This window comes from Eschscholzia californica, unplaced genomic scaffold (assembly GCF_041429995.1).
Source record: "Eschscholzia californica isolate CP2 unplaced genomic scaffold, dmEscCali1.0.p SCAF_6, whole genome shotgun sequence".
Lineage (NCBI taxonomy): Eukaryota > Viridiplantae > Streptophyta > Magnoliopsida > Ranunculales > Papaveraceae > Eschscholzia > Eschscholzia californica.
In genome coordinates, this window is record NW_028238483.1 from 22447917 (window position 1) to 22520005 (window position 72089).

At 35.4% G+C, this 72089-nt stretch overlaps 3 protein-coding genes, 3 long non-coding RNA genes and 1 pseudogene across 7 annotated transcripts; 2 read left to right on the forward strand and 5 right to left on the reverse strand.

Annotated features, from left to right (window-relative positions):
• Window positions 1-12335: 12335 nt before the first annotated feature.
• On the reverse strand, window positions 12336-19280 carry LOC147532516 (QWRF motif-containing protein 2-like). The gene is made up of 6 exons (XM_086646828.1): window positions 17353-19280; window positions 14709-14828; window positions 13955-14071; window positions 13754-13843; window positions 12874-12981; window positions 12336-12778 (listed from the first exon to the last, which is right to left on the reverse strand). Exons 1-6 carry the CDS (start codon window positions 18868-18870, stop codon window positions 12701-12703), a joined length of 2031 nt encoding a protein of 676 aa, XP_086502954.1. The 5' UTR covers window positions 18871-19280; the 3' UTR covers window positions 12336-12700.
• Window positions 19281-29473: 10193 nt separating this feature from the next.
• LOC147532517 (Ribosomal L18p/L5e family protein) lies at window positions 29474-30780 on the reverse strand. Its single transcript, XM_086649068.1, has 2 exons — window positions 30640-30780; window positions 29474-30168 (listed from the first exon to the last, which is right to left on the reverse strand). Exon 2 carries the CDS (start codon window positions 30073-30075, stop codon window positions 29701-29703), a length of 375 nt encoding a protein of 124 aa, XP_086505194.1. The 5' UTR covers window positions 30076-30168; window positions 30640-30780; the 3' UTR covers window positions 29474-29700.
• Window positions 30781-34445: 3665 nt separating this feature from the next.
• LOC147532518 (uncharacterized) lies at window positions 34446-38425 on the reverse strand. Its single transcript, XR_015227727.1, has 3 exons — window positions 37829-38425; window positions 35582-36553; window positions 34446-34856 (listed from the first exon to the last, which is right to left on the reverse strand). It is a non-coding gene; the product is annotated as an uncharacterized LOC147532518 (long non-coding RNA).
• Window positions 38426-39070: 645 nt separating this feature from the next.
• Window positions 39071-41297, forward strand: LOC147532519 (uncharacterized). 2 transcript variants are annotated; one of them, XM_086648378.1, is made up of 2 exons: window positions 39071-39353; window positions 39657-41297. In XM_086648378.1, the coding sequence occupies exon 2, from the start codon at window positions 39866-39868 to the stop codon at window positions 40910-40912; it is 1047 nt and encodes a 348-aa protein (XP_086504504.1). In that variant the 5' UTR covers window positions 39071-39353; window positions 39657-39865; the 3' UTR covers window positions 40913-41297. The 2 variants fall into 2 exon arrangements, with proteins under 2 accessions (XP_086504504.1, XP_086504503.1); XM_086648377.1 differs by having other exon boundaries at window positions 39198-39353; window positions 39664-41297.
• A 5023-nt stretch (window positions 41298-46320) lies between these two features.
• LOC147532520 (uncharacterized) lies at window positions 46321-48458 on the reverse strand. The gene is made up of 2 exons (XR_015227739.1): window positions 48152-48458; window positions 46321-46736 (listed from the first exon to the last, which is right to left on the reverse strand). It is a non-coding gene; the product is annotated as an uncharacterized LOC147532520 (long non-coding RNA).
• An 8857-nt stretch (window positions 48459-57315) lies between these two features.
• Window positions 57316-58544, reverse strand: LOC147532521 (uncharacterized). Its single transcript, XR_015227807.1, has 2 exons — window positions 58316-58544; window positions 57316-57805 (listed from the first exon to the last, which is right to left on the reverse strand). It is a non-coding gene; the product is annotated as an uncharacterized LOC147532521 (long non-coding RNA).
• Window positions 58545-70707: 12163 nt separating this feature from the next.
• Window positions 70708-72089, forward strand: part of LOC147532522 (uncharacterized) — a 6347-nt pseudogene continuing 4965 nt past the window's right edge.

Consider the following 72089-nt stretch of genomic DNA (forward strand, 5'->3'; position numbering starts at 1 on the left):
TTTAGACGAAGTCATAATAATTATTTTCTCGATAATTTATTAAAGTTTTTACCATTTTAACGATAAAATCTTCCGGATTTTTAGACCGTTCATGGACTAAAACCTGAGTTATATAAAGAACACTTGAATTAGATCAAAATTAAATTGTCGTTAGAATTATTACGAAGACGGATTCGAAAACCCTAGGTTCCCTTTTTCTGAATACCGACTTATTTCTTTGTTTATTTATTTTTTTTGAGTTTTATATTATATTTTTATTTTACCTTCATCAAACCACTTTTGAAAATCCCAATAGTTTTAAGGTTAGAATTTAGTTTAACTTAGTCTCTGAGGAACGAACCGGTCTTACCGGAACTATTACTTGACGCCCGTATACTTGCGGGTGGAAACCTATTTAGGGTAACCTTTTAGGCCCATCACGTAGCCGTAGGGCTAGGGTCACCAGTATCTATACCGGGAAAAAGAATCGATCTCAATGAAGGAGAAGGAATATAAATCATGTGTCGGCAAAAATTAGTAGAAAAACTCGAGAGAATAAGTTGTAAGAGTCTGCTAAAGAAAAAATAAGTATGGAAAATAGGTTGAAGAAGTGATAACTCAAGTAGCGTTGTCGGTAAAGTCGACAAGTAAGTCATTGTCGTAGAAATGTCAAATATTGACTGAAGGAGCGACAACAAAAATAATATTGTTGTGTTTAAAGTTGACAAGAAAATCATTGTCGGAATGCTAAAATATTTGATAAGAAATACCAACCAAAATGATGGTGATTCGTCAGACATGATTAAATGTTGTCTGAGAAAAATAATATAATCACGGAGTTAGAAGTCCGGAAGTAGGTCAAACAGTGTGCTATGTTGAGAGAGTATTGAACAAAGAAAAACGACAGTTCTGTAAAGTCAGATCTGTTGCAAATACGTGGTCAGAGGTGATCTATCTCTAATGTAGCAAATACGTGGTCAGAGGGTAATCGCAACCGTATAGCTAATGTAGCAGAGTCAGTGACATGAGAGGAACCGTTACGAATAAGTTGCAACAGTGTTAAATGTAGCCATAAATCAGTGACAGAGAAGGTTGACACGAATAATATGAAAATCACCCAAAATGTTAGTCTGATGAGATGATAAGAAAAAATGGCGTTGAATCGCCGTTAGAGGTCGAGTCCCTGTTCTAAGTCTATGTAGTAAGGTTTCTGGTCTATGTGAGACCAAAGAATCCGACCAAATTGGTCGTTGTAACTGTGGTCGTGATTAAACAAGAGAGAGAACCGGTTGTAAACGAATCAAGATTGTTGATGATGGCTTTGGCCGTTTTAATTCTGATCTATGCGTTTGGTAAGTTGTCTGGTCTATGTGAGACCAAAACAAATCCGACCAAAGTGGTTGTTAAACTCTGGTTGTGATGAAATTATTTCCAACTCTAAACAACTCTTACTGATTGAATACTCAAAATATTTTCACCAAAAAATTATGTTGAAGTGAAAAGACATAAAAAATAACATGAGTTCATCATGTTGATGTAATTTCTTCACTCTGTTTATCACCAGATGAATCTCTGTTGTAAGAATATAAAACTAGAAAGAGAAAACGATATATGGTCGTTTTAACTCCGCCAAAGCAAATCGAAAAACGATTGTAAAAAAAAATTGAATCTGCCTTTTTTTTTGTTGTGAATGAATGGATTCGATAAGGAAAGATAATGATAAGAAAGATAAACGAACTGACCTTTGAGTGCGGTTTTGAAGCTTAAACAGAAGATAAGAATCCCAAATAAATCGTAGAGATGATAAGAACTCCTTATGCTCGTGATACCATGATAAAATATGAAAACCAGCACTATTGTATTGAATCAAAGGTAGCTTTATTGATTTGATAAACAAATATATATAGAGTTGTACAAGAAATAACTTACATATAGAAAGAAAATAAAAGGAGAAAATATAATAACAAGTATAGAAACATCTTATTTCTATTTACAAATAATAAGGAAAGTAATCTTCTAATCTTGGTCTTGAGAAACCTTCTTGATCGGGTGGAGATTGGATGGGAGGTGCTAATGTTATTGGCACCTCCCGAATTACTTCATTACCGATAAACCAATTTTTGGTGTTGTTTCGCAATTTAATAAAAAAAAGAACGAATGTGTCTAGCAAATGGTTTTGTGAAGCAATTATACAACTTCGTTTAGCATTTGTCTACAAAAATTGGATTAAAAAAAGTCAAAATTATTATTACTTTAGTAGGACAAATCTAAGCATTAGTTTTCGCACGAGAGACAAGGGTTATTTCTCGATTAACCCTTTAAAGTGTGATCAACCTCCCGCGTGATCCTCTAGGTTTGCATAAATGTGGAGATAAACTCCTTTTGTGTTTAAATGCAATTAAATAAAAAAATTGACGATTCTCAACAAAAAAAGATCCAATATGAAAAAGGGTTGATACTTGTGCATCGAGTCGAAAAAGGGTTGATACTTAGTTTGGGTAGTCATCTTCTCTTCGTGAATAACAAACCCTCTGTTTTCATGAACGGACTCAATTCTATGTTTGTTGGTGAAGAACATGAAAACCTAAAACTTAATGAAAGAATACATGAAAAGTCCAAAATCTAGGTTCAAATAGTAAAAAAAATCACTCAGGATAAAACCCATTTTTTTGACACTTTTTAGACAGTTGACAAAACAACCCTATTTTTTCATAATAATTTTTTTTTTTTACCTTTTTATGCTCGCAATATATATAAATATGTTTTTATAAACGGTTGACAACAAATATAATTGTGTTGTTATAAATTGTTGACAACATGTACAATAATGTCATAGACTTGTTATAAAGTGTTTACGGCATATGTAATTGCCCTGTCTTGTTATAAAATATTTACGACATACATAATTATGTTCTTAACAACATATATGATGCATTACCCAAAATATTATTTTTCTATTAATGGGTTTGTCAGATACAAAGGATAATATGCATAACATTTTAATTTTTGCAAATGATAAATTAAAAAAAGTGCATTAGTCTACTGTTTATGTCGAAAACATAACAAAAATTGCGGAAATCATTCTTTCTTCAGAAAACAAATCGAAAAATGTTTTAGCCAAAATGTTACTGCTGGTCAATGTGTCGGTCAAATGAAAAAGAAGAAATGCAAAATATTGTAAAAGAGCAAACTACGATTTGTTTAGAAATTTTCAAAAATATTTTTTCACGTTGATTTGGGCGGGGTTTCATTTAAGGGGTAAAATTGTAGTACGAAATGAGTTTTTTAGCATATTATTCAGGTTTGGACCTAATTTCCTAGTATGCCCTTAACTTTAGATTTTATAATTATCCTCCCAAACTTTTATTTTACTTTTCAACATGACTACATAAACCACCAATCTAAACTATCAATTAAACCGCCCAAGAGAGAAACAAGCGGTCCAATTGGGGGTCTAAATTGACAGTTTGGGTAGAGTTTTTGTTTACTTTTATATTGAGGATCTCCCGTTATGGAGGTTCACATATAGATAAAAAAGAAAAGAAATTGTCGGGAAGAGCAATTCATTTAAGTTCTTAGATTGTAGTAGTTCGAAAAATTTGCGAAGGTAGTATTTTGAAAAAATTCGTGAGACTTCCATCAACGAAGGTCATGCATAAAGAGAGAAATAGAAGAAGATGAAGATGGAAGGTTGAAAAGGAAAAAGTAGGAAGGATTAACACAAATGTAAAGAAGTAAAAAAGACAAAAGATACCAAGAAATTTTTTCTGGATTTTTTATTCAATGTATCAAGAACACAATACGATCCCCATCTTGACGATATGCGAACATACAGAGACCACACATAAAACTAATCACACATTAGGGTGCCAATCCAGAATAACCCAAAGGACAATGAGTCTAGAATAACTTGGAGTATAACTAGATGCATTGGCCATTGGATCAAACTCTTTTAACTTAAAAAAACACAAATTCGGTTTCAATTATTTTTGCCTTAATCAAAACTAAAGAACCTTTGATTAATTTAAGTAGCAACCTTTGAAGAATAAACTAATACTATTAATTTCACTTGATGGGACATATAATTATAGGGTTTCATAATCATTAAAATAATAATATGTGACGCGGATTCCACCTCCGTTTTCCCTTTTCTTTATCAAAGACTTTTTATTATAACCAAGACAAAATTCCAAGCTTCTTGGTGGAGGTTAAGATATATCTAAAATAGTTCAACAAAAAAAAAGATATATCTAAAATCTATATTTTAATATTCTAAGATTTTTTTTAATATAATAGTTAACAAATTAAAGTCACTTAATTTGAATTTGAGTTATTATCTTTTATTTAAATACAACTTCTGACTTCATACCATGTGCTGCTTCCACTTTACGTGAACCATTGAATATTAAACTAATTATACATAGATTATATTCATAACAAGTATTTTATAATTTTATTCTTTTTAATTGTTTCTATTGGGACATAAAATTCTAATATATGTTCGTATAAGTTTACGAATTTGTTTCAATCCTAATAAAATTTCTACAAAACTAACGTTACGTAAATAAATTATACATAAATGTTAACAAAGATAAAAATTGTAGCTAAGACAGAAATGAATTTTTCTTTACAAAAAAAAGTATATTTTAAGAGAATAGATTGTACGGGGGATGTGTTTTAAGTCCAAAATCGCATGATCAATGAGTCTAGAGACCAAAGATAATCTGAAATAGAAAATAAATCCACTCAAAGTAAATTACATGTCTATCCTCTCATTCTCTTTTACTACCTAACCTATCCTAAGTTAAAAAAATAACCTAAAATAAAATATACCATAATATTTAGAGATTCATTAAATGATTTCCTTAAAAATAAACTTTCCTTCCGGAAAAATAGTTGTCTTTTTCGTTTAGCAGAATACTTTGTTTTATATTTATATTAGAATTGGTCAAAATCAAACCGAAGAGAGAGAGAGAGAGAGCATCGTCACTTTCTAATATACGAACTAGGTTTTGATTTCATTCATCATCGACGCCAAATTAAACTGAGTGAAAAAGGCAAAAGCATCGAGTCGGAGAGAGAGAGAATCGATTGCTGGTTTCATTCATCATCTACAGTAGTGAAGAGTAAGAAAAAACAAACGTTAAAATAAAATGTTAAAAATGTTGTTGGACTCGATAATATTCTACCAGCATAGATTTTTATTAGAATCGACCTATTGTAACAAATTCATATCAAATGGTAACAGAATCAAGAAAATGCTAGTAAAATACTGAAAATGTAACAAAAACAATTTCACATAATATATTTTAATTACTAAAAAGTATTTGTTAACCTACTGTAACAAATTCATAAGATACTAGCAAAATATTCTTGCTTTTTAAACTACTGTATTCATATTCATTCAACAGATGCTAATAGAATGTAAAAATTGCTATTAGAATCAATAAGATGTTAGCGAAATAGTATTTGCTTTTTAAACTACTTTATCAAATTCATTCAGCAGATGCTAGTAGAATGTAAAATATGCTAGTAGAATCAGTAAGATGCTAGCAAAATAGTTTGCTTTTTAACCTCACAAACGAATTAGATGTCTAATTGGATCGAGGTAGAAATAAAAAGCAAATCACAAATTCATACTTTCTTGAAATTCAAAGAACATAGAGTTACAGAGAGAGAAAATCGTTTTTGGGAGAGAGCATCTCGTTTTAGGTAAATATCCATTGAATTGGTAAGTTAATTTAGACAAATATCAGTTTTGGAAATAATATATTTTCTTGAACTCAAAGAACATATAGTTACATAAAGAGAAACTCATTTTTGGGAGAGAGAAACTAATTTTAGGTAAATATTCATTGATTTGGTAGGTTACTTTAGAAAAAGTATTTGTTAACCTACTGTAACAAATTCATAAAATGCTAGCAAAATATTCTTGCTTTTTAAACTACTGTATTCATATTCATTCAACAGATGCTAATAGAATGTAAAAATTGCTATTAGAATCAATAAGATGTTAACGAAATAGTATTTGCTTTTTAAACTACTTTATCAAATTCAATTATCAGATGCTAGTAGAATGTAAAATATGCTAGAAGAATCAGTATGATGCTAGCAAAATAGTTTGTTTTTTAACCTCACAAACGAATTTGTAGATGTCTAATTGGATAGAGGTAGAAATAAAAAGCAAATCACAAATTCATACTTTCTTGAAGTTCAAAGAACATAGAGTTACAGAGAGAGAAAATCGTTTTTGGAAGAGAGCATCTCGTTTTAGGTAAATATCCATTGAATTGGTAGGTTAATTTAGACAAATATCAGTTTTGGAAATAATATATTTTCTTGAACTCAAAGAACATATAATTACAGAAAGAGAAACTCATTTTTGGGAGAGAGAAACTAATTTTAGGTAAATATCCATTGATTTGGTAGGTTACTTTAGAAAAATATAAGTTTTGGAAATAAAGATTAACATTAAATATCCACCATAAATATTCTTTCATAAAATTTATGGAAAGAACAATTGTATTAACTCAACCATCACAAACCTTTGGTTTACCAATGGTTAAAAAATATCTATAAAAGGGCACAAATGAAAGAAAATTAAAGGATTGATGCATGGGGCCCACCAAATAGTGAATTTTTGGACTTATTTTACATTTTCGATTTATTTTGGTTTTATTTTATTTATTGATTTAGGAGTGGATATATGATTAATTACCCCCCCTATTTTTGGACCTTAAACTCAAAAATCCTAGATTCGTATTAAGTGTTTATAAAAATGAGGCATAATTGTGGGAAGACTTGGGGTTTGGGAATAGATAAACTTGTTAAAAGAACATTTTGATATGAGATTAGGTCAGCATCAACTAAAATAATTGACTTTTGTCTTTATGGGGGTTTAATTAGAGGTTGGAAAGGAATAGCAACTTGGCATATTGAGTATTTTAGTTGGAACCAGAGGATTGATTGTTGATGGTGATAATGCCAATGGCCCCTTTTTTTCTCTCTCATCTCTCCCCTCAATGTTGGCTTTTGAGATTCTGAATGTTGGGATTAATAGTTTCACTTCATACGTGTACTTTTATATGTAAATCACTTTTTTTGGTCATAGTAGTGGGGGTATCTCTTCTCCTTTGTATTGGCTACTACCTTTTAAAAGAGTCCATGTCCTTTCATGGGACTTTAAAGTCATACTCAACAAAAATACATAACTATCCTTGTTGTGTATGAATATTTATATGTATACCACAAATAAGGCTAAAATACACAAGAGATGGGAAATCAGAAGTTCAAGATCTGGTCCCAGTTATTCAACAAAAAAAAAAAAAAAATCTGGTCCCAGTAAAAATGGTAGCATTTGAGTGAGTTTTAGGTTTTTAGCCATTGTCTCAGTTTTGTGATGTACTACTTTCTTTTTTGTTGAGATCATGATGCACTATTTAAACTTACAAAATACACACACAATTAGATAATTAATCTTTATTCAAGGATTAAGTGAAGATTTGTTTTTCATATAAATATATTGAAATTATCTCATTTGTGAGTTTTAGGTTTTTAGCCATTGTCTCAGTTTTGTGATGTACTACTTTCTTTTTTGTTGAGATCATGATGCACTATTTAAACTTACAAAATACACACACAATTAGATAATTAATCTTTATTCAAGGATTAAGTGAAGATTTGTTTTTCATATAAATATATTGAAATTATCTCATTTTTGTTGTAGTGAAAAATTCACTTAATCTGCTTTATTTTCCTATACATAAGTGAATCTACCTAATAATTAAATAGTCCAAATCACAATATTCATCAAACAATAAGACCTGCCGCTCCTACCGTGAAAATTCACCTAATGTGCTAAACTTTATCGTCATATCCACAAGTGAATCCACCTCTTAAATGGTCCAAATTACATTCATCAAATCAACAAGATCTCTCTCTAATGGAAGTCTACCTAAATTTTTTCACTTTTCTTTCCCTTGTTTTTCATGCATGTGTTATCTTTGGCACATTTTGTAAGAGAGCAAACCCTCTTTTCCATGTTTTTGTTCAAATTTTTAATGATATGGCCACAAGAATGATAATTTCCATTTTTTTTTTTTTTGAGAACAAGCCAAACTTTCATTAATAAGTGATAACGATCACGAAGTTACATTGTACATAATTCTTATTTCTCTCCTCAACTTCATAAGAGTTACATAAGATAAGTACATAGTACTCTCAAATGTAAAGTACCTCATGAAGGGACAGAAATTGACATGACACAGACGCAAAAAAGACCCTAAGGGCAACTCCAACGTGATGGGGCTGGGGCTCCCAAATTCAAATTTTGGGAGCCCCAGCCCCAGCCCCTCCTTTCCAACCCGGGAGCCCCGGGGCTGGGCTCCCGGTGGGGCTGGGAGCCCCATGCTCCCGGGCTCCCAAATGGGAGCCCGGGCTGGGGGGCTCCCAGCCCCAAATATAGCCGTTGGGGGTCTCCCAACGGCTATTTTGGAGTGGATCCCCTAAAAAGGGGATCCACCCCACCTTATTTTATTTTTTTTTATTTTTTTTAATTTTTTTTTTAAACTAATTTTTTTTTTAATATTCTTATTATTTTAAATACTACTATTTTAAGTATTTTTCTCTAATTTTTATTTTTGTGTTTTTTTTTTGTGTTTATCTTTTTGAAATTATCTCTCTCGAATAATATCACATTTTAAATCATAGTCGAAATCTAATAATTTATAGTCGAAATTTAAAATCAAAATTTCGCACACATACTTCGCACACGTATAATATATTGATTTGGGAGCCCCGGTTGGGAGCCCAACGTTGGAATTGAGGAAAGCCCCGGGGCTCCCAAAATTCAAGGGCTCCCAAAATTGGGAGCCCGAGCCCCACGTTGGAGTTGCTCTAAAGGTCGACAAAAAAGATCCTAAAGATCGAGAATTAAAGACCCTAAAGGTCGAGAATGAAAAGACCTTAAAGGTCGACAAAGTTTGAAAAAATTAAAACAAACACCGACGCTTTCACCGGAAACCACCAACGTCGCCGGAAAACCTCCACTGTCGCCGGAGAACCGCCATCGTCGCCGGAAAACCGCCATGGTCGCCGGAAAACCGCCATTATCGCAACCCACTGTCCACCATAATCATCAACAGTTAATAAAGATGATGATAGTTCTTATGAAAGCGATGAATCTCTTATATCGGATTCATCTCCTTCGTCTTCTTCATCTTCTTCTTCTTCATCATCATCATCATCATCAACAGTTAATAAAGATGATGATCATGTCTTGGTAGTTGCTGGTTGGAAGAATTGTCTCATGTATCGTATGCTTCCCAAACATGTTCAAGAATTCTCTAAATGTAATAGTCTTCTTCTCCTTCATCAATCTGAAGACAAACCCCCTTAAAGATTTTGACAAAAGATTTCTTTATCCAGATCTAGGAACCGAATCGAAACTGAAAAGGAACCTTTAATTTGATTAGGGTCTCTTATGTTCATCTTCAACAATGGTGAATGATACCCATCTTCTCTCTCTCTCAAAAGAAGAGGAAACACAAACCTAAACCTAAAGCATAATAATTTCCAATTATTATGAGGTGAAGTTTAATTCCAGAATTGATTGGTGCATATTATTACTGGTCACTGCTAGATAAACTAATGGTGTGTTTGGTTGCAGGATTCCTAAGTAGGATTCCTATCAAAAGTGGAATTTGGTAGGAAGTATGAATCCTTGGTCTGTTTGGATACCAAGAATCCTACGACTCTTGAATCCTAAGGATTCCTAATTCTAAAATTTGTATTGGACCAAAATCCCACCCTACCCTCTAGGATTTGCTAGGATTTTGGATTAATGAACCTAAATTTCAAACTTAAAATCAACAAAATCATTATTTTTTTTCAAAAGTCTTATTTTTTTCAAAAATCATATTTTTTCTAAAGACGTTTAAAAATACTCAAATAATAATAAATCATAGGAAGAGGAATATGAAGGTATTTGTCAGGACTCTTCGGAGTAAGTTCCTTGGCTTGGACGGGGCATTTAGTTCATGTCGCTATTCCCGGATCCAGGAGGAGTACGTTAGATGGAATAATTTCTTAGATGTATTACCGCATCCCCAAGGGTTAGTTGCCAAACAAGCCAAAAAATATTACTTGGATTCATGAATCCGTGGAATCATGGATCCCAAGGAATCATGAATCCGCGGATTCATGATTCCGCCATCCAAACACACCATAAGTGAAAACCTTCTTATGGAAAGGATGTAAACCAATAATCTTCGAAAATTATCTTCGTTTAAAACTTTCGTTAATCACATGAAAATATCAGAGTAATTTAAGTTTTGTTTCTTGCAATTGCATTCTTTTTGCCTCCGACACATCGGGTAGAAGCTGCATTTCTGACTTGCTACCCACCACATGAGCTACCATAATAGTAGGGCAATCGGTCTTGGTCCAAAAGAAAATCCTAGTGCAATTAGTACAATTTTTTGTATCCAATAGTACAGTTATATAGCTACAATATGCAGTATAATATATGCAAATAGGGCCATATCAAGGCTAAAGTAATACTCTTACCATTAAGTAATACTGGTACCATTACGCCCAAGTGGGTCAAATTGATGAAAATTCAATTAGAGTATAACAGCTACTATCTTTTTGAGCTTCAGTGGATTGAGATTTCTCATACATCAGGATATTAAACAGCTTGTTCTCTTTCCCTTCGAAAACAAAATAAATGTTCATTTTACTTCGGTGATTACTATCTTCAAAAGCAATATTCTTCAAAATTTTAAAGCTCTGTTATCCTCCGATTGAATTCAATGAGTTTTATAATAATAAGAAGAAGAAGAAGAAGAAGAAGAAGAAGAAGAAGAAGAAGAAGAAGAAGAAGAAGAAGAAGAAGAAGAAGGTATAACCCGTGTGTGACTGTGTGGTGATGTGGTGGGCACAGCGTTCTCTAATCTCAACCTTTTGAGATAAATTTATGAAGTGTAATCTCAACTATTCGAAATAAGTTTGGGGAAATGAAATCTCAATCTTTCGTGATAATTTCGAGAGGCGTAATCTTAGTCTTTAGAGAAGAAGGTATATTCTAAAAATTGTAGATTCTTCCCTTATTATACAGATATGAGTTATCAGAATCATTATCAGCAAAAACTTCTATCTCACAACTTAAGAGTCTTGATTTTATCAGTGGCCGGAAAATAAAAATTATTTGTTTCACACATTTCAATCGCAAGTATATTGCCTCAATTAATAAATTGGTGATTTGAATAAGCTAAAACATCTCAACTTTAAGAATTTGATTTGAGGTTTATCACAAATAATTTTTTAATTACTATATTTTTACTTAGTTATTCTAATGGGAAAAGATAATACTGGTCCCAAAACATGTTCATATGTTGCAAAGTAGTTCTTGTTAAATGGTCAAGTGGTCCTTGAGACATACCCCTAAATAATAACATGAAAGTGTAGTCATGGATTGGGACTGTTTGGAGAATCAGGGTATATACAATAATGAAAGATTTGTTTTTCCTCTTATTCTTATGACTTTGTTGACCAGGCACAAGGACTCTGGTCAAGATATATATTTCTTGACCATATCAAATAAAAGGATGTGAAGACAAATATTTTAGATCCGTCTAAAAGAATAGAATGTTTACATTTTCTATTTTGTTAGGTTGTCTTTTATACTATCACTTGCAAACGGGCACAAAAGCAAAATGCAAGAAGATTTCAGATGGTCCCGATGTCAAACTAAGAAGTATTCCGTTTTCCTTTGCATTTTTTAATCAAATAAAAATTCGGCATAAAGTAGAGGCCTAGAGAAAACTCGACCTCCTAAAGAAAAATAATAGTATGTAAAACTTGGACGAAGTTTGAAAAGAGAAAACAATCAATCACTTAATAACGGCGGGTATGGAGTACCCGTCTAGCATACCCAATTGGTATTGAGACCTTTGAGACCTTATCGCGGTTCCTATTCCGTTAATACCCGCTGGATACAAAATCCTCATCTTTACCGCCACTATCCTTACCACACATAATTGTATATGCAGACACCTTCAAGGGTTCTCTTTATTAAGTCAAAAGAGATGTATGTGCATCTAACAAAAATGTGTAAACATATCAAAATTTCCATACCATAATGTAGAAAGTTTATAGGCACCCAGTTTTTCTGGGGTGCCTATAGGACTTGACTCAAAAAAGGAAATCTCACAACTATCCAAAATTATATAACTAATAGAGAATTAGAGATCAAGAAAACTAGATGTATTGCAACAAAAAAAAAACTAGATGTAACCGGTGCCCATAAGAACACGAATTGTTCTGTCGAACGCATTACACTGAAGAACGAACAGTTATTGAGGTCAAGAAGGAAATCTTAATGAGAAAATTTGAAAAAATTGGAAACATCATATATAGTTATATATACACTCCATGAGTCCCTTCACTTTCATCTATAAACCCAAGTAGTTGGACAACAGTAAAAAAAAACCTGAAATCACTAAACACCTCTTTTTCTAACCTGTGCACACAAGATACATGAATAGAATTGAACTCTGTTACTCTCTCCACGGTTTCGAAGAGGCCCAGCCATCGATCAGATGCAGATTTAACCAACCATTGAGTTACTATGTTATTAAATCCGATAGCGAATTCCCGGATGACAAAAGAAGGTTTTGATGTGATGTTAGAATTTAGAATCGGTAACCGATTTAAATCAATACTATATCGGGGTTGTCAGACTTGTTGATGATAGGCGTTTTAGTTGTATTAGGTGTGTTCTCAAGCTTGAATCCTTCACCTGTTTTTTATTTTATTTTAGGGTAAAACACTGGTTAAGAGTAAGAGAGTGGAAAAGGTTATAAAAAAGGAAATGAAGTAGGGAAGTAGAATTACCTGCATGGCTGCTACTGTAGATAAGAGATCTTTGCATTGGTCAAGTAACCGACGCTCTTGCGTAGTCACATTGGCGAGTTCACCGACTAAGGAGTTCACTTCTTCCACCTGATATGATAAGCATTAACATGTAAGTTTAGTGTAAATGAGTTCAAGGACTTAGCTAAAGGTTTGAATGTGACAAGTGAGTCTTTCACTAAATGGACTCAGTTTTTGAACCTTGGGTAGTGTCCACTTTTTTCCTCCAAGTCAGCTATGAGATCTGTCTCGAGATCTGAATTAACCCGAGTTAGATTTGAGTAAATTTATTTTAGTTTACTTGTCTAGATGGCTGATTTGGGTTGATTTTGAGTCCATTTTATTCAAATGATTCAGATTTAGACGAGCCAAAGTAAATAATGAGAATAACAAACCCCCCCCCCCTTGGTAACATAGTAAATCAAATTCTCAAGTTATTTCAGCAGTAGCCAGTAAGAAATCACATGATATCTAGTATCGGCAAGAGATTCTATACCAGTCACTAGCGTACATAAATACACGCAGAACCCATTTTGTGAACGTCTTAAAATGGTAATTTCATCGAATCTTCATGAAGGTCAAGTTTGGCTTCTCAACTACGGGAAGCACTTTGAAACTGAAGTCTAATGGTGATTGAAGTTTTCGTTCTTTATTTTGTCTCAATGGGCCAAACTGTTTTTTTTTTTGTACGTTTTGGTGACCCTTGACACCACCTAAAAGAGTGACAAGGCCGCAATACACAATTTCTGGAGTAAAAGATTGTCGTTTTCTAACATATGTTTCAAAGGGAAGAAGTGCTACAAGCGAGTGAGTAAAAGCATAAATGGAGGTTTTAAACACAATAATGAGGCAGTTAATTCACCTTTGATAGTAAATAACAAATTGAGGATGCCATAGCTTGCATCACATCCACAGCTGAACCAACGGCATCCTTCACATTTTGGATATCAGCCTGTTTGTAAGGAATAGTTAAGAGATTTCCATTATTACCAGTTCCATTAATGTACTAATAATTTCATTGATTATGGATTCCAATCTCAGTTACAATTCATAAGTCTCATACCCTTGCTCCACCAACAACTGGAAGGCGAAGAGTGCTAGCTTTTAGGGCTTCAATGGCACCGGATAATGAACTTGCATGGTCTCTATCCAAAAGAGCCCATTCCTCCAAATAGCTCATCTGTATTGATGAATAACAATTAACTTCAAATTTAGATACTTATGAGATTAACAAAGTGAGGCTACCAAATCAAGTTCTGAAAATCCATTTTATGCACAAACACGTGGCAGGAAAATAAATACATACAGCATAAAATTTTGGATTCTTTCACTGTAGTTTCATTTTGCTATACAGTTGTACAGTACAATTCAGGGTATTTTTTGAATCCTCCGCATCAAAGCCTTTTTATTAGTTACGTTGAGTTCCATGAGACTAACATTTCCAAATTAAGACGAATTTTACTTCAATATCAATGTTCTTTTGGGAGGAAAACTTGTTACACAAGCCACGTTGTTACCAATTGCTAGATCAGTCATGTTCGATTCATGATGAAGTCTGAAGCCAGCGTTCGGCAAACAATAACACATTTAATAGCTTCGACCATAAAGCAAGCTCAATGCAAATAACAAACATGATCAAGTAGAGGTGTATCGGATATTTTTATTTTATTGTGGAGCTTCAATTTTAAATCTATTTGGAACTATTTTTTTGGTATTGTTTCTACACTTTTTATACGAATATGATTAGGAAAGAAAACAAGTGGGAACCTAAGTAGAAGAAGATAGGAAGATATGCACAGATATTCTGCGAGCAATACCTGTCCCTTAAGGATAGATGTTAGCTTCAAATTCTGTCTTCGCAATTGTAGCTTGATTCTTTTAACTGTGACAGAATCACGCAACTCTGACATAGTTACCCACGCATTATAAATATTTTTCTGGCACAGTAAATAAGAGAAATCTATTAGATAGGTAAATTTGCTGAAGTCATAAATCTAGATGAGTATATAAGATATAGCCGTGCAACAATGACAAATGAACATGTTGGTGTGGTTTCAGCTGGGTGAATTGGAATTTTGCCATAACAGATATCAGGTGGTACACATACATATCTTCCTTCAATTAGTATGTACTTAATCGTAATTACGAGCAAGCCATTAATTTGGAATCTCGCAATATGTTATAAGTTATGACATGACATATACAACATAATCGAACATTATTATGTGAGTTATAATAAGAGATTGTTGATGGAATGGAAGAACGCAGAAGTCAGTAATAGTATACATAGGCCGGTTTCGGAAGTAAAAGTGGCAGTTCCATTGTGTAATAAAAACTAAGAACTAACAGGAGTAAGAATTTTTCAATAAATAACCTAATAAGTCTGATGACTATAAGATCTTTGTGTAGATTCACTATGTTTCTTATTGGGTCAGTAGATGAATGTTTGTTGGTGACTTCGGTTACACGCTAATGGGTGTCATCCACCCCGGCACCAGCCTCATTGACTATTCCACAGTTTGCCGATTCAGCTGCTCGCTGCTTGATCTCCTGCAAGAAAAACTCTGCCCTTTCTCATTAACTAAATAACTGTTTCTAGAGGGCAATCAAACTTTTGGCTGTGGGTTTGAATCTATTTATTCAGCAGCTGATTGCATCTTCTCGGCCACGATGACTGCAAAAATCTTGGGATTTTGAAGAGCTAACTGGCTCTTTAGGCAATATAGGGTATTGTGACGGCGCGGTGAGAACACAATTTACTGAAATCAAACCAAAATTTATTAACTCTTTAGTTACTTAAAAATCTTGAATTCTAAAGAGCTAACTGGTTCTAAAGGCAATATAGGGCAATTATGTGACGGAGCGGTGAGAACACAATCGACTGAAATCAAACCAAAAGAAATAATTCTTTAGTTACTAAAAAATCTTGGATTCTGAAGAGCTAACTGGCTCTAAAGGAAATATAGGGTAATTTTGTGACAGTGCGGTGAGAACACAATCAACTGAACTCAAAACAAAAGAAATTAATTCTTTAGTTATTCACGTATCTTTCCTTCATGGATAGTACATAAACTTGAGCTTGAGTTTGGGAATAGTCAAGCTTATCCTTTTTGAGACTGGGCCTAGTATAGAGAGTCAACTCATCAGTTTTCCAATAATTCAATCATGGTTGCATCCAATGGAACTAACATTAAACCATCTGACACGCCTCAAACCAAAAACGATAACGAGATGGGCAGTGGAAACGTGGATCCTGTTTCACCATCCATTTAGATCGTCTACTTCATACTACTGAATCTTTTACCACTTTCCTCTTCTAATGAACTTTCCTTCCACAATTTAAGGAAAATTATCAATCTTTTCTCGTGCATGACGGATTTAACTCAAAGACTTCCCTAGTTGCATCCACTTTAAGTTTCCATGCATTGCATTCCAATCTTTCTCCAAAAGCATATCAACTTTTACTTAATCAAGGATTCTACTCCACCACTCCCGTACGTTCTCAAACAAGACCACCATTCATTAAAATCAAGGTACTTTCTACTTTAGTCACCAAAAACAATAGTAGTGGAAATTTTTCAATGGAAAATTCTGAAACCACATAGAGGAAGTCACCTTTTCTTGCTCAAGGATTCAATTCTATTACTTCAGTACAGTTATCTTCATAAATAACCCCTTAATTATGAATATCGAAGTACTAGTTTGTTAACTGAGAGTCATACTAGTGGGAAATTGCCAAGGGAAAACTCTGAAACTGCACAGACATCATGACTTAATACATTTATGGGAGATGTTGCGCTACTTTTTATAATTTCATATTACCTATATTCAGATCTCAAATTCAATAAGCTAATAACTGTGAAGCCTATATCAGGATACAGCACAACATAAAATCTTTCCTGCAACCTAAAGACAATCTTCAGAAAAGCTACTGTATCACTCCTTTAAAGTAAGTCAGCACTCTTAGCAAGTTAGCATTCTTATCGAGTCACAAGGTCACTGCCACTTTCTTACTTCCTATACCTTATATACGAGTTGCAGAAAAATGGTGGCGTTCCTACTCATAGTTTATCTACACTAGGTATAGGAAGATAAAAAATCCTCATTCCTAAAGTCCCTGAACCCACATTTTTAAATGTGAATTGTCCACACTAAGTTCCGCAATACAAACTACTACTAATTAATTCATGCTTGATTCCTTTGATTATGATTCGAAATTAGTGACACTACTCGACAAGACACTGAACGTGTATATTAACAATATATTGCTCGAATTACCTAATAAAGCATATGACATATTGACATCTGCAAATGATATAATTTGCAGGCAAACCACCATGGAGTTCTATGCTGATGGAGCGAGCATTTGGGATTTACAATAAGGTGACATAAGTGAGATTATTGCATGAACTACTAAAAGAATTATTTCATAGCTTCTATACTAAAATTGCTAGAGCATACCTCGGCTGTGATTCTCTGCATTTGTAAGGAATAATCAGTTCTTGCGTTTACAAATCGCCATTGCAAGTTTCTATTATATAAAAGTCTCAACAGGTGGGCATCAACAACTCTTGTCTCTCCCATCTTCCCTCTCCTAACATCAGCAGCAAAACTAAGAATGGAAGGTGTATTGATTGATTGATTACTCATAATACTCCCTCCAACTGCATTTCTCGTACGTGCAGGACTAAGCATTCCCCTTGATGGGGAGGATGCCGATGGAGTCATAATCTTACTAGGAGAAGCAGGCCGAAGAGGACCTCGTAACGGTGATGATAATGCTCTATTTGACAGTGCTCTTGGGGATGAAATAATAGGAGTCGTCTCCGATAAAGATTTTCGAGCTGGAATAAGCTTTGGCTGTGGTGTTCCCCTTGAAGCAGTAGATGAAAATGGAGTTCCCGGGTCTTGTAATCGACGCAATCTACTATTAGTTTCTTGCCAAAACCTAGCTGGTACACTAATTCCACGAGATAAACGAGACCCTTTAACAATCCCACCACATTCTTGTGTCCCTGAATTACTACCAGAAGAAACACTATCAGAATCAGAAGCAACCAGATCAGACCTACCAATAGAACCATTAGCTGAATTTCTTGAATCATCAATAGCAACTTGAACTGATGATTTTAATAATTCAGCATTGCTTGAATTTGAATGTAATCTAGCATCAAAAGAAGAAGCCCTTCTACTATTATCAATCATCAAAGACTGATTCAACAACCCTTTAATCGAAGTTCCAGATCCGAAGATTTTCTTCTTGTTCTCACCAGTAAAATCCACACTTCTAGTTAAAGGATTTACTTGCTGCCGACTTCTAGCAGCTGGCCATCGATGTTGATGATCACTACTAGGTTTAGAGTTTTCCATCTGATCTTTCTCAACCCCAATTTTCTGTCTAATCGGCGTTGTTGTTCGTCTCTCCGGTGTCGATTTCCTCAAATTCGGTGACGGAGTTGGTTTCGTTTTACTAATCGGAAGGGAAAACGATTCTCCTTGAAACGAGACTGATAAACTCCTTGTTGAAGTAAACAAAATTTTGGAAGCATTACTGGTGTTATTATTAGGTCTTGAATCAGGAAGAGGCGTAGTCGGTCGAGGAGTACCAATTCTTCTTCTCTCAACAGATTGAGACCTTTTTAGAACCGGTAATGGCGTCGCTGTTGTTGTTTTACTAGTAGTAATAGATGAATTTAACGGAGACGGAGATGGAGATGGAGATGGATACCTTCTCGATGATGAAGAAGAAGAAGAAGATGACATATACCTAGAATTGATTTCTTTAGATTTAGGTCTTCTTGAAGTAGTAATTCCATTGTCTCTTTCTGAAGGTAAAAGAGGAGGTCTAGATGGATTTTGATGTCGATTTGATGTTGTTGTTTCATCTTGTGAAGAGGTTTTGAGATTTGCTGAAATTGCAGCCACCATTATCAAAACAGAAGAACTATTTCTTCTCTCTCTCTCTAAATTTCCCCTCATCTTTCTTTCTCCATTTTCACTAAAACCTAGTAGGAGTACTAATTAATCACGAAATTTACAGAACCCTACCAACATTTATAAGAAGAAAATCTCGTTCTAGGTTTTTGGATTTGGTGATTTAATAATGAAGAGATTTTAGATGCAAAATGTACTGAAAAAGAGAGTGAGATTCGTGATTTTAGAGAGAGAAAGAAAGAGAAGGCAGTTGAGAGATTGATGAAACCGGAAAGGAAGCAAAATAAAAGCGATAGTTAGGCACATAAATGAGGGAAAATTAAAATTAGTGGTATATTAAGGGAAAATTTTAGAGAGAGAGAAAGAAAGTGTTTTAGAGAGAGAGAGAGTGAGGGTTTGTGAACGTTGGAAAGACGTTACGCTGAGTATCAGTATTTTTTTAGAAGGGGTATATAAGGGATGTTTTTTTATTTTTTGTTAAATACTTGGTTTTATTGGATCACCAAACAGTCAGGGTCTGTTCTTTCTGATTTTAATTGATTTATTGTTTAGTTCTGAATTAATTATTATTTGAGTTTTTTTTTAATAAATTAATCGATTTATTAACAATTTAAAGAAAAAACATTTGGAAAACAAGTGATTCAACAAAAAAAAAAAGTGAAATAGGAATAAAGGGAAATTTTAAGAAACCAAAGTATAAAACATAGAAAGTAAAGTGTTAAGATTATCCTAACTAATCTAAATTCTCTCGAAAAAAAAAAGAACTGATCTTTAGTTGAAGAGGATGATTAAAATATTGTTTAGTTCGTTCTTTAAATTTTTTAGTCAGCTAATGGAATAATGGTTATGTTAGAAAAAACTAAGTTAAAAATTATAACATATTTGGAAGATAAAGTAGGGAGAGTATGATGGGCTCTTAACCTATTAATTTTGTATTGGCCAATATATTTAATACGAGAATGTGGCCTATCAACCTGTATAGCCTGATAATAGTTGAGATTCTCTCAAGTTTGGATTTGCAAAATTCTCTATAAATTAGGTAATTAGAAGATAACACTTTTCTAAAGATAAATGAATGTCATTATTGTTGATTTTAGGTCTCCAATACACAAAAAAAGTAGAATAATTAAAACAAACAAATTGTACACATTTTCCCAATAGTACTAAAATAAACTAATTGACACAAATGCTTTCCAAATCCACACCCTTAATTGTTTTAGCAAAATAACTATCAATTATTTTCAAGGTTACAATTGCACATGGAGATTTTTTTTATAAATGAAACAAAATTAGAAAAAAAAATGGAATGATTGAAAATGCATTAATATTTAGAACATATTTCATTTTTGGATTTAAGGAAGTATAAGTAGTAAAGTAATTATCATAAAGCTTCTGAATTAAGTCTACTCTTACAAACTTTTCACTTAAGCTTAATTAAATTGGCAACTCACAAAAACATAATTGAGAAAATTAGGATTTATTGACTTTTATAATTTTTTCAATATCGATTTGACAAATAATTAAAAACCCATTATTAGATATATTGAACTAATTTGCTTAAAAGTTAATCAATCAAATTATCAAAAGTAAACATAATGCCTTTCCTTTGGGTGCTTATGAACTTTATTTCTTTCAAGTCATTTTTAAGTTACATTAGCAAACTTTTGTTTTCACAAGCATGAATCCTCAATCATGAATATTATTTTTTGATGAAGCTCAATCATGAATTAAGTTATGAAAAATGAGGGTAAGAAATAATGAATTTAGCTAATACAAATTACTATTCATTGATTAAGATAAAAGTCATTTAGTAAATAAGTTTAGGGTGGTCAACAGTTGGTAGCCCAAGTGGTTTCAAGGTGTTGACATAAACTCCAGAAACTCCTGGAGGTCCCAGGTTCGAATTCCAGAAAAGGTGGAATCTTTGGTTATTTGAATTGGGATTATTAGAGTATAGATAATATAGTGTAGTTGGACTTTAGTGGGCTATAGGTTGGTTATGTTAGAGTTTTAGTGGGCTATAGACCAGGTCATGTTAGAGTTTGAGTGGGCGGGTAGCAAGCTTATCACATCTTTGATGTATTCAATGCCAATTATAACGACAATGTAATCGGTTCTTAAAAAAAACGTTTAGTCATAACACTATAACTATAGCATGCTCATCTTTTTTTTTTTTTTTGAAAGAGATAGCATGCTCATCTTTTCTCTTTTTAGTTGAAGTATGCTCATCTTTTCCTTTTTTTTTTTTGAGAATTCGACAACAATCTACGTTCGTCGTTACAAGGTATTGATGCATCAGATATAATAAGCACGATAACCACCTAATTTAAACCGAGAATGAAACAGACCTAAAGCCCGACAACAAAGTATGCTCATCTTAATATAAGAACTTAATTGTTGCATAGTCGCCTGGTTTGTTATGTGTCATGTAAAACAACTCTGAAATTTGTTTCAAGCGTGCCGGCTTTTTTTTTTGTAGAATGTGTAATGTTTTCTTAGTCCTGCTAGTCCCATTCTTAAACAAGTAGCATAATATATGCACAAAATGCTGCCAAATAAACTTTTATTTTAGAAACAGTAAGATTTGAACTATGTTTTACTCTGGACGCCACCTATTAATATTAATAGATAACTTTTATTAACTTGTCAAAAGGTAGTCTAAACACCACCACAGAAGTGGGAAGATGCCCTAATGTCAGAGATAACACATCTTGTTGTATGGACTATGGGGGATGATAGAGGATTCAAAAATATGTGGTTGCGTGTCATTTGTGTTCTAATTAAACTTAATTAAATTGATGATAGTTAGGGGAGAACATTTATGTCATCCCAAACCTTAGCAATTATCGATATTATCTCGTTTTTTGTACCCCCAATCCAAACTCGTAGAGTTTTTGCCAAGAATAACACTCTGTATCTTGTGGGTTGGGTCTGGGGTGCCAAAAGCGGGGTGCGATAACTGCTAAGGCTTGGCCGCTTGGAGTGCCACAAATAGCATCAAAGTCAAAGACGGCTCTTCACTGAGGATGGTAAATTGTGATAGTCCCACATCGCTCCCCGAAGTCTTTAAGGTGGACTCGTGCATCCTTTCCCAAGAACAAAATCCGCACATAAGGCTTGGGACGTCACGACATCCTACTAAATGTACTTGTAAGTTGAATCGAACCCAAAAAAAAAGACTGAAGCGAAAAACAAATAGTAAAGGGAATATAATGATGGTGTACAATCACTTCAAATGGAAGGAAGAATCATATTACTATAGAGAGAGGAAGTTAAAACAAAAGAACCTTAAAATATATAATTATCGTGAGGGAAGGCATGATGAGTGAGTAAGCAGTTGTGAGAGTAGACAATATTGATTAGAGCTATAATATAACTAGTCTTACTTCACTCTCTCTAGTATGCCTCTCACCTTGCTTTCATCCCGGTTTTGCTGCCCTACGCCTAGCTACCAAGTTAGGGGGAGGGGTTTCCATAATCTCCCTAATTTTTTTTTTTTTTTTTTTTTTTTTTTTTTTTTTTTTTTTTTTTTTTGTTGAGGGATAATCTCCCTAATTTTGAATAATAAAATAACATCTATTTCTTTTTAGTCGATTCTCCCTCATCATGACAATACATTCTGTTATGCTATATGTCTGAAATCAAATTGTTATCGTAACTCTTTTTTACAATTTGTTTTCTTTTAACAATTTTGATGAGATCTTATCTATTCATCGAGACAGTCTACAAATAGGACTAGACTAGGTTTTCTGGAGCTTACGCACATTTTGTTATAATGTTATGGAAGTTACTTGACTAGTTTTCCTAGAACTAAGATGACCTTGAATAGGGATTACTTTGTCTTGTAAATCATCGTAACAAAAAATTATTTACTCATAAGATAATTTACTTATAGTTATTTGGACGCATGAGATAAACCAGAAAAAATAACTTGTTTATAAGAAATCACATCAATAACTAGGTAGAGAAGGAGTTCATTTGGATGCAACCCTAACTTGAAATCAATTCAAGTACTCCTAAAAAAAACTAAACACTCTGATACTTTACAGATGTATCAAAACTTGATGATGTTTAATTTGATGACTTAAAAGAATTGAGTCCAGCCTTCACCTTATCCCCCACAAAGTCACTTTTATAAAGCTTTTTATTATTTTTTTTTGTTGAAAATATAAAGCTTTTTATTAGTTTAATAGTTTTGTTTCACTTTCGAATCAGTTAAGCAAGTCCCACCTTTTCTTTTCAACAGTCCTTCAATTTTAAACAACTATTAGTAGTTCCTCCTCAATTGATATTGATATCTTCAACAAAAAAATTGATATATCATTTAACCACTCCCCTTATTGTTATTTTACAAAATAAGTACATTTTTTTTTTGTGATTGTTCCAACTACGGTCTACGGGTTAATCTAGTTTACAATACAATTGTTTCAAAAAAAAAAAAAAAAAAAAGTTTACAGTACAATTAAGGAAAAAGAAAGATTAGTCACTGATATTTGCTACCATAATATTTTTAGCATCAAATTTGTTAAATAAATCCAACATATTAGTCGGATCCTTATGAAAAAAATAAAATAAAATATCTTTTCATTTGCCCCCTTGTACTCAACAATTTCTAATTCGCGTGTATTATGTACTTTTTCTAAAGCAAGGTCTATTATATACTTCGATAACGCATTTTTGTTATAAAAATAATGGTCATCTTCCATAGGGTTTGTATGGCAAGAAATGTAAGTGAACCCCTTTGAAAACACATGGAAATATGGTAAAATACTCATATAGTCATATTAGTAGTAGGAGATTTTCACAAGTTATGGTACTTAAAAGTCACTCTATATTATATTTATTAGTCTTAAAGTAACACCCTCATTAAGTAAGTAATGTTTATCAATATAAGCTTGTGATTTTCACCCATAGAAAGTGATGATAAAGAAATTTTTGGAATGAGAATGATCTATCATTTTCTTTCCTTTTTTCTAAGAAAAATTTCACTTCTTCTTTCCTATATTATAAAGTTTTTCTTTTTGGCATATGTCTTATATGATGTTTCTTCTTGCTTCTTCTTTCTACATCAATCCAATAAGTTCACCTATTAGACTCCATAGATTCATTATCTACTATTTTTTCTCTATTTCATATGTTACTTACTCCACTTAACAAGTATAGAGAGAGACCCTGATCTTTGTGGGTTTGGAATGGATGATGTAGAAAAGTTACTAGAATGGAGTAGGTTATGAATCTTATGATAATAACTTGGAAATAAAGAAATCCTGTTATGGTGGGTTTAACTAGGGTTAAGTGGAGAGGGATGTTTTTGTTGGTTATTTTAGTTACTTCTCTTGGTTCAAGTTAAGGTCTATTTTGAGATTAGCTCCAAAGTCATTAAACGAAGTAATTGGTGGTTAAGTGTTGGTGTAATGGCAACTAATTAACTAACAATCAGTTCAAATGTGAATATTCGATTGACATGGACTAGGGTGTGTTTGGCTGCAAGGAAGGAAGAGCTATCCAATATTAACATTTAGGTTTTAAGATTGGGTCAACTCAACTTTGATTGGTCCAGAAGTCTACAATCAACTGTCAAGCAAATCGAACCTGTGACCTGCGAGTTTTTAGATAAATGCACAATCAACTGTCAAGCAATTGTTAGCACTTGACCAGAGTTGGAGACAAATTCAGTAGACGCCTCTTTTCTTGCTAAAGGTCTCTTGTGATGGGTTCACGCATAAAAGGCTTGCCTTTACCAAAATACAAATTTTGTAAGCGCCAATTCTTCTTTTTTTTGTTAAACCCAACCACAACATCACTTGAGTCAGGACACACGATGTTGTGGAGAAATAATCACATCCTCAATATCAAGAATCATATCCTCAACGGATTATGATTTCAGAGGGGAATCATCAACCCCAAGGGATGGGTTAATTTGCAATTTCATTTACCTTGAAATCCTTAATAAAAGAGACTACAAGCAATATCAATTTCTACCGAATCCTATTATTGACTAATCCAAAGAATAGGATATTGTAGTTGCCCTCCTCAATCACATTGAAAGAATGATATCCTTGCGATCACTTTCTTTTTTCGTACGCCGAATATGGCCATAAGGTTGTGTTTGATAGCAGGGAAGAAGTGTGTTTATTTCCAAGAGTTGGCGAAATTAACTCATATCTTTAGTGTTCAGTATTCACCTATTCCCACCAAAAAGAAGGTTATCCAACACAACCTTACTGGAAATTCTATAAGCCGCCATTGCCATGGCTATACCATATAAGCACCACTAGCAACCTCAGTCGAAAAGGTTGGACTTCACATGTCTATAGGCACCACTAGACTCGAACAAACTTGTTATCATAAAGATCGAAGACATGAATATTCTAACAGAAACTAGAAAGAGTACATCTTTTTCTCGAAAGAAAAAATATTCTAACATATTAGACAAACTAAGTCATTCTATTATTTATTTTCTAGCTTAATATATAACAACAAAGAACTCATTGATGTTAAGATTGAACTCACAGTTTTTTTTTTTCTCGTGCCCTACTTTAAGGAGAAGAACCTTGCTTAGGACGACTTGGAGGAGTTGGAGGCGTTGGCTTGGGAATATACGGCATAAATGGAGATCCGTGTTCAATTGGTCCAGCGTGTATTTTAGCTTTTGAGCTTGGAGTTGGATCGAAGCGAGGGTAATCCTCCATATTTAAACTGTTTGCATTTTCTCTCTGCTTCCTATTAGTGCTCATTGTCTCTTCATAGCTTTTCATTGTTTCCTGTAAAAAGGTCCGACAATATAAAAGAGGCCTAAAGCCCGACAAATTTATTACAAATATTTACTTTATATATTGTCTAAATTAGATGGGACAAATCTTGATGGCAAACTGCTTCCACCGAGATTCGATCCCACGACCTCATGGGCTTAAGCGGGGCATCCAACCATTAAACAAAGGGGGGTGGACACCACATAATGTTATCGCCATAGTTTAACTCATAAGTTTCAGAAGCATAACTTTTACCTTCATTTTCCTGTTATGTGGCACGATCTTTGAGAAATCAATATCAGTTCGATGAAAGACTATATCTGCATTAAATCTTCGATGTTGAGATTGAGCACATAGGTAGCTAAAATAATGAAGACGGTATGACTTCTAAACCTCAAACATTTGTGTCTCTTCATTGTGGAAAGTAGAGTTCAATCTTACTATTTCAAAAGAGAATTCTCTTTGGAAAAATATGTATTATTTGAAACAAAATGATTAGAAACTAGTTTGTGTATATATATGATCACTTATCCCTTTGAACCCAAAATCAAATAATTTATGGACAAAAATCAATTTCTACCAGTCCTATTCTAACCAAATCAAACTATAAAGTAAGGTAATGGAGTTACTAAAAATTACATTATGAGATCGATATTCGGGTTTATTGCATTCCTTTCCAAGACACCAAACATTGGCCAAGGGCGGCGCCACATATGGACCATCCTGGCTCATTCCCGGGATGGAATTTAGGATATGTTTCTTCTAGGTATAGTATTTGAACCAAACAATGTGCAGCCGAGATGGTAACTATCCACTTATGGCCATTCTATCCCGGGATCGAATTCTATCGTTCTTTTTTTGGCCCATCAATTGTTTAGTTGATTCAAGTATGACTCCTTTTTGTTAGGTTTCATAAATCTATGTTAGAGTGCCGAAATTATCTATCACAATCATTAGTTCTTTGGATGATATAAAGTCTTAATAGTTAGGGAGGTAAAGGTCAACTGAGACACCCATTCTTCAATGATTTCTATTCAATTCTTTGATCACTAGAAATGGTAATAACTATTGAGAAAGAGAAATTATAAGAAATTGAAGAGAGACAATTTACAGATAGAAAAACCTAACCCCAAAATACTCAAACATCACTAACAATCAAAGGAAACAACATAATCTGAACAATCAAAGCAACCAAAAATCAGAATATAAACAAAAGAAAAGAAGAATTACCAGGAAAAGACAAGCTTGTGTTGTTATATTTGCTGCTACTTTTGAATGAAAGGAACAAAAATGTTGTTCCTACCAACAAGAACATAACCCACACACCAAAAAACCTCATCTTGTTTAATGTCAAGCAACAATTTCCCCCCAAAAGTACTGAAAACCAAGAAAAAGATTCAACCTGATGTTGTTAGCTTTCTCTTTTAGGTTTTTTCCCAAAACCCTTTATGTAGATGAAGGTGCTCAACCCATCTTGAAAGAAAGAAGAAAAATAAAACAAGATTGGGACCTCTTGTTTTTTACTCCTTCATATGGAATATATACAGTGACTAGTGGCAAATCAATGGAAATGAACAGAGTTTCAGGCTCATTTCCTACCCATATCAGATGATAATCAGAATAGTTGCATGTTGTGGGTCCTCTCTCTCTCTCTCTCTCTCTCTCTCTGTCTTTAAAACTTTCTTTCTCTCTCCTCTTTAATTCCATATTTAATGGAGGAGGGATGTATTGAGTTGCAGAGACCAGGGGTTGTGAAGAGAATTGAATGCTGGGTTTGTAGGTAAACGGGCCTCTTCAATAACTGCATTTTGGTAGATGATAAACACGTCACTTTTTAATGGAAACAGTTGAGCTTTTTAAGTGATGAGTTTTGACCATTTTGGTGTTCAAGGCCCTACTAATCTCCTCACTACAAGACACGCATGGCAAAGATTATATGGGACTGCATTTTAGCTGTCCGATGTTTTGAGGAGCTTCATCCAAAAATTGAATACTAGTAATATGCAACTCTTCAGTTCCACTTAGTATTAGGTTCGACCCTTAAAATCTAAGGACAGCCCGGACGGCGTGGCGAAGAGGACAGCCCGGACGGCGACGCTAAGAGGACAGCCTGGACGGCGTCGCGAGGAGCGCAGCGGGACACCGTGGCGAAGAGGGCAGCCCGGACAACGTGACAAAAAGGGCAGGCTGGACGGCGTGGCAATAGGGTACCCTAAACAACATGGCCAAAGACCTGATAAATAGAGTGGCGTACAAGTAAAGAGTGGCCGAAGGTGGGGCAAAAGCCAAAAAAGCTCCAACTTGGCGGATGGTCGTGCAAAAGCCAAAAAAAGCTTGAGCTTGGCCGAAGGCCGTGCAAAAGGCGTGGCCAATAGCAACCCCAAAAGCGTGATTGAAGGCAGCAACAAAAGCGTGGCTGACCACAGCAACAGATCTGTGGCTAAAGGGCCCCAAAAGAAGTCCCCTTTAAGTGGCTTTTACTGTTTCACCAAGAATCTTTCCAAAAGCATCACAAAATGCCTCAGGGAGCACCAAAATTCCTCAGAAGCGATGATGAGTTATCTTCTTAAAAGAACGTAACAAAACCAAATTCAATCCAAATGCTCATCTAACAAAACAAGAAGACTAAAAGACTAACTATAAGAAAGAAAATAAAAAGAAGCAATGTGTACAATAGTATCAAAAAACAGGAGAAAGAACTGCTAATTGACGAATAGATTACAACTACGAATAATTTGGAAAAGAAAATCTTTGAGCACTAAATGACTTACTCCTATAATACACACTTCTTCATAAGAATATGTTGAGATACCAACCAAATAGATAAGTCAGACCAAAAGCTATCTCCTGGTCCACCACATCGAGGAAAAAGAAAACAAAGACTGGGTATAAACGTACCATTTCATTTTTCGGAGATTCATCTTCAAAACTATAGAGATAAGCTAGAGTGAGAATGATCTGTGAAGCAGATGTACAATACGATCAGCCCGTCTTCTGAAAGCAACAGATGCCCAGACAGATTGACTGGATTCCACGAGATCTCTTTTTCCTCCCACCTCAATACAGGCACACGGGCATTCTCTATAGTAACCCCATAACCTGCAAATATCCCATAGAAGAGAAGATAAATTTGATTTCTCACCGTAAGACCATTTTCTCACTCACTCTAGGTCACTTCTTCCCTCTTGCAGGTCGTTAATAGTACTTTCTCTCTGTACATAAACTGCAAGTTTGTACATGCAGAACTCATTTATGCCACTGCAGAAGTAACCTTAGCTGATATCCTCGACCAAACTTCTGTTCATCACGTACCTCGTTCATTCTTCTCCCTTAATGGAGTACTGGAGCTTCTCTTTCTCTTAAACCTTGAACTCTATGGGGTGGTACTAGAATCCTGGAGGCTGTTATGAACAAACACCATTAATATAGCATTTAAATCCTAAGTCGTAAGACCTTAATCTTGATGGACTAAATTCGGTCAGAAAACAATCAGTTTTGATGAAATTCTTTGATCAAAAGACTGATTTAGCAAGCAAGTCAACAACAATAATTAAACAACCAGTTTTCATGTAAAGATCGTTGGTTAACTATTAATAGTATCGGTGAAAACCCAAGCTACTTGAGGCAAACAGGTTGCATATCCTACAACAAGCACAAAACATGACCACATCCATATGTAAAAAAAAAATTAGAAGCTTACTGTTATTTAAATCCCAATGAAACAAAAAATGTGTAACGATCGTATATAATGATAAAGAGATACACCAAGTACAAATAAGAACTTGGATATAATAAAGAAAAAAATGCATTCACTATTACAGTAGAATAATTCATCAGCGTTAAGAATAATGGAGGTAGGATTGGAAACCGATTTTCAACGTTAGTAAGCTGTTGGATTGAACATAGAAATACGATAAATTGCAATTATTTTATATCACGTTCTCACATTCTAACAAGTAATATGAAACAAGTATAATAAATGCAAAATTGATTACTCCAAACTGAACACACAATCCTCAACTTGTTTGGAACAAGAGTAAGCATTAGAAAACCCTAAAATGACTATAAATCAAAGAACTCTTCGATCCGACTAGTATCTTCCTCAACACCCCTAGCATTTTCTTTAAGGTGACTCCAATTTTTCTACTCCAGATATAGACACCCCAGCACGTTTCACTGACCCAAAGAGGGGGATGACCATCTTCCTATGGTAGATATGCCTGGAGAGTTCTTCTGGAAGATCGATATGAACATCCAAGACACCAATCTCTTTGAGGCGAAACCCTAGTTTCTCGCCAACTCTAGACGCAACTTTAGCATCCCAAAGATTCTGAGATCGAGGGATCCTATTGAGTTTTGCCCTGTATTGGGCCATAAATTCCTGTTCAGAGGAAGAAGCCATTGCCACAATTGAATCGGTTTTAACGTTTGTCACTTGGGCCGTTACTTTTCTGCAACTCAGTATTAACCTCATAAGATGTAAGTTGCTTGTCGTCATCAGATTAGAGCTCGGCAATTGAAAAATGACAGATTTAATCCACTAGAAGACTCTGGTCATCTCAATACAGCAAGCTTGGGCTAAGTTCAATCTCTAAAACAGAGAAAAAAAAACTAAATTAAAACTAAGAAGTAGAGAATAAGAATAAAACATAAAGCAGAAGACATCAACCTTGAGGATGATGAGGGGTTTCTTTTGATGTGGAACAAAATTAGGGTTTCAAAACATAACGATAACCTAATAGTAATACCTAAAGTCGATTCAAAACCAAATATTTGAATCTAATACATAGCAAATTAAAATCCAAATATGCTATATCCATCCTAGCTTCTTCAATTCATGATTTCAATCTTCTTCTTAAACTTTTTAGTTTAGCATTTTGAACTTCATTTCTACTTCAAAATTGAGAATGACCCATTTCGCACTAATCTATTTCACCCAAAACCCATATCACAGATTAATCTAAATTTCTCGATTTTGATAAACAATCCCAAAATCAAGTTACCGATTATGAAAGAGATAAACAATGGTTTCACAAAAAGTTCTTGAAGAGAAACCACTTACCAAGCCCAAGATCCATCCAGTTCACAATTAGAGTTGTGAATTTCACACATTTGATTTCCCCAAATTTATGTAGTTGGAGAAGATGAACCCTAGCTCGCAGAGTCGCAGCCGCTTCTTAAAGATACAGAGAGAGAGTGTGTGTGTGTTTTTAGGTCGGGCGTTTTCAGTTAACTATATTTTACGTGTTCCGTACAAAATTTACAATGCTCCTCCGTATGCAGCTCGATCGCTTGCAGTTGGTTCATATTGCATCCCTCTCCATCTCTGTATTAATGGGGTGTCCATTAAGGGTGGGAATCGGGCGAGTCAGGTGACCACAGGCTTACTCTCTCATCAGGTCGGGTTGATTGGGCTCTGAATTCTGTATTCATGAAGATTATACGATGGATTTGGACGGATTATTTGAAATGTCTTAGGGTCCAAAACCCGCCCTATTCTGTCAAACATTTCGAATTTATCGAGTATCAAACAATCGGGCCTCAGATTTTTCACTATTTAAAAAGGCTTTACGCTCTAGTCAAGAGAGGCCACATCCAGACAGACATCATCTTTTTTCTTTTTTTGAATATATAATATGCACATCATAAATATAAGCTCTTATTGCTATTATGACACGCTTCAAAGTATGTAAAAAAAATGTCATAGTACAGTTGAAATACAAATATATATTAACTTACTGTAGTACATCCTTTCACCGGACCACCACTATACCTTGTTTCTTTCTTCACCACCACCATACAACTATCACATCCGCGGTCCTCCACCTCATTTATATGTATTAATATGTGTATAGCATATATTGGTCAGCGCTTTGGGGAAAGCATAATAGTTTTCGGGGTGTGAAGACTTGGTAAAAAATTGGTCAATTTTGTTTGACAATTTTATTTAGGGGGAAAGCAAAATAGTTTCTCCACCTCAGCTCTCTCTCTCTCTCCACCTCAGCTCTCTCTCTCTCTCCACCTCAGCTCTCTCTCTCCACCTCACTTCTCTCTCTCCACCTCATCTTCTCTCTCCCCACCACTTTCTCTTATCCGACAAGGTCGCCGCCCGGAAAATGATCCTGCCGGTGACCATTAAAAAAAAATCACACTCTCTCCCTCCTCTCTCTAGATTTGTTCTAGAGAGATTCTAGAGAGAGAAAGAAGAAAAAAAAACGTTTTTTTAGAGAGAGAGAGAGAGTGATTTTTTTTTTAATGGTCGCCGGCCGGAAAATTTTCCGGCCGGCGACCTTGTCGGAGAAGAGAGAGGTGAGGTGGAGAGAGAGTGAGGTGAGGTGGAGTGTTTTTTTATTCCCCTTAAAATTTATTTCTCCGGAAAATTTCTAAAATTCTACATATTCCCTTTAAAATTGGATTATGTAGGGCAAATACTAAGGGGCCAGACTCGGGCGGGATGTCAGCTAGCGCATCAAACCCCAAGCCAAACGTGTCGATTTCATCGGGTCACTCGGGTTGAATCCGTCTTTGGATTTCGTGTGTCCATTAGCTCAAACGGTCTCGAGTGTTCATGACGAGTTCGGACCCAAGCTGATCGCACCAATTTCATCGGGTCACTCGACTTGAATCCGTCTTAGGGTTTCGGGTGTCCATACGCTCAAACGATCTCCAGTGTCCATAAGCTCAAACGGGTTGTTGGACGTTTTTATCCTCCATAGTGTCAATGGGCACCCATTTACTAAAACTGAATAGAAACTAGATCTCAAGCCCGTACATCGGTTTTAGGTTTTCATTACATATACTGATTTTAGGTTTCATTTTCATACATGGTTTGTTATCTGATGGATATTACCGGATTTTTTTTTTTTGTTAAGGAATGGATATTACCGGATTGATAATAATAAAGTTTCAATACCCATTGGAATATTGGATAATACCTGGCAAAAATTTGACTTACTTTAGTTTAATAATAGCTCTTTTAGTTATTCATTTTTATTTTTCACTTAACTAGGCACAACCCGTGCCTTCGGCACGAATGAGGTCGTTATGAATTGGAGTTTGAACCGCAATCAAAAAGAAAGAATTTTAAATAAAATAATGAAAAAATGAGTGAAAAACCCAAAAATCTAGACCCTAATAAGAAAAAACCCACTAAAAAATAATAATGTTAAAAAAACTCATTTTTTGAACATTTTTCACAACATATGTAATTATGTTGTTAACAAGACAACGTATATTTTTTATAATTCTATTTTTACCCTCATATATTGACAACATATATCATTGTGTTGTTATAAAATATTGACAATATCTATAATAATGTCCCGACTTATTATAAAATGTTGGCGTCATATATAATTATGTTCTTAACAACATATATAATGTATTAGTCAACATATAATATGCATAACATTTTAATTTTTGCAAAGGACAAATAAAAAAATGCTTTAGTCTTTATATTTATGTCGAAAGGAAAAAAAATGCGGAAACCATTTATTTTTTCACAAGACAAATCGAAAAATGTTGTAGCCAAAATGTTTGTGTTAGTTTGTCTATGTAAAATGCAAAAGAAAAAAATGCGAAATATTTTGGCAAAACAATGTCTAAGCAAAAACGAATTTGTTCAAAAATTTACAAATTGTTGAGACAAACTAAGATTTGTTCAGAAATTTACAAAATTGTCGAGAGCAAACCAAGAATTGTTCAGAAATGTTCAAAATTGTTTTTGACGTTGATTTGGATGGAAAATTTCATTTTGGAGGGTAAAATTGTATTTTTACCTACTGGGTTTTTTCCTCATTATTATTTAGTATTGGGCCTGATTCTCTCTAACTTTCCCATTTTGGGCCTTATAATTACCGACCCAACTTAAATATCATACTTACGGTCATTGGTTGATATCTTTTAGTGATGTAGTTGGGTTTTGGTTGTTATTTCTTGACACTTCTCGTCAATGAATAGGAGTTGGTAACCGGGAAGGACTATCTCTATACATATTTATATTACAAAACACAAATATTGATTTTTAACAATAGACAAATTGATTTTTAACAAGAAATAACAACCAAAACCCAACTACATCACTAAAAGATATCAACCAATGACCGTAAGTATGATATTTAAGTTTGAACTGACAAATAGCTTTCAGAATGGAAGATCAAAAACTAATAAATATTTATAGGTAACAACCATCAAATTCACATAATTTTTCTTTTCGTGCTTCTGGTTAATAAAATTATTACAATATAAACTCAAAGCAGTGAATCATCACTGAACCTTTTTACCCGTCATAATAACACCAAACGTTATCTCATACAGATCAGAGAGTTTTTATGTTTCTAACTCTTATGAACTCATTTGTGATTCTTAGCAGCTAGCCAACGAACATATATTTGAAGAGATCCAAGATGAAGAATAGACCGAGTTTATTCTATGAAGAAATCAAATATTGAGAAAGGCCAACTTCAATAATACATATAGTTAACATTTACATTCACCTTTCTTATCTTTTTTCCTTTTTTTAACTCAAACCGATGAAGAATGAAAGGGGTTTTGCTGAATAAATTGCCTACTAAGACTACTGACATAGAGATTGTAATAATCTCTTACACTGAAGAAAACCCCAAACATAAATTGAAGGTAGTAAAAGAATATATATTGCATTAAAACTAACGTTAACCATCTAAAATTATTTTGCATCATAACCAAAAGCAAAATTAAGCGAGTACCTGGAAATACAAAATCTAGATTGATGGAGGATTTTCATCGAACAAATGGAGCTCACAATACATGATATTTCTAAACATGTGTCAAAAAAATGCCTAACATAAAATTTAATTTTTCAGTTGTATCTCGGAACGACATATCACGTGACAAAATATAGTATAACATGAATATCATGTGACCCGAAACTGAGAAGCTTAAAAACAACCTCTTGAGTCAAATACTATAAATATATTGTCATTATGCAGGAACCCTAAATTGAGAAGTGAAACATCAAGTACAAATATCCACTGATAAGACAGACAAAATTGTAATTAACTCATAAAATATTTTTCGATTCTCTTATTTTCGACTAATTATTGGCTGCACAAAGGATTTGAGTCATTTTACCAAATGAAACTTACTTGTACTTGTGACCACCTTCAACCCAAAATCTATCCCTGCTATCACTTTGGTCCACTCTGACATCGAAGTGTTCCATCAATTTTAAAGTCATCTCGACATAAGGGACACAGATTAGGTTGCCAAATGTTGACTATAATAGACAGAGAGTTTCGCCTGAAAATGAAAGCATAAAATATAAACATTAACCATTCAAGAACTCGAGGAAGAAGACATAATGGCTTATTTCCAAAAACATATCTACACAAAATGCCATACATATAAGTAAATCTTCAAAACTTAATGGGTATGCCAATGGACAAATTTTAGATAATGCTAAAGTTTGTACTACAATTTTTTTTTATTATTATTATTATAAGAAACTAAGTTCTATAAATGCAAGAAAGAATAATACACATTTTCTCAAAGATCATGGTAGACATCTAGTACACTAATATGTCACGTCATTAAACATGTCATACACTGTCAGAAGTGGTACGTAAACGGTTGAAAATCAAACTTTATCCATTTAAACTCAAAGTCTCCATTACGAAGCAAACAATAATAAGAAATTGATGATAGAGTCGATGCATACAACAAATATGTGGTTATTGTATTGGTGATAGAGTGATTTTCGTGCACACATTGAGTAAACAAATTGAAGGCCTGATGTATTTATAAATTATAAACATAAGAAAAATGTGTAATAATTTCCTCTCAATCTTTAAATCTTAAAACTCATAAACAACATAGCTCCTAGTAGTCTTTCTTTTTGTTGAAATAGCTCCTAGTAGTCTTGTTGTTGATGTTTCTGCTGTTGAAATATGTAAAAAAAAAAAGTTGGAGAAGAGGTAGTGCATAAACGGTTAATGACCCACAACGAAGATAAACATAAATCTCACCTTTCCTCCAGGAAGGCCTCTATTTGTATTAATGCCAACAAGAACACAATTAGTGCTCAAGAAACAATCTGCATCTACACCAAGCTGTTTTAGACCCACAACCAAGTCCGATCTGTCTCTCATTTGTGGCACTCTATCAAGCACAAAACTGTATTAACTTAAATTTAAGTAAGTGGTCAGATTAGAAATCTTAGTGAAAACATAATTGTCTATTTTGATTAAGAAAACACGCGCTCTCTCTATGTGTCTTCAACAGGTTAGTGACCTAGAACCTAAAATAAGGACGACGCTTTTCAAGAAGTATCGATTTTTCAATACAAATCCTCTTCCGAAAATATCTTTATCTACAAGTTATAAAGTAGAGATACAAAACCTGGCATTTCCACAGACAACAGTGACCGTAGAAGTCAACGAACTCATTTCTTTCCCGCATTCCCGAAGAAAACCTGACCTTCCTCTTACTTTTTTCTCGACATGAAATTGTCCTCTGCAACCTTCTACAGTCGCTCTTTTATTCTCTTTGTCATCTTCGACACATAAGCCAAGAATATCTTCACTGTCTAAGAAGTTGTCCACCACAGCTGTTAGCATTTATAAAATTTGTTGATTTCCAGCCTTTCAAACATTTTGTCAAACACCTTATGAGTATAATTCCATTAAATAATAATCAAAGAAAAAGAGTAATGGAAGAATAAAATTAATGGAAGAACAACATAAAGTGAAGAATGTAAGATGCATCAAGAACAATATAAATTTTAGAACACATGATTACCATATTTAATCAAGAAATGTGGTTGTTTATCATATGCGTATGTGGCTGAGAGGATTATTTATGTTACAAATAAATAAATAATGGAAGGACTCATTCCCTCTGTTTCATCAACAAATGATAACAAAAGTGGATGAAGTTCAAAACAACATGTCGAATCCACAAATTTGACGTAAGAACATCAAAAATAGATAACTAAATACCTTTAAGGGATATTTAGTGTTTGGGTCAAGGATAAGTACCGATTTTAGTGTTTAGGTCACAAGTTTGTCCGTTATAGTGTCTGGGTCACGGACTAACAGTTGACCCCTTGACTAATGACGATAGCTAACTACCGTCATTAGTCAACATGGTCAATGGTTAATCCGTGACCCAGACCCTAAAGCCGGTATTTATCCTTGAACCAAACACTAAACACGAGCTGATGTGAGCCGTTCTAAGTCCCATTTGTTGCTGCCATGAAAACCGAGTTAGTCCCTTGAAATCCCAAACTCGAGGGTCCTTCCATGAACGTCCAAGCTGTTGCCACCTTCCATGAGCCGAGCTCAACTCCTTCTTCCCGTGTCGGCGTAAGCATTGGCCGGTCGGCCAAGCTTTTGCCGGTCATCTCTCTCTCTCTTTCCCTCTTTTCAAGCTCTCTTAAACCCTAACTCTCAAGAACCATGGAAAACCCCCAACTTCAGAAAACCCTAGCTTTTCCCCCTTTTCATAATAAAAGGTGAAGATCTGTTCATTTACTCATCTAACAACTTTCGATACAATTGCCATGGATTCACATCTAAAAAACAAGGTAAAATCAGATCTATAATCTTTTATTAAATTAAAACAATTTTATCATCAATTACGTCTTGTTTGAAAACAAAGCTATCTTCTTCGGTCTTCCATAAACTGGAAAATCATCAATCGTTTCCGCCATGGCTAAATTCCAGAACTACGATATCTACGATATAAATATATCAAATGTTACTGATGATTCTGACCTAAAAATGCTTCTTCTTCAACCAACAAAACGATTAGTTACTTTTATTAAAGATTTAGATCCATATTTGAATGAGAAATCAATATCTATAAGTTTATCAGCAATTTTGAATTTCATGGACGAAATTTTCTCTACTTGGTTGAAGAAAGAATCATGGTGATTACTATGAACAACAAAGACCAAATTGATCCATCAACTTTAAGACCTGAAAGAATTGATGTTCAAATCCTTTTTGTGATTTTAATGCGTTCAAATTTATTTCCGTCTTTGGAACGACTCACAGCAACGCTATTTAGTGTTTGGGTCAAGGATAAGTACCGACTTTAGGGTCTGGGTCACGGACTAACCATTGACCCGTTGACTAATGACGCTAGTTAACTGCGTCATTAGTCAACGTGGTCAATGGTTAGTCTGTGACCCAGACCCTATAACGGACAAACTTGTGACCTAAACACTAAAACCAGTACTTATCCTTGACCCAAACGCTAAATATCCTTACCTTTAATAACAAAAAATTGGTTATATAGAAGATTATAGAGAGTAATATTGAAGATACTATCTCTGAACTTGAGGACTTTCATAGAACAGCTGGAACTCACAGTATATTGAATTCAATTTAACCATTACAAAACCAACAAATCAAATCTATGTATGTCATTGGTTCAATCAGGAGAAAAAAAAAATTAAATTGAACTTTGCTATGATTTTAGGATTGTTTAATTAGAAATTTAAAACTTCATTACTTCAAGGAAACGAATGAATCAATTTACTTCTCCATTTCAGTTGCTGCAAAGAGAAATGATGAGTGGGGTGTTGAATGAGGAATGAAATTCGGTGGGGTGTTGAAGAGAATTTGAAGAGACTGGGAATAACTTAAATAATTTCATTGAAGATGAAGTAATCAAGACAGCAATTGAATATGATTTATTGGGAGGTTATTGTAGATATATGGAGAAGGTGAATAAACTAATCTTTTTGTGAGAACGTAAGAAATCTAGATTAACGATCAAACGTTAAATTTAGCTCTTGGTTTGATCCAGTCACCACAAACCAATCCAATTGGCAATTTATTTCTCTTTTTTGTCCTAGTCAGATTGTCCTAGTCACAACCAATCTGCTTTGTTATATAGATATGACAGTCTTAATTGATAATAAAAATTCTTTGAATTACAAAAACAAATTTTATAACGGTTAGATGTGCGGTAAATTTTAGTAACACAATCATCTATGATCTATCTCTTATTAATAAAGTTTAATAAAATAGTTAGGTTCCGAATGAAGTATAATCTTCTTTAAAAAATGATCAAATAACAAGTCTTAAATAGAATAGATTATTACCCAATATTTGACATGTACCTGCGTGTCTTGATCATTATATTAGAACCAAATCGTGATGTTTTAATAGATTTCAGTTGTGAGTAGTGAGATACTTGAATCGAACATCACACATAATAAATCAAATGACTTATCCTAAGAGAATATGATCATAAATGTCGTAAAACTATTATAAAGACAATCACAAATCCTAAAGATCATATAAACTATTCTTAAGATCATTGTAGACTAGTCTAGTTTAAGATTATACTCCTTACCACTTCAACCAAGAGTTGTTGACAATAAATGATAGATTTCCACGCAACTAAATATCGATCATCCGATCTTCCGACTTGTGAAGTAGATGGCACTGCCACAGGAGTATAACCCCTCTATTATATATAGAGAAGCAGTGTAATCACAATTCACAAACAATTCAAACCTCTTAGTAATCTTAATTATATTCTCCATGAACACATCAAAACACAAGTCAAACTTGGTCAGTTGGGTCTCTCTGTCTAGGTTTTATATCTCATCAGTTCTAAGCTCAAATTGAACACTCACGTGCGTTTTAACCCGAAATAGAAAAACCAGAAGAAGGTTCCAACGACGGAAGAAAAGAAGCCTAATCCACTTTCTCTCTCTAAAAATACCCAAATCGATCGGAGACGACGAAGAAGATCAAGTAGTATACTTCTCGATCAAATTAGGTCAGACTCTTTTCTTAATTCAGTTATTTGATTTATATATACTGTTTGATTTGGGTTTTATTTTGTCTAGTTGCACGATTTCGAGATTTTTTTCTAGAATCCAAATTAAGGGTCTAGGGTTTCTGTAAATTGTTCATATCTTACTTGTAATTTGTTCAATCAATGTTTAGATTAAACTTTTTTTGTAGCTAATGATGTCTGTTAATCTTCTTTTAATTTTCCCTTTTTTGCTTGTTGAATTAGTTATCGAACTTCAGATCATTTCAGCTGAATTTCTATCTGGGTTTTGTTAATTTGTTTCAGATTTCAGATATTCAGCTAAGAAAAGGAAGATTTAAGTTATTGATTTAGCTAATTTTTTGAGGCAAGACCCGTATCGAGATCAATTTTCTGAAACTAGGGTTTCGTCGTTCTGGTTGAAATTGTGGTTTTTATTAGCTGTAAGTGGGTTCTGATTGGATTTAGAAGTCTGGTTTTGATGATTTTGAGGTTTTAGAACTTAGAATTTCAAAATGCCATCTTCTCGGCATTTTACTAGAATTGACACTTTAGAGCTCAAAACTCGAATTATCAAAAAGCTAGGGCACAAGAAAGCAGAGAGGTACTTGTATCATCTAACTAGATTACTCAGTTTGAAGCTTCGAAAATCTGAATTTAGTAAGCACTGTATTAGTATTATTGGAAAGGAAAATATTTCACTTCACAATGAGTTTATAAGATCAATTATCAGGAATGCTTCTCTCTCTAAAACTCCGCCTTTGAAAGGAAGCAACCTAGAAGTCTCATTGAATGGTAAAATTGGAAATGGGTATCGAAGTAGTAGTTTTGAATCACGTAACGGAGAGGTTTTTCTTCCATCACCTCGAAGTGGGAGATCTTCGCATCTTCGGAATGGAAAGTTTAAGGATCGGCCTAGTCCTCTCGGACCCCACGGGAAGACCCAGAGTATCGTGTGTGATGAGTCGATCCCTCCTAGATCACAGGGGCAACAAAGTGCTACCGAGTTGGTTTCTCTTGGTAGTCGACCACCTATTGAGGTTTTATCTGTGGAAGAAGGAGAAGAGGTTGAACAAGTTAGAAGAAGCCCAACAATACAAAGTAGAAGCCCTGTTAGGGCTCCATTAGGAATCCCCGTCCCGACAGGTTTTGCCCGTAAATCCATTTGTAGTGTCTCTCTAACTAGATTTCATCCCGAGATGTGTCGTAACAGTTACGAGCTACCTGATTCTAGGTCTTTGAAGAAAAGGTTAGAGAGGAAGTTGGAAATAGAAGGTCTTGGGGTATCAACGGACTGCGTTAATCTTTTGAATAATGGGTTAGATGCTTATTTAAAGAGGTTAGTCAAGCCGTGCATGGAATTAGCTCGGTCAAGACATAAAAACGAACACCCGATGCAGGAGGTTTTTCCTCGTTTTAATGGATATATCGAAAGACAAAGCCGATATGTATCCGCATCTCTGTTAGATTTTCAGGCTTCATTGGAGTTAAATCCACAATTACTTGGAGAAGATTGGCCTATACATCTTGAGAAGGTTCGTTTGCGAGATTCATACGAATAAGCTCCAAAGAATTAAATTACGCCGATAAAAGTTAACTCCATAATTCCTTCTCTCTTTTTAGAGTCCGAAGCTTCGTCGTTTGATTGGGAAGACCTTCACTTTCATCTGTTGTGCAATTTTCACGAAGATCGAGTTTAATAAGTTTAACCAGAAGAGTCAGGAGGATTCAAGTTATAGGGCTAGAGATATTCAGAAGTAAGAATTCCTTGTTCTCTGATATCTTGTTATTTATTCTTTGCCTCATTATTATTCTTCTAATTGGGATACACATGTACTCAGAATTCACCCTACTCTCAGTGGTATTTATGTTCATAGTAGCAGGAACTAGTGTCGTTCGATTCTTTAGCAAATTTTATAAAATATAAATCAAATTTTCCTTTCGATACATCTTCTTCTTTCCCAACTACTTGTTTTTAATTAGATCTATTATGTTCAACTACATATTATTCTAATTGGGATACACATGTACTCAGAATTCACCCTACTCTCAGTGGTATTTATGTTCATAACGGATGATTGCTTTGTGGTAGATGATGATGATGTTATTTGAGCACCATTATTGAGTTCATATATTATATACAAGAAGAAACTTAGCAAGACTTACTCAACCAATAAAAACCTAAGAAGCAACAAATAGAGAAAGAGTAGGTGGTAGGTGAATCACATATGCACTTGGCCGGCCTTTCTCTTTCTTCTACCAAACTTGTTCTGTTATTTGTACACCCCAAATAGAATAAACAAGCATGGGACAAATTTCGCCTCTTGATCGGATAAAATAAAATCTGGTCGTGTATCTCAGATCTCGGTCTGTTTTTTTTTTTTTTTCGAGTATCCTATCACTTCTTCCGTACTCTTACACCCCAAATATAATAAACCAACGAACTTATCAAATACTATAATAAAGGAGGAGAAATCAGAAATTGGGTAGACGGCAGGAAGAAATGAAGGTCTTCCAATATAGAAATGTTGTCTTCTTGAGTACTTGTGGAGTTGAAGAAGATTTGTTGTTATAGAAACAATAGTTGTTGTTGTTGTCTGTTGTCTCCGATCTGTTCAGTAGCTCCCACATCACGTGCACATCCTCGTATTCGCACGACCTCACCTCGTTCCTCAGCTTCCACAATCCTGTTTCAAATTTATAGTATTACACACCCTTGTTCATTCTTCTCTCTGTCTCTCTTAATTAAGTCATTAAGATAAGAATACTGAGTTGGTTAATGAAACCCACAATAGATTTGATTTGATTTGATTGAACTTACCTTGTTTACGAATTCCAAGATGGGTAGCCACCAAAATCCATAATCTTTTTATAGGATTAATCATTTTATCCCACAACTTCATAATCCTAAATCTCAACAAGACACTCTTCTTCTTCTTCTTGTTCTTCTTCTTCTTCTTCTTTTATCTCATAGAAGAAGAAGCTTTCAATCAGATGCAAAAAAGAAAAGAGGTTAGAAGAGTCTCTCTCTCTCTCTCTCTCTCTCTCTCTCTCTCTCTCTCTATAGAGACTAGATTCTAAATCCCTGTCTGTCTAGAAATATTATAGTTTTTGAAGCACTCCCACTCAGAATTTATCTCCCAGCAGGCTGCAGATAATATTTTACCCAATGGATTGACCCGTTCACCTAAACTAGATAGTGGAGTTCACCACGTGTCCTTTTTGAAAGCTATTTTTCATCCATAATGCTCTTCCTCTTTGTTTTGTTGCAAGGTCACTCTCCTGTTTGTCAAAAATGAACGACTAATTTCATTTTGGTCTCTAAGAGATGATAAATTTATCGAAAGGGCCTTTTCAAGATGATCAACTTACAAAATGGTCCCTTAAACCGTTAAACTACATCTTAGTTGTGAATTTAGGGGTGGGAATCGGGCGGGCTCGGTCGGGCTCGGGCTACCAAGTGCCGAGCTCGGGCGGATCGGGCTCGGTTAAGCCGAGCCCGAGGTAGTTGTAGGGGAATAACCTAGTGTATCTCATACACCTAATTGAATAGTGTTGGTAGCGGAATCTCAAACATCATATGTTTAAACACTATATCCAGGATCTATACATGAACATACCAATGAACTAGATTGGAAAGAAGATTACCTCTTAATCGCTTTCCCACGAACTAAATTCCGATCAGTATTCGGAATATAAGAGCTCCAAGTGTAGCTCCTCTACTTGAGACACCGAATAATGACTTGAACTCCCTCCTTTCAGTCAGCTAGGACCTTCTTGAAGGTTGAGATGAAGAACTCCTTCTTCTTGACTAGATACTTGAGAAAACTCCTTTTCTCTCTCTCTCTGAGATGTATATTCTGAAACTCTTTCAGTTAACCCTCAGACTCTTGGGAATTTCTCCTCTGAAATTGCCTCTCAGTTGTTTTTCAGTTGTTTCTCTTTAGGTTGTATAATTAGGTATATATAGAATTCCCTAGAAGAGGTTTTAGACCCAAACTAGGATTCCATAAACCTAATTATTAGGCAACACCCAAAAATACCCTCCATTGGGTCTCTTTAGTGTGGCCGGCCAACATAGCCCTTTATGGGCTTCCTTGGCCGGCCCACTTAGGGCCTAACCGGCCATCACATGGCCGGCCCTATTGCCTTGGCCGGCCATCACATGGCCGGCTTCCCTAAAGCCATTCCGGGCCTCCCTTTTGGGCCCGGACATGTTTATCTCTTTCGGACTTCTCCGAATCTTTCTGGACTTACCAATAACGGATCCAATCCACTTATTTGCCATTACCCATCTAGTCAATTCTCTCCGTTCAAATCATTATTCTGTTGTGTAACCCTTGTAGGATCCGGTCTATGTTAGCCTCGAATCAACTCTTGATTCGACGATCGTAGTTGGCTTCTAGCTAAGCATTACGACCCCTAATTGGACCGGACTAATGATCTTCCGAATAAGGTCATTAAGATCCTAATAGCCAAATTGCACGCATTGCATCCTTGGTCGAAGGACACTCCTTCGGAAGGATACCATTCCTTCAGACTTTAGGCATCGTATCCTTCAGTAGTGAGCCGGGCGGATCGGGCCGGGCGTATCAAAGACTTGAAGTGCCCGTAGCCCGACTACCCGAACGGGTTTCAACGGGCTCGGGTCGGGCGGGCTCGGGTTTTTGAGATTTTTTTTTTTTTTTTTCCTTTTTTTTTTTTTGGGAAGATTTTTTTATTAATTAACCTAACTATTTCTGAAACCCTAGATTCCCACCCCTAGAAAAATGTATTATATTATTACCACTATCAAGCCATTTTTGAATACTAGATTGATCATAAGCAACTCCATTACATAGACTAACCGAAGATATCATCAGGTTCAACAACAAAAAAAAAAAAAACAGAAGATATCATCACGCCTAAAGAGATCGGACATTTCAAGATACTCGGAAAGGTGATGAATAAGTCATTCCCCATCAATATCATCATCAGCTTCATCATCATCATCATCATCATCAGACCCATCCCCATCAAGAAGAAAACGAAGAAGAAGAAGAAGATCTAACTCATCAACACCCACATCTTCACCTTCATCAACAAGAACAAGGGTTTCATGGATTTTATCAACTTCATCAACCAACATCACTAAATGGTGTTGAATAGATGAGAAGGGGAGAGAGAGTAGAGAGAGGAGGCGGCTAAGAGAGAGAGGCAGAGAGAGAAAGTTAGGTTGATATTAGGGTTTCTTTGTTGAAGAGAGGAGGGTTTTTATAATAGATTTGGGCGGGTTGACGCGGGCGGGTTGATGCGGGCGGGTGGCGGACGGACCTAACGGGCCGGGACTCGGAATTGAGGGTATGTCCGAGTCCCGGCCCAATAAGCCCGAGCCATCGGGCCGGGTATGCCCGGCTCGGGTAGGACTCGGGCTGCGGGTCAAAACAGTCCGGGCCGAACGGGCCGGACCCCGGGTTCCCGGACCGTTTTCCCAGCCCTAGTTGTGATACATGTAATTTCAGTTTTAATTATGCTTTTTCTTGTTTTCTTAAAGATAGTGTATTTTGTTATAATAGGAAAGGTTAGATCTACGATTAAGTAATAATATGAGAGACAATTGACATAATTGACACGATAATTTAACGTGGTACAGTTGAAGACCCCCTCATAATCTCGACCTACATCGACGGAGAAATCTATAATTGATTTATTAACAATCACCAGAATGATGCGTTTGATTCGTTACATCAGCCAAACATAACTGAAATGAATTAAACTCTAGGACCTAACTAATATTTATGAGTTCTTTCAACAAAAAAAAAAAATTTATATTTATGAGTTGATGATGTCAGCAAGTGGCTTCGCAGAAATCATCCCGAAGATCATTCTTGTACATTCGAGTCATTGTTCCTCCGTGCCACTCGTGAGGAGATAGTGAGTAAGGTGAGGTACATGCAAACAAGTCAGTATTGCAGGTTGAAAGTCAATAATCGAAGGGTAAGGGGTCGGATCCCGTTTCAGGCCAAATCTTTATCGTTTATATATGCTTGCATTGTGATGGTGAATCACCAACTTAAAGGAGGTCACAAGTCATGACCGTTATTTAAATCTTTCTAATCATATCTTGAGATAAGCCAAATGGATATTCGAAGCTATCTAACCTTCAACATAACCGACATTTCTCTCAGACAGAGAAGAGATCAAGGTGCTGAGCATATATACTTTTGCAAACTTCTGCTTCCAGAGCTGAGGTTGCAAAGCTGACTCAGATAATTCCTTCAGCTAGCCTTTAAGTTATGATAGATCTCAAGGAGCTTAGGAGACTTGTGCCGACCTCCCATGTCAAGGCTTAGGCGACAAAGTTCTTTGAGGGTTCACCTCTCTGTTGGTTTTGTCAAGGTCTCACTCGTGTGTACTCAAGAGGTCCGACTTGTAACTTATAGCGACACTTTTCTAACGTTGCATAAGACCTAATTAGTCGTAGTGAATTTGTTCATTTCGATGATATTTTAGGTGTTAGGGAGTAATTTAGTCTTTTTAATGTCATAATAAATTACCAAAATACAATACCATAAGGGACTGAATAGAAAATTTTGATTCATCTTTTATTTACCAAAGAAAGTTCAAGTCACAAAAGTTTAAGCAAAATTTTGTTCTCTATATCTGTTAATACATAATAAGTTTAGAAAGGCCTAATAGTGCAGTGCCACAGGTGCAGCCCTATGAGGCCATGAAGCGGCCATATTACAATGCGCCTTAAAATTTCATTCAACTCTTTTGCTGATCCAAACATTATAAGCTTTATAACTTTAAAGGTGGCTAAGCTTGGGAGAAGAATATTTCGGAAATAAAAACTTAAGGTGGTTTGATATGTTAAGTGTTCTCAACATGACCGAATTTCTACGGTATAGATCATCCTTTCGAAATTGTACTCGTATCAAGTATCAACATGTCTAACTATACACGCATACGAAGCCAACGACCCAGACTATTACATAAATTCTTTTTACTGAACTTCATTACACGAAGTAGATTATCAAGAATCACGCCAAGCTGATTCGTTTCCACTTATATTTTTATTTTAAAGAGAAGTACATGATCGGATCACAGTAAACTGAGTCGATCGCTATAAACACATAGTATTCTAGCAACATATATATGTATATATATAGATCAGTGCTGATAGCTTCATCTAGGGGGTAAAAGATGGACATTCCTTATAGCAAAAGTTAGTGATGTCCATGCAAGTGCACTGGGGAGGGATGGATTTGGTGCACCTACAAGCCTTGCATTCTGCATGACAAGATGCCTTGACATCCGTACACCGGCACTGAGGAGGGATTGACTTTGTACAAGGGCAAAAATTACAACATCCCCTCTTCTTCTCATATGTATTTTCTTCCAGTACTGTTCTCACCAACAAAACTTAGGGTTAGATAATATAATTTTGAAGTCCAGAACTTTTATGGATGCTTACAAAGTACAACATGAATATCAAGAACTTTTAAGCACTTCAAACAAAACCCTCTATGCTTTTAATTAAGAAAAATAACACAAACTCGCATTTTAGTCATCTTAGACTTTCCTTTCTGATAGGCTAGACATGTGTATTTATCGGACATCACATTTCATTTTCCGAATTATATATTTTATCTTTTTTGTGTTGATTGTACTTGTAATACAAAATAAGCTAAACAAAACCAAACTTATCTTTACAATTAATGTCATAGAGAAACCAAAATTACTTTGAAATTAAGATCTTGATCTATATATGACATAACTTTTTAGCAATCCTAGATAATCAATCCGTTATAAGAGCCAAATTATATTAAAACAGCTCAATCGGTTACTCAGGAGATAAACCTGACCGTCCATTTTTATTGGAATTTTCATAAAGATCACATCTGAAGGCTGTTATGAAATTCTTTTTCGTGTAAATCTAGTTAAATTGAAGGGTAATAGTGTCAAGAATGAAATATTTTTGAATAGTTGGTTACAAGTTACAACCTCCCTAGGATAACTACACTCACGAATCTCTCTCTACTTTTCTCTCCCACGATTGCACACGCTTCCCCTTAATATCAATTTAAATTCTGTTCAAAATTCCCACTCCTATATCCTCCCTCATAAGCATGCGGTTGTATCTCTCTCCCCCCCTTCCTCTCCTCTGTTTTGGATTTAAGAATTAAAATTGAAGTTAATGAAATCAACTGTAATTAATTTTGGATTGTTTTTAATTTGCTGGGGATAATTTTGAAGATGTTAGAGGTAAGTTATTCGTTTTAAATTGTAGTTTAATTTTATTTTTCTCCTCCTAAAAGGCGTTAGCCAAGAGGGATTTGTCGCGTCCGTAGGACGCAGCGGAAACGTAGTAAATTATAAACTCTCTCAAGCCTCTATTCCTTACCTAATCTCAGGGGAGTGCCTCTAAAAGTTGTATACATCACATCCAGATTAAGATTGAACACTCTAGCCAGGGCCCAGGGGTGGGAATCAGTCTGGAGCGGCTGCCCATGGGTTATCTCATTCATTAGGTCGGGCAGAATGTCATGTAGCACTTCAAAATTTGAACCTAACCCTTTTATTTTATCAGTTCGGTCGGGCTGAACCTACCTTCGGGTTTCGAGTCCACGTAACCTCTAACGGATGCGGGTATCCACGACAAACTTCGGGTTCTTAGATTTTTCGTCCCAACCCTAACTGCAGCTCTTTCCCAATCTATTGCCGGAAGCTTTTTAGGGAGAGTAACAGAGTTTTCAAAAAACTATCCCCTACATGTAGACATAAATAAGCATTTTAAAGTGCAAGAATGAAGAAATAACCTTGGAAGTTTTCAATTCCATCCATGCCAATTGAGGATAGGTCAAGTCTAGCTTCTGCAGTGAAAATAGATGTAGTCGCTACCACCACTACCAAGAGCAGAACTACTATCATCATCGCCTTCATCTGTCCACCCATTTTCCTTATCTAACTTTTTCTCTGCTAATTTTGTCTTTCTCTCTTTCTCTCTCTCTAACTCTCTATCTAAGATAGTACAATATAAGAAGCTTATATTTGGTTGTGGTTTGAAGACCTTTTTATAGACCCAAGATAAGCTATAGTTAATTCGAGCAGCCGTGTCCCACCTCCAGAAATCAAATAATACTATCATAATATATTTAGAGCAAACTTGTCAACAAAAAAATATATATTTAGAGCAAACTATTAATGAATGGCTACCTCCTTAGTCGCGTGACTTGTGTTTATAGTCAAAGTAGTTTTTTTTTTTTTTTTTTTTTTGTTAGACGTATAGTCAAAGTAGTTACGTGAGATAAAGTATTAGAACTCATTATATGAGATTGCTTGATACAAAGATGAACTGTAACTAAAGAGATTTTAATTAGGAACCAAATCCTTATGAGATATTGGCGCCATGTAATGATGACTCATCACACAGTCTCTGTCTTGGTGCTTCAATAGGCCCTCTCAAAGCGAAGTTGGGATGATACAACAGTGAGATTGATTCTATCGGCATAACATCGGCAAATCGATCGCATGAGGAGGGAGATAAATCGAACTTGAAAGTTTCAATCATGTACCCATTAATGAACATAGCGGAAATCCAACTCTATACGCTTTGTTCGTCCATGAAAAATTGGATTAGTGGTGAGATATAAGATATGGTGCACCAATATTGTCGCACCATAAAACACACATCAAAGAACATAAAACCCCAAGTTCAGAAGAGACTCAATCCACATGACTTCAACTGTAGTTGTAGCGAGACCTCGATATTCGACCTCAGTGCGTTGTTTGCAGGAGCTCCATGATATAAGATTGCCACCCAAAAATATGCAATATCCACTTGTAGACCGTCGATCGATAACACATCCTGCCCAGTCAGGGTCAGAATGAGCACATACATGGAGGGACATATAGCTTAAGGAAACGGTAAGGCCAAAGTCTAAAGTGTTTCAAGTATCGTAAAATACGTTTCACTGCTTGCCAATGCAAAATAAATGGATGAGCATAAATTGGCAAACACGATAGATACCGAAGCCAATGTCAGGTCGCGCGAACGGAAGATATTGCAAGGCCCACAATGCTCCTATACTGTGTGGATCATCAAACGAAGGATTGTCACCGATAGTTAAACGTATGGAACTTCCCATGGGAGTGGTAATAGGTTTTGCACCTTCCAAGTTTGCACGTCGTAGAAGATCCAAAATATATATCGGCGTAGCTTTTTCAATGCCTACAAAATATGATATAGGACCAAGATCCTTAATAGCAAAAGTCGATCCAAACTTGCTTAATGCTTCATCAACATTCACTTGATCAGAAGTTATTATCATTATATCATCGACATAACCAATATATATGTGATACTTGTATCAGTTATATGAGTGAACAAGGCCTAATCAACAATTGAACTTCTAAAACCAAGTTCAAGTAAAAAGGTGTTGAGTCGAGTATACCATGCTCGAGGGCCCTGTTTGAGCCCGTAAAGAGATTTATGCAAGTGGCATACGTGATTATCTTTTCATCAAGAAAACTAGGGGTTGCTTCATAAAAACAATCTCATCAAGGGTTTCGTGTAAAAATCTATTCTGAACATCAAGTTGATGTATAGGCCAACTTTTTTGAAATAGCTACTACTCGCACTACTTGGATTTACCACCAGACTGAATATCTCATTATAGTCAATTCCTTCTTGTTGATTGAAAATTACGAATTGTATTGGTATTGTCAACCTCAATTCATCAAAGCCTAAGCAACAACACTAAGAGTTAGAACCAGTAAAGAAGGTGAAGCAAAAGCTATTTTAGTTGGTGTCTGATGGGCAGCGGCAAATAACTACAAACATGTTATTATAGAAAGTAACAATCAAAGGCTGATCCAACACTTGCTCGGTCCTAGAAAAATGATACAATGACAATCGACAAAACATATTCAACAAATCAAAAACGTCATTCCACAATTCAGTTGTGTATCAAGTTCTCCTTCATCAACAGAGCACAAAATAACTCAGCAGACAAGCTAGCAAAATGAGCCAGGAGGAAACAGGGCAATAGATTCTCGAAATACATTCCAAATTTTAAATCTAAACTGTATTGTAATTGCATGCTTCGTTACGTGGCATGATATTTTGTAAAGAATTATTTAATTATCTTAAGTATATATAAATACTTGATTTCTATTGGCTTAAAATTCAAAATGACGATGTGCACAATCAAAGATATCTCAAGAAGAAACTCCAGTTTTAGACTGTGATCTTGAGATATCTTTATTTAACTACTGTGACATAATTTTAGAGATCTAAATTGACTTTTGCATTAGAGGATTTTTTGAAGAAAAATTCTAAAAAGAATTTTTGGGCTTATAGCCCAAAAAACGGATCCTAATAGTAGATATAATCCTCTCTAATCCTATAAAGGGTTTTAAAACCAAAAAAATAATATAAATGGATATCTAGTCCATTTGGTCTCATCTACAGAGAAAAAACAAATCTCTAGAATAAATATTATTTCATAATCCCTAATCTAACCTTTCCATATTTTATAACTGATTTATCTTCGAAATCTATGTATATCTTTTTCCATATTTATCTCTCATATTTCTCTCCAATCATGTTTCTATTTAAAGTAAAGATATCTTCATTATTATCTCCCATATTTCTCTCCAATCATGTTTCTATTCAAAGTAAGGATATCTTCATTATTTTCAGTAAAGGAAACTCTTTATTAGCTCTCTCTAAAACCGATTTAGTTGACAAACCTCCATTAAACTCAGAAAATCTTCTTCTTCTACATTATATTGCTGTTCAAATTCATCATTTATCATGTTTAATACTTTCGAAATCTTTATAAACACCATTGTTAATATCTAATATTTCTTTTTATAACTAAAACCCTAATTATTTCGCTCTATTATAAAACGTATCAGATTTATGATACATATCTATAAGATCTGTTTACTAATTTATTAACTTCGAATGTATGATGTTTATTTTCTCTCTCTAAAATTTTCGTAATTGTTTAAGATCTTTTTGTTTATTCCTTATTCAATGATTCATAACTAAAACCCTAAAATTTTCATAACTGTTTAAGATTTTTATGTTTATTCCTTATTCAATGATTCCTTCAAAGTTAGTATGTTATGTTTGCATCCAGTGATAATATCATATTTCTTTAGATCTATGTTTAATCTTCTGTTGTTTCTGATATTTCGTGAGATCAGATTATCAATCATCAATCGAATGTTTGATGTTTATTTTCTTTCTCTCTCTTAAAATTTCATTTATGTTTTTTATCTTGATGTTTAATCCTTCAACTCGAGTTTGACATTATTGCAATCAATCATCATAGCAGATATCTTTAGATTTGTACTTTAGGGTCCGTTTGATACGTGAGAAATCATGAGTAAGAAATCACGAGTAAGAAATCATGAGTAAGAAAGTTATTTCTTTCCCATGTGAAATAAGCTTTTAACTGTTTGGTAGGTTGTGGGAAAGTTTGGAGGTCTCTTTAGAGAATAGTTTAAATTGGGCTTTTTAATAGTGTAGCCTAGGGTTTTTTTGGGTCATCCAAACCCAAAACTTGGTGCCCACAGAAATAACCATCTGCTAGCCTTGATTTTTTAGGGTTTCTCCAACCAAAATGGATCTTTAACTGCAACTAATTTCCTCAGCAATGGTGGTCTTGTTAGGGTTACTTTTTGTTTAATACTTACTTCTTAGGGCTTCTTCGTCTCCTTTTCTCAAAGACTAGGGTTCCAATTCCAACAGATACTTATTTGATTCGTTTTTTTACAACAAATTCGTGAATCTGAAACTTTAAATCTAGAAACAATCTAGAAATTCCAGCAGATACTTATATTGAATCGAAAAGGTAGCTACATACTTCATCATTCATGGGTATTATGATCATCGCCTAACATATCTCTGCCGTCAAGACCAGTTAGAGTTATTCTCTAACAATGGAGTTAGGGCTTATTGAGATGTTGAGTTTTGTAGAGATTCCCGAGTTGTTGAGGGCTGCTTGGTTAGTTGGAATTTTGCCTATACCCGTTCCTTCTGTCGATTCTAATTTTGCCGATACTCGTTCCTTCTGTCGGTTCTAAATGTTTGCTTCTTCTTCATTACTTGTTTGGCTTCAGTTGATGCCTATGAGAGAAGAAGAAGGCAAAGTTGTTGTTGATGCCCATGAGATAAGAAGACAAGATTTCATTGATTTCATCAAGATTTCTATTTCTCTCCTCCCATGTAACAGATTTCTTCACTGGTTGGAGTTGGATGAGTTGTAGAGAGAGATAGAGTGGGAGAGAGGGGAAGAGTTACGGGATGCCAAAAAGAGAGGAGAGAGAGCGCGTCATCGTAAGTGAGAATTCTGTTTTCCCATCTAAAAGGTGGGAAATTTTTTTAGTCCATTTACCCACTTTTTTTTCCTCAAGAAATCGTTTTTCTCATCCGAAATAACCAATCAAACAGCAGCAAATCCATTTTCTTGAGAAAATCGATTTGCCCACTAAATTTTCTTACGTATCAAACGGACCCTTAAGCTTAATGATATTCTTATTTTTTTTCTTCAGATCTGGTTTTCAATCCGTACGGATTTATGCAACATTTGTTCTTTCGTACGGTTACTCATAACAGAATTTACAATACATGTACTGTATCGTAAATTATGGGTAATTTATAGTACATTACCCGTGCTTTAACACCAAAACAGTACTCATTTCATTAGTAGAAATACTTCGCTTTACTATCAAATCTCGTGTACTTTGCAATAAAGTATATATAATTTACGTATATCTTCATATTCTTACCATTATGTATATAATTTACGTATAAGTGCACATAAATTATGTATTATTTATTTACCATTACGTGTACTTTTCACCCAAAACAGTAGTCTTGATAAGTTTACCAAACTACTCGAAACCTTCAAATGTTGTCAAAATTTGACAAACATTATATATAATTTACGAAACTGTACATGTAGTTTACAATACAATATATGATTTTTTTCTCTTTAATGTATGTGTATTTATGTGTGTAGATTTGATATACCAGATGAAATTTTAAAGAGAATCATTAAATCAAAGTGAGTCAACGAAACTAATGGAGAGTACATGGATGGGCACCATTTTTTAACCAAAGAAGATTTTTGATGTAGATTGTTGCGGAAGCGTAAAAGTAATGGAATCCACCATTGTTAATAAACTAAACTAACGAAATAAAACTGATAAAATAACGATAAACAATAAACTTGATTAATAATAAACTTGGTTGATAATATTCTTTGATCTGATTAACAAAGACAGACTAGACTTCTCTTATATAGAGATTGTACTTTCCTAGATAGACTCAAATAAGGAAATAAGATAACTACTAATAATACTTTCCTTGATTGCTAAGACTCATAATTATGGAAACCCTAAATATTTAATTATAGAAACTACGCTAATGTAGCTTCTTGACCGTGAGGCCCACTATCACCATGGCCGTGAGGCCCAATAGGAAGATGGTCTCCATCAATTTTATACTTTTTTTTTGTAACAGAATGTAAAGGATGTGTAATGTAAAAGAAATTATGTGTATTGTAAAAGAAATTATGTGTAATTTATTGAATAAGACCCACATACATTTGATAAATTATGTTGTATACTTGACAAATGATGGTTTCCTCGTAATAAAACATAATTTACGTATTTGTTTCATAATTTGTATTCTATGTGTATTTATGTATGAGTAAAAACGAAAACATATGTTGCTTTAATGTTCCCAAAAAAATATACTATTTCCAAAACTGAAAGTTAAGTGAGAGAAAGTGATATATATGTTTTGTATATTAACCCCCAAATCACGCTAAATTGATCCTAGAAAATATACTATTTCCAAATCTGAAAGTTAAGTGAGAGAAAATTGATTTGAATCGAAAAAAATTTACATAGTAAGAGAGAGAAAATTGATTTGGTTTCCAAATCTGTAAAGAGAGAGAAAATTGATTTGGTTACGATTTTTGTTTTGAATTAATTTGGAAATAAATTTGTTTTCCAAAACGGTTAGAAGATAGAGAAAAATCAATATCGGATTTATTCGTTAGTTGCTTTAAATTCCCTAAATCACGCCCACATTAGAAACATTTCAAATTCACCCTGAAAAATTAAAAATCCCGTGATTTTTGTACGAGGGACATGGACGGTAGTTCTCTCATAAAGAATGGGTTATTATGTCCATAATGTAAAAGGTCTAAATATCCATGTTTTGGGAAGATTGGATCATAAACCCTTTATGAATATTATTTTGGTCTATATACCCACGGACCCTTCTAAAAATTCTATGTGGCACTCGGAATTTTCAAGATTAAGTGTTGCATTCAACATTAGAAATGCTCTAATATAAAATATACTGGGATTGCTTTTAGATTATCTGACTTCATAGTCAAGCCTGCATGAAACATAAAAGGGAAATTTTGTACACATTTGTTATTTTTACCGTTATTTACACTCACTGGTTGGCCTCATTTTTACCCATATACACTCACTGTTTATACACAAACATTTTGATCAAAAGTTTTTCTGTGGAAAGGAAAATTACTGACGCCATTGGAACTAAATCGAAAAGATGACTTCAATTTAGATGTTCGACCGTCAGTACTCATCCTACGACCCCATTTTAGTCAAACATCCTTTCCTTTAATAATGTAGAACAATGGGCCTAATCGAATTGGCCCAGATGAAGTAACACAATGGGCCTAATGGAATCTGATTATGTAACTACCTTAGGGCAATTATGTCTTTTTTGTTTTCTACTTATTGTCTTTGATTAGAAATGGTCTGGATTTATTGTGTTATCTATAAGTTCTTGTTTGAATGTTTATTAGGGAACTTATTGAATATTAATTGAAATTGTAGATTAACCGATTTTTGTTGTAAATCAATCCTACATATGTGGTAAGACGGAGTGTGATGCTCCTCTTAAGATGTTAAACATCCTTCCCTAGTGAAGTCTTTTAAACCTGTGAGGTCCAGGTGTATCAAAGCGAACAGTATCACTGGCAGTCCTGAAGGCTGGTCCGCACCTTCTTATAACAATTTCTTTATTTTGAAGTTATTTTTGAGTTTTTATTATTTTACCTCCCTTCTTTGCCATTGATTTGCTATTTGGACCCCCCTTCTTATAATTGACTTGCTGTTTGGACTCCCTTTTTCCAGTGTTGCATTTTGGACTCCTTTTTTCAAAACAAAAAGTTAAATATAACAGTTCAAATGGGGAAAGTACTATTTTAGCCTCTACTTAATTAACTCTACCTAAGTAGGTAACTAAACTCACGAGCTAACCCTAGAGCTGGCCCGTGACAAAATTATTTCTCATCCCTTCTTCTTCCTAAGGCGATACAGATGACAGAATGAAGTGAAAACCAAATCATCAGTGGGACCTTAACAAATAAAAAAAAAATCATCAGTGGGAAAATCATCAATGGGTGGGAAAATTATTTCTCATTTACATTGTCTTCTCATTTTTATGGAGATAGAGAGAGATGGTTGCAAGTAGTAGGAAATGGTTGATAATGTCGTCCACCTGAAGATCTCCACTCCTCCATGGTTCTGTTTCTTTCTTTTTTATTCTTAATTTGTTGAACAGATAAAAGAAGACTTAAGTGTTGATGTTGTTGTTGTCAAAGATCGTACCGTCATCGTTGGTGAATCATTCCTTCTCCTGCCTTCTTCTAAATTGTCTTCTTATTTCAATTTCTCCCTGAATCCGATCACCAACAACCGCCGTCGTACTAACCGGCTTAATTTCTTCCTAAATACGATCACTGTGAGAATAGTCCCACATGGGAGAAATGGTAACTAGCAACCAAGAATATAAAAAAATAGGTCCTCTCCACTCATTGCCAATTGGTTTTGAGTTGGATGGCGACAAACTTAACATGGTATCAGAGCTAGGCCCACACGTGATAGGCTTAAAAGCCACACGTGCTCCACGTCACCCGTAAAAAAGAAAAAACACACGTGTTAGGCTCAAAGAACCCCACACGTGAGGGGGCGTGTGAGAATAGTCCCACATGGGAGAAATGGTAACTAGCAACCAAGAATATAAAAAAATAGGTCCTCTCCACTCATTGCCAATTGGTTTTGAGTTGGATGGCCACAAACTTAACAATCACCAACAGTCGCCGGCGTACTAACAGGCGTAATTTCTTCCTAAGTCCGATCACCAACCGTTGCCGTTGCAGTCTCTGTTACTACTCTTCTACCGTCATGGATGTTAACACCTCAAGCAAACCAGATGTAAACTCATGGGCAATGGAACACATTGTTGGGAATTGCTTCTAAATCCCGATTCATTTTGTGTCAATTGATTATGTAATTGCTAGAATTTTGCTAGATCTGAACTGCTTCATCGTTGAATTCTTGATTTTGATTTGCATTTGTGTTTGTTGAGATTGATGTGAACTTTCCCAGGGAAAAAAGAGATTGATTTGAACTAAATTGTACATATCCTTTTGCTGGTGTTAACAAGATCTAGTTTGTTCAATGGTAGAAAATTATTTTTTGTAGTGTTTATCAGATTGATTTTGAACTAATTTATGTATAAAAAAGATGATTGATTTTGAGTAATTTATTTATAAAATAAGGTGAGTTAAAAGATAGGAGAAGAAGATAAGAAAAGATGAGTAAACTTACGAGTCCAAAGTGCAATATTGATTATGTAAGGGTACATTGGGTATTATTTAAAGTATAACAATAGAAACGGAATATCCCAAGATGATTCCGTTAAAAGGGAGTCCAAAGTGCAACACTGAAAAAAGGAGTCCAAACTCCAAACGGCAAGTCAATTATACGAAAGGGAGTCCAAACAGCAAATCTCCGTTCTGCTTATCTATTGAATTAATTCTCTACTACTAGTTCTTCAATTAAACTTTTGGTCAAAGCTACGAACAGCCATTGATTTTCTATCCATATATAAAATTATGAATGTATATACGAGAGCAACTTCACCAAATAGAATTATATCATGTTAAAAATTAATGCTTATGAATTCAACAACAAATATATTATTTAACCCACAAAGTAGACCTTGGGATCAAAACAAGCTGATACGGTCTACTTTACAACCCAAAAAATGCAATATGCCTTATTCCATCAAAACAAGCAAACAAACACTAGAGAAAGCACACAAGCATACATTTTTATTGAGAAAATATACTCTAACAAATTGATGCATATATGAATAGTATCAGTCTTTTCTTTAATGCGGATAAGTTGACATAATCATCAACTGCTGGGAGTTGGTTAACATTCGGGAAGAGCCTTGGACTGCAGTTTCCAGTCATTACAGGTGCACCTGGTCTGCGGAGGTTGGGAATTGTCGCAGTCACACTTCTTGCATTTTACAGGGCACGAGGGCATGCGATCTTTACACTTACAATTGGTAGCAATTTCTGTTACACATCTACGATCACGGCAGCATTTTGGCGATGTCTCTGGAATTATTCCACATAATTAGTAGTGTTAGACATACCATTAAGATGTATAATTTTAGTTAATGTACTTAATACATTTAGTTTTAAGAGTACAATGTAGCAAAAATTTGGTGATATAAAGCAATATTCAAGGGATTGAAAAAGAATTGAAAATATTTTCATCTTAACCTCCAAACATGTCTTATAAAAATACTGTAATCAATAATCAAGTTAGACGGTATCTGTGCAATTCGAATTGTTTTGCATCTGTAGAACCCATCTGACCTAACTCTCTTTCAAAACAAGCTTGTAATGAAAAGATCGCTCGCCAAGATTTATCTAGTTTATAGTTGTATATGTCCAGACAATGCCGGATAATATTTCCCCTCAAAGCATAACTAGACACATATATTACATGTTAAAAAATGCTATCGTTTTTTTTTCTTTCTTTGTGATTATGTCTTTTTTTGCCATGAACTTTTGATCCGAGTAGGCAAAAGCCATTAAAATATAAAGAAATGTTAATCATACCGGCGGACACATCAATGCCACTGGAACCGACGTTTGCATCAACCTTGACCGCTTCCCCTGTGAGAATAGATGTAGTTGCCACAACTACTACCAAGAGCAGCGCAGTTATCATTGTTACATTCATCTTTCCGCCCATTCTCTCTCTCTCTCTCTCTCTTTTTCTACTATGTTGATTTCTCTTCTTCCCTCTGGCAAAGATACAATACAGATAGCACATCTTGTTTATGACCTGAGTGGCCTTTTTATAGGCCCACATAGGCTATTTGTGACTCAATCGAAGTAGAGCCTAGTCATCAACAACGTGCTATTCACAAAACATCGTATAATATTGTAAGGCCAGCGCTTTGGGGAAAGCTAAATAGTTTTCGGGGTGTGAAATTTTAAAGGGAATATGCAAAATTTTGAAAAATTTCCGGGGAAGCATATTTTATGGAGAATATGGTTCAAAATAAAAAACTCTCCCCCTCACCTCCCTCCACCTCATCTTCTCTCTCTCTTCTCCGATAGGTCGCCGGCCGGAAAATTTTCCGGCCGGCGACCATGAAATTTTTTTTTTCTCTCACATCTCTCTCTCTCTAAACTCCGGCGAAGGGGGTTTCCCTTCGCCGGAGTTTAGAGAGATGTGAGAGAAAAAAAAAAAAAAAAATTTCATGGTCGCCGCCGGCCGGAAAATTTTCCGGTCGCGACATATCGGAGAAGAGAGAGAGAAGATGAGGTGGAGGGAGAGAAGTGAGGTGGAGAGAGAGAGCTGAGGTGGAGAAGCTATTTTGCTTTCCCCCTAAATAAAATTGTCAAACAAAATTGACCAATTTTTTACCAAGTCTTCACACCCCGGAAACTATTTAGCTTTCCCCAAAGCGCTGGCCTATTGTAATTATATATTCGTCCGAGACATAAACATAATGGATCTCCACTAAAATAAAAGAAGTTTCATTCGAAACCTACGTGTTTAGTTTATCTTCATGCCTACATGATTGGTTTTGGTTCATCAAGAAAAAAGGGAAGAAGAAGATGGAGAGGAGGGGGAGGAAGAGGAGAAGAAGCAGAAGAAGAGAAAAGGGAACATGAAGCGAGAAAAGAGAGGAAGAAGAAATTCAAGAATATTGGGTTAAAAGTCGTCGCTGGTGGTGGCCTTCTGCCAGAAAAATAGGTGAGGAGAGAGAGGTAGAGATGAAGTGAACGAGAGATCGAATAAAGTGGAGGAGAGATGGAATGAAGTGGAAGAGATAAGGTAAAGTTAAGGTTTTAAGATTCGTAAGAATTGATTATGTTTCGCCCTAAGAGAATTTCCAAAAACAATTTAATGTTATTTTTGTGGCTTTTAGAGGCCAAATCAAAATGGCAGACACTTATAGGGGCCAAAACAGTTAGTTTAATTATCTCAAATTGGAGGCCAAAACAAAATTAACTCAAAACTTAAAGTGTAACGTAGAATTTCTTGGAGTTTTCATTAAAACACATATCTAGTGTAAAATTCAACTTCAATGTCTAAAATAATATGACAACATGTATTATTGAGAAGTCGTTTTAATATTGTACATCTAAAGACCAAATGGAAGAGAGACATTTTAGAGATCCATTTCTCACACTTGACACCTTTGATTTTTAGTGTTTTTCTTGTTGCACTGGAGATGCTCTAACTGGACATTTAAGCTCCAAAACTTATATCTTTCAACAAAAAAAAAACTCTAAAACTTATATTGCCACATAAAATCTTAGAAGTTCGGTTAAAAAACCTTTTTCATTTCAACACTCTAATTAAAGAGATGCTCTTACTCGAGTACATTATCTTTTTTTATTCTTACGACTTGCATTCACTTTCTTGTTTTCCTTATACATTACATGACATATATACATCCTCAATTGAATAAGTTCTATAACTACCATTACAAAGATATTGTAGAGCTAGGGGTCTTAAAAGGAGTCTTATGGTCATCGTATGGGGCTTTAAAGCTCACTTGTTCTCCCCTCTACCTTATCTATACCCTAAATTAAAAAAAAAAAGTCATAGATTTTCACTTCTATGAGAATTGAACCTAAAATCTCTACAATTTTAGAATGGATGTCCAACCACTATATCAAATAGTATTGAACATTTGTTCCATAGATGAATTAAAAACGTCAAATGAAGGACCCCATAACTTTTTAAAATGAAAGTAACCCCACATTTTAAAGAGTTGCATCCATAGTGCATGCGACTACGCACATCATGTTTATATATGAAGACTCTTTGCTTCCATAGTTTAATGGGATCAACCTTTAACACAAACACGTTTTAATGTTAAATATATAATGTTGTCTTAGTACAAAACCAAAAATCCTCAACAAAAAAAAAATATACAAACCAAAATTATATAAATAATTAAACCTCCTGCCGGCTGCCAATTAATTATAAATTCGTCCCATGTTGATATAAGTGGACCCTGGGTAAGTGGGTAAGTCTGGTTGGGTTACTTCTTAGGTTTTTTTTTTTTTTTTTTGTTGAAATACCATAGCATTAATGAAGCAAAGAGTTCTTACAATACATAGAAACTAGAAAATAAGGGATATTATGCCATATTTTAGTATGACTATGCTTCCTCGACCATTTCGCCAGTTTGTCTGCATGGGAGTTTGCTGCCCTTTTAACATGATGAAATTGGATAGCCTCGAACGAACTGCATTTATCCTTGATTTTCTTGATGTGAATCTTCGATTGCCATTGGATAGAGTGACTACTGTTGCGGATATGCTGTATCAGGTTTGCGTTGTCACTTTCAATGATAATCGAGCTGTAAAGCTTGTCTGCTGCCCATTCCATCCCTAGGAGGATAGCCTGAGCTTCGCCTTCTTCACTATTCCTGGCTCTAGAGGATTTGATCTGAGCTTCAATGAATTTAGCTCCACTATCATGAGCTCTCATGCTGAGACCGACCGTTGAAGTGATGTTGAGAAAGGATGCATCGACATTAATCTTGATGAAATTATTCACCGGCGGCTGCCATTTTTCACTTGTTTTTTCTTTATTCAGTTTCGGAGTTTTGACCTTGTTCGGGTAATGTTGTATCATGTTTATAATTTTTGAAAGGTCGTTGATTTCATGCTGAAAGCAATGGTCACATCGCATTTTCCACAAGATCCACAGGATTGTAGCAAAGTGAATATTGTTACTAGTATAACAGAGGTCAGGCTGTTCTTCCCACGAGAAAATCCATTCTTCGATAGAGGCAATGTTTTCAGTTTTGATGTTATAGTGGAACCATATATTTCTCGCAATAGCACAGTGTAAAAGGGCATGTTCAATGGATTCAACCTCGCTACAGTTCGGGCAATTCTCGATCATTCCAATATATTTCCCTATTCTGGCTCTGACTGGGAGAGCCTTGTTACAAGTTTTCCAAATGAAGAACTGGATGCGAGGTACCACCGGCAAAGACCATATAAATTTCCAGTTATTGTGATTGGAGCTACGTACACTATTCCTAGAGCTTAAGTGCTGATACATCGACGAAACTGTAAATTTACCTGATTTGGAGAGTTGCCACTTTAATTGATCTTGACCTTCGGATTCAACTGGGATTGCCTTGATGAGGTTCTGGGTGCTAGCATCGAAGTTCTCTTTAAGGATATCTAAGTCCCATTGGTTGTTGCTAATGAGCTGTGAAATTTTAGTTAAATTGGAGTTATTATTATTCACCACATTAGTTTCTATTTCAGGGATCCATTTATCAGTCCAGATGTTTATATCCTTACCTGTGTGAACTTCCCATATTGCTAGCTCTTCAACATAGCCGTAATGTTTCCTTATGTTTTTCCAGGTCCAGGAATGATGAGCTTTGGCCGGACCCGGGGTATCTTTGTTAGGATAATATTTGCATTTGAGAAGTTTAGCCCAAATAGCTTCCGGGTTATTCCTAAGCCTCCAAGTCATTTTCGTGAGGAGCGTTGTGTTGTCGAGTTCTGGCAAGTGGATGCCCAGTCCCCCTTCCTTCTTAGAAGTGCAAATATCAGACCAAGCCTTAGTACGTATACCTTTAGACTTACCCCACCAGAAGTCCCGCTGAGCGGCCTTGATGCTTTTGCTGATCCCTTTGGGGATGGCAAAGCATTGCATCTGATATCGGGGTACAGCCGCCGCTATGGTTGAAATTACAACCGTGCGACCAGCCAGCGATAGGAAATTGTGATTCCATTTATTGAGCTTCTTTTTAATATTATCCAAGATGTCTTTAAATATCGCGGTTTTTTGAGGTCCGATGAAAAGCTGCTAACCCAGATATTTTTCTGACGTAGAGGCATATTTCACCTTAAGTGCTCTCATGATCATTCGTTTGAACTTCGGGTGCGAGTTCTTCGAGTAGAAGATATTTGATTTGGCATAGTTGATCATCTGCCCAGAAGACTCGCTGAAGTCCTGCAAAATGTTTTTAAGAATGTGAACATTGTCGATAGAGTTTTTACCAAAAATAATGCAGTCATCTGCAAAAAGCAAATGCGATATCTCCATGTCTAAGTGATTGGTGTGAAAGCCTATGAAATTGTCCTGATTATGAAGGTTGTTTTTATCCATTAGCATCCGGCTGAGGCCTTCCATAGCCAAAGTGAATAGGAACGGTGACAGTGGGTCCCCTTGTCTAATTCCTCTCGTAGGGCTAAAAGTAGACCCGGGTCTACCATTAACCAGCACCGCCATGGAAGAAGTAGTAATGCAGACTTGGATCATCTTAATCCAATGCTCATTGTAGCCTAATTTCCTCATAATATTCAGAATATAGTTCCATTCTATTCTGTCGAACGCTTTGGACATATCTAATTTAAGTCCAAAGTAACCCGTTGCACCCTTCATATGCTTATAAGAGTGAATGATCTCCTGGCCCATGATGATGTTGTCCGTAATCTGTCTTCCCGGGACGTAAGCCGCCTGGAAGGGGGATATGACCGGATTGAGAGTCTGCTTGAATCTATCTGCCAGCAGTTTTGTGATAACCTTATAGGTAGTATTGAGCAAACTGATAGGTCGATAATCCGCCGGAGTTTGCGGTGTAGCCGTTTTAGGAATAAGACAGATATGGGTATGGTTAATTTCGGGCGGGAGGATCGCTGAAGAGAAAAAATCCTTAACCATAACATAAATATCTGAGTTAATAGTATCCCAATTCGACTGATAAAAGTGAGGGGGGTAACCATCAGGACCCGGCGCCGCTTCTTTTTTCAGATTATTGATAGCCCAGTCTATCTCTTCATTATTAGGAATGGCCGTGAAGGTCCGGTTCTGTTCTTCAGTGATAGTGGGGTTAAACAGTTTCAGGTTCTGTGCTAGGATTGATGGTGGTACTGATGTGCAGAAGATGAGAGGTGAAGATGTCCTGAATTTCTTTAATGTCTTCCTTCCAGTCCCCATTACTATCCTTGATGGCGTTGATCTTATTATTTCTGTTATGTTGAATGGCTTGGGAGTGAAAATATTTTGTGTTCTTGTCTCCTAACTTGATGAAGTTGTTGCGCGATTTCTCCTTCCATATGCTCTCCTGTTGATTATATAATTCTTCCAGTTCTATGCTCATTCTGTTATAGTCTTCCTTGTTCTTTGCGTTAAGGATGTTTGCTGTGATCTGTTTTATCTTGTTGTCGATATTCCCAAACACCTGTTTGTTCCAGAGTGTAAGGTTCCTGCTAAGTTTTTTGAGATCCCACTGAATGCTGTGCTGACCTTTGTTGTGCTTGATATTATCCCAGCTATCTTTTATGAAACCAAAGCACTCTGGATGAGACATCCACGTCCTGATAAATTTGAAAGTTTTAGGACTATTCTGATACTTGGTGATGTTATTCAGGAAGATAGGGAGATGATCTGACCCGGCTGCTTCTAAGTGAGAGACTCCAGAGTTAGGGAAAAGTCGCAGCCAGTGAAGGTTAGCCAGTGCCCTATCTAGTCTCTCCTGAATAAGATTTTCACCATACTGCTTGTTACACCATGTGAATGGGTGACCCTGAAAGCCCAAGTCCATAAGACCTAACTCGTTAATAATATCGATAATCCTGCTCGTGTTGGAGTTAGAGCCGGTTAAGCCCCCACTCTTGTCAGACGGGTCCAGAATGCAATTAAGGTCTCCTAGAAGAATCCAAGGGAGCTCATTATTAGTATGAATATTCAACATGTTCTTCCACGGCTTAAGTTTGTTCTTATTATAAGGGGAGCCGTAAAACCCAGTGATCTGTACGGCAGTCGAGTCTTTATTGTTTTTCAAGTCAAAATGTACGATATTGTTGTCAGCGTAAATAATATTGATGTTGAAGTGATGTTTCCAGTATAATGCAAGTCCTCCAGCTTTATTGATCGGGTCCACGTAGAAGTTGGAATATTGTTTGCTTATGGGTATTAATTTGTTCATGGTTGTTGATTTGTTCTTAGTTTCCGAGATGAATATAATATCCGGATTTTTGTTGTTAACAATGGATAGTATATTCTTACGTGTTATGAAAGAGGAGGCGCCTCTAACATTCCAACTCAGAATTGAGGGGCAGTCCATAGCAGAGAAACACAGTAGAGATGTAGGGGCAGCCCCCAACCAACCCTCTTGATGGGCCTTACCCCCGGCTAACTAGCAGGAGGGCTGGAGGCACCTCTATCTAAGGGTTCGCCGAGCCCGAGAGTAATCCTGGATCAGCCTGAAAACAACAACACAACCCAAAGAGGAGAAGGGAAAAGGAAAAACTACTTAGTTCTTACCAATGTTGGACAGCTCGAAGTGTGTGTTACTAGTGGTGGGAATGTGTCAATTTGGGCACCCACAAGCATCCTACGCCGCGCCTCTGACACTAGGGGTGTACGTTTTAGTATTAGAACTCCAAATCAATTAAATTCAAACAGGTTTGGGCAGTTTGGAGACCGATCTAATAGTTATCCGGATTGGTTCGGATGCTTAACGGTTAAAATCGAAGAGTTTGGTTTAGTCTATGAATTTGTTTGACGGATAACCGCAAAAATCAAACTAAACCATTTATTATTATCTTTTCTATATTATATATCAATATATGATCGGGCATGATGGATAGTGGATATTCAATTGTTGATCGTTTTTTTAGGGTGATTTGTTGTTTGAACCCCCAGGGTCGGCCCTGACTTTTCGGTGGCCCGAAGCGAGGTCTGAAAATGTGGCCCTTTTCTATCAAATTGTAAAATGTATTACATGAAAACCGTAAGTACTGCAAAATATTTGGTGGCCCTTTGTACTTAACATTTGTTAAATGGGCCCTTATAATTTTCTTTAAGAGTTGGGCTTCTTGTATATTTCCTAAAGAAATTAATGTCTTTGGTGGCCCCTAAAAGCCGGTGGCCTGAAGCGACGCTTTGTTTGCTTTGGCCCAGGGCCACCCCTCAACCCCCTTTCGTATAATTGACTTGCTGTTTGGACTCCTTTTTTCTAGAGTTGCAATTTGGACTCCTTTTTGACATAATCACCTTGGAATATTCTGTCTCTAGAGATATTTTCAAGAATTCCTACTTTACCCTTGTATGTCAATATTGCACTTTGGACCACCCCTAGTTTATTTAGCTCAGCAAGATGATATCTGCCACCCAATCCTAGATTGATGTATCTAAATACCATATTTAGAAACTCATAAGCATGTGTATGTGCAGGCCAAATTAGATTTTACTCCTTACTATGATCACACAAATTCATTAAGAGTTTCATAGCTTCCACGAATTTGAAGCAACAACGACATCAATGATCAAATCTTTCAACAAAATAAAAACAATCAAAGATCAAAGTGTTGGAAGAAATTCCAACATATGTGGGCTCACATATGTATAGACATGTGTATGGCTATCTCAGTAATTGTCAAGTCGTAAAGTGGTCTAATATGGATTGACTTGACTAGTGGGTATCAAATTGTCATGGAATAAACGTGTAGAGACCATTAAGTGATTTCTAATTTGATGAGGGGCCAAATTAGAAATAAAAGTCTATAAATAGGGGTTATGGTCCCCATTTGGGCTTCTTCCCCAATCTCAACATTTTGGTTAAGTGTGAAATCCCTTCATCACAAGAGAGATTCTAAAGGAAGAAGAACCAAGTGGAAGATCAACCCTACCCAACCATCTTTTAGCTATGGATCAAGGTAAGCTTCCGTGATTATTTCATCTCTATGAATCTTTTGGAGTTTATGTAAGTATGCTTGTTCATGTTATTTGATTTCATAATAATCATCTTATAACATGATTAGTTTAAGCATGTAAGGTTAAATATTGACTAACAATTGGTATCAGAGCCACTCCAATTTTAAGGTTCATTTAGAACTTTAGGAGTCTATGGTATTTGATTTATCTTTTGAATATATATCAAGGTTTTGTTATGTCTAAAACTTGGGGTTATCTTGATCTTCCATGAAAATTAAGTTCGGATAATTTGTAGATAGGTTATTTTGACATATAAATATTTATATCATGTGATTTGGTTCCATTTCAATGTTTAAGGATCAAAGTTTTGATATAAAATTGAAACATAATGATCTTACATATTTTGATTGAAAGTTTTATAGACACAATGAATTTAGTATAAACACATGTTATTAAAATTTTGATATTGATTTAAATCTTTGATTTATCAAAATTATGTGAAAACATATTGGATTAAAAACTATTATTTATCAAAATTTGGATCAAGATTTTCTTTTATTAATTAAGTTCCTGTTTTTTTATTTAAGAAAAAAAAAACAAGAAGGAAAATGGTAGGAATTCATTCCCCACAGTGTTTGATTGGTCTCAGTCAGACAGATCATTTAGTGTGTTAGACCGGTCTGACTTATTGAGTCAGACAGATCTGACTGGGTCAATTACAGACCAAATTAAAGGTTCTTTTTTGAACATTTATTTTGTAAAATTTAAACAACTAATAACTGATACATCCCTCAACTAATATCCGACATTTGATAGAACTAATTGAAGTAAAATGTCGCCAAAGTGACCTCTTTTATGTAGATTAGTTCAATGACAATGTTAGAGCAGGTCGTGTGTATGTAAATTCATGCGGGTATTAAGTCGACCCAAAGGTAGTTTAATATTTGGTCGAACTACATATACACCTGCGGTGATAAATGTGAGATGATTGTAAGGTGTCCATGTGAATAATGAGTTGGTCCAAAGATAGACTTATTGTTTGACAGGATTTATCGTCTATATTTGATTACTGCAACAGAGATACCACTTACAAATTAGTATTACTGTCCAAAGACTTGATGCTAATGTTGTGCTCGGTATTCTGCTATGTATCTAGTTATTGTTTAAATTTTAAATCTCACTTTAGTTATGATGTGAACATGTAAATTTATTATGTCTATTCTCTGTGTAGTTGCTGCAAATATACCAATGAATGCTAACAACATTCCCATTCTCAATGGGAATAACTTTAAGGACTGGAAAGAGAGCGTTCAGATCGTTCTGGGCTGCATGGATCTGGATCTTGCACTTAGGGTGGAGCAACCCGCCCCTCTTACGGATGATAGTTCTCCTGATGAAAGGAGACACTATGAGAGGTGGGATCGCTCCAATCGCATGAGTCTCATGATCATTAAGCGCGGCATTCCAGAAGCTTTCAAGGCGCAATCTCTGCTGAGGTAACTAAGGCCATTGATTTCCTTGCCGGAATCGAAAAAAGGTATGAAAAGAACGATAAGGCAGAAACAGGAACGCTTTTGGCAAACCTGACTTCTATGAGGTATAAAGGCAAGGGAAACATAAGGGAGTACATCATGAAGATGTCTCATATAGCTTCCAAACTTAAGGCACTGAAGCTCGAGCTGTCTGAGGACTTACTCGTGCATTTGGTAATGAACTCACTTCCTGCACAATTTGGTCAATTTAAGGTCAGTTACAACTGCCAGAAGGAGAAGTGGACTCTTAATGAGCTCATTTCAAATTGTGTGCAAGAAGAGGAAAGGGTGAAGCATGAGAAATCTGAAAGTGCTCATTTGGCCAGTACCTCAAAAGGGAAGGGCAAGAAAAGGAATAAGGATAATGAAGCTGCTAAGGGTCCAGAACAAAAGAAACCTAAGGAAGAAAATGGTTGTTTCTTTTGTGGAAAACCTGGACATGTAAAGAAAGAATGTACGAAGTATGCTACTTGGCGTGCCAAGAAGGGTATGTTCTTAACTTTGGTCTGTTCTGAAGTTAATTTATCTTCAGTACCTAGAAACACGTGGTGGTTAGATTCAGGTGCATCTACTCACATTAGTGTTTCTATGCAGGGTTGTCTGAGCTACCGAAAGCCAATTGATGGTGAAAGATACATCTATGTGGGAGACGGGCAGGCGGTAGAGGTCGAGGCAATAGGTCATTTCAGGATATTATTAGGAACTAGATTTTATTTGGATTTGAAAGACACTTTTGTTGTACCGTCATTCAGACGGAATTTGGTTTCAGTTTCTGTTTTGGACAAATCAGGTTATCATTGTTCATTTGGAAACAATCAGTTTAGTCTTTCTTTAAATTCAAATAATTGTGGTACTGGTTCTCTAAGTGCTTATGATAAGCTATACTTGCTTGACACTATTGACTCATATAATGAAACCTTGCACGTGGAAACACGGGGAACGAAAAGAAAGATTACTGAAGTGAATTCAGCAAAATTATGACATAAGCGTTTGGGTCATATATCTAAAAATAGACTCAAAGGGTTGGTGTCAGAAGGTATTTTGGATTCACTTGACTTCTCAGACTTAGATGTCTGTGTAGAGTGCATAAAAGGCAAACAGACCAAACAGAAGAGATTAGGTGCCACTCGAGCTTCAGGCGTCTTAGAATTGATTCATACTGATATACGTGGGCCATTCCCTTCGGCTTCTTGGAATGGTCAACGATATTTCATATCATTCATAGACGATTTCTCTCGATATGGTTACTTATATCTCATTCATGAAAAGTCTGATTCCTTAGAGGTGTTCAGAGCTTTTAAAGCTGAAGTTGAAAATCAACTCAATGCAAAAATAAAAGTCGTTAGATCTGATCGTGGTGGTGAATACTGCGGCAGATATGACGGTTCAGGTGAACAACGTCAAGGGCCATTTGCTAACTTTCTAGAGGAATGCGGAATCGTTCCACAGTACACCATGCCAGGTTCTCCTAGCATGAATGGTGTAGCTGAACGGCGAAATCGTACTCTTAAGGATATGGTAAGGAGTATGATCAGTCATTCTACCTTACCAGAGTCACTCTGGGGAGAAGCATTAAAGAAAGCAGCTTACATCCTTAATAGAGTACCATCTAAAGCAGTTGCTAAAACACCTTATGAACTTTGGACTGGGCGAAAGCCAAGTCTAAAGCATTTACATATTTGGGGATGTCCATCTGAGGCGAGGCTTTATAGGCCAAATAAAAAGAAGTTGGACTCCAAAACAATAAGCAGCTACTTTATTGGATACTCAGAGCGATCTAGGGGCTACAAATTTTATGATCCCACAAGAAAGTCTATTTTTGAGACGGGAACTGCAGTATTTTTTTAGGATGTTGAGTTTGGGGGGAGAAATAAGGTCAGAGACATTGTCTTTGAGGAGGAATCGATTGTGATCCCTACTACTACTTCTGACAATGTACCAATCTTCATGCGTACGATTGTCGAAGAAGGAGATTTGGAACCCTTAGAAGACAATGTTGAACAACTCCTCACTCCAGTGCAGGAAGTTGTTCCTGATGAACAAACTCAACAACCTCAAGAGGAAGTGCCATTAAGGAGATCCAACAGAGAGAGGAGAAGTGCTATTTCGGATGATTACGTAGTATATCTCCAAGAACATGAGGACACTGGTGGATTGACAGAAGATGATCCAATCAACTTTCGTCAAGCCATGCAGGATTCTAACTCTGAAAAATGGATCAACGCAATGAATGAAGAATACAAATCATTGCAAGACAATCAAGTTTGGGATCTTGTCCCATTACCTGAAGGTAAGAAACCCATTGGTTGCAAATGGATTTTTAAAACCAAAAGGGATTCGAAAGGTAATGTGGAGAGATATAAGGCTCGTCTTGTGGCTAAAGGCTTCACTCAAAAGGAAGGCGTAGATTATAAAGAGACTTTCTCTCCGATTTCCTTGAAAGACTCTTTTAGGATAATTATGGCACTTGTTGCACATTTTGATCTTGAGCTACATCAGATGGATGTCAAAACGGCTTTTCTCAATGGAGACATTAAGGAAACAATATATATGGTGCAACTCAAAAACTGTGTATCTGTTGATCCAAAGAATATGGTTTGCAAATTAAAGAAATCCATCTATGGGCTCAAGCAGGCTTCCCGTCAGTGGTACTACAAATTTCATCAAGTTGTAGTCTCATTTAGTTTTGAGACAAATATTATTGAGGGTTATGTGTATCACATGGTTCAGTGGGAGTAGCTTTGTATTCCTGGTTTTGTATGTCGAAACCAGGAGACATCCTAGTCGCCAAAGGAGACAAATTTAGTCTAAACCAGTGCCCTCAAACTAATGTGAAAATTAAAGAAATTCAACAGATTCCTTATGCTTCAGCAGTTGGTATGTCAGGTAAATATTTAAGTAATCCTGGAATTGATCACTGGAAAGCAGCCAAAATGGTTTTCAGATACTAACAGAGAAATAAAGATTATATGCTCACATAGAAGAAGTCGGATCCTCTGGGAGATTATAAAGCACTTAATTCCGACTATTGTGGATGCAAATAATTACAAACCCAGTATAAGGTTACATTCGTATATTTACTGAAAGAGCTATGTTAGGAAGAGTGTTAATTAAACACTCATAGCTTCTTTTGGATTATGTAATAGAATTTGTAGCCGTTTATAAGACATCCAATTTTGGATTAGGATTGCAGTATTTTGTCACTAAAAATGACATTATAAGGTTATCAAAATACCATCAAAGTCATATTGTGACAATTATTTTGCATCTGTTTCAGATTAACAACAATGAGAACTAAAATATAAAGTTCTCGGTTGTGAATAAAAGAACATAGAGTGGGTTTCATATAGAGCATATTAAGACAAACTCCATTATTGCGGATCCGCTAACTGAGGGTTTAACACCAAAGGTGTTTAATGAGAACATTGTTCTCATTGGTGTTATATCACTATATGGTAATAAGGTTTAGTGGGAGTTTGTACACATATGGTTTGGTGTTATTTAGACATTGCTCTATGTTTTGAAATTTTCTGCAGAAATAAGGTATTCAGTTATTTTACACTCTATAATGCTATGTTAAGGTCGATTTCGATAAAGTTAAGGGTGGACCAGTTGGAAATAGACATGGTAAGATCACATTGCATGTAATTTCCATGCTACGCGTCAATGATTGATCTATGTCATTTGGTTATGTTGGTATGTGTGACTACTGATGGATTTAGTGACGCTTGAATGTTACGAAAGTCCCTTTAATCCCATACTAGCACAACTGATGGACCAGATTGTTTGGGATACCTAATATTTAATAGCACATTTTGAGCTCATAAGGATGTACACATTTCTAGATAGCATATGTGGCCCAAGTGGGAGATTGTTGGAAGAAATTCCAACATATGTGGGCTCACATATGTATAGACATGTGTATGGCTATCTCAGTAATTGTCAAGTCGTAAAGTGGTCTAATATGGATTGACTTGACTAGTGGGTATCAAATTGTCATGGAATAAACGTGTAGAGACCATTAAGTGATTTCTAATTTAATGAGGGGCCAAATTAGAAATAAAAGTCTATAAATAGGGGTTATGGTCCCCATTTGGGCTTCTTCCCCAATCTCAACATTTTGGTTAAGTGTGAAATCCCT

Bases quoted from the DNA above. Each gene is read 5' to 3' on its own strand.
- LOC147532516 (XM_086646828.1), bottom strand. From the start codon at position 18,870: ATGAGGGGAAATTTAGAGAGAGAGAGAAGAAATAGTTCTTCTGTTTTG. The intron at 13,844-13,954 runs GTATGAGACTTA...CCTTACAAACAG, and splicing joins CAGTTGTTGGTGGAGCAAGG to GCTGATATCCAAAATGTGAA. The intron at 12,779-12,873 runs GTAATTCTACTT...AATAAAAAACAG, and splicing joins CTACAGTAGCAGCCATGCAG to GTGAAGGATTCAAGCTTGAG.
- LOC147532517 (XM_086649068.1), bottom strand. From the start codon at position 30,075: ATGACGACAAGCAACTTACATCTTATGAGGTTAATACTGAGTTGCAGA.
- LOC147532519 (XM_086648378.1), top strand. From the start codon at position 39,866: ATGCCATCTTCTCGGCATTTTACTAGAATTGACACTTTAGAGCTCAAA.